The sequence below is a fragment of the Cherax quadricarinatus genome, chromosome 7, assembly GCF_038502225.1.
Source record: "Cherax quadricarinatus isolate ZL_2023a chromosome 7, ASM3850222v1, whole genome shotgun sequence".
In the NCBI taxonomy this organism is placed as follows: domain Eukaryota; kingdom Metazoa; phylum Arthropoda; class Malacostraca; order Decapoda; family Parastacidae; genus Cherax; species Cherax quadricarinatus.
In genome coordinates this window covers 62,456,822-62,511,790 of record NC_091298.1, presented here as the reverse complement: position 1 = coordinate 62,511,790, position 54,969 = coordinate 62,456,822, and the positions used below count along the sequence as shown (strand labels likewise).

The 54,969-nt window shown below is 39.2% G+C and overlaps 1 protein-coding gene across 6 annotated transcripts; it reads right to left on the bottom strand.

Annotated features, from left to right (window-relative positions):
• Window positions 1-4,084: 4,084 nt before the first annotated feature.
• On the bottom strand, window positions 4,085-53,987 carry Pez (protein tyrosine phosphatase non-receptor pez). Of its 6 annotated transcripts, none has more exons than XM_053774192.2 (22): window positions 53,764-53,987; window positions 51,434-51,526; window positions 49,877-50,037; window positions 49,586-49,765; window positions 49,117-49,292; window positions 46,207-46,304; window positions 39,390-39,460; window positions 38,877-39,035; window positions 38,588-38,676; window positions 37,972-38,107; window positions 36,035-36,178; window positions 33,811-33,921; window positions 32,728-32,862; window positions 31,275-31,426; window positions 29,068-29,228; window positions 26,192-26,333; window positions 24,073-24,244; window positions 22,178-23,902; window positions 9,043-9,261; window positions 8,599-8,799; window positions 6,834-6,993; window positions 4,085-4,840 (listed from the first exon to the last, which is right to left on the bottom strand). In XM_053774192.2, exons 4-22 carry the CDS (start codon window positions 49,757-49,759, stop codon window positions 4,545-4,547), a joined length of 4,521 nt encoding a protein of 1,506 aa, XP_053630167.2. In that variant the 5' UTR covers window positions 49,760-49,765; window positions 49,877-50,037; window positions 51,434-51,526; window positions 53,764-53,987; the 3' UTR covers window positions 4,085-4,544. The 6 variants fall into 6 exon arrangements, with proteins under 6 accessions (XP_053630167.2, XP_069938687.1, XP_069938688.1 ...); XM_070082586.1 differs by having other exon boundaries at window positions 49,877-49,987; XM_070082587.1 differs by lacking the exon at window positions 53,764-53,987 and adding an exon at window positions 51,999-52,192.
• Between the last annotated feature and the right edge of the window lie 982 nt (window positions 53,988-54,969).

Below are 54,969 nucleotides of genomic sequence, written 5' to 3'. Positions count from 1 at the left end.
CTTGGACTTTTCTTCTCTCAGAGAAGAACAGTATAATGTGCCTTTTACACTTCTAGAACTGGAGGCAACGCTCTCAGCTTGCCGATCATCGGCAGCTGGGCCTGACGACATTCATATTCGTATGTTACAACATTTACATCGGTCAGCCCTTGTAGTCCTCTTACACCTCTTCAATCTTATTTGGGCACAAGGAGTTCTTCCGCAGCTGTGGAAATCTGCCATTGTTCTCCCTTTCCGCAAACCGGGTACTACAGGACATGATGCCTCCCACTATCGTCCCATCGCTCTTACTAGAGCAGTGTGCAAAGTGATGGAATGTCTCGTAAATCGATGTTTAATGTGGTATTTAGAGAGACAACAGTCTCTCCGCTAGTCAATATGGCTTTCGTAAGGGTCGTTCTACCATAGACCCCTTACTACGCTTAGATACGTATGTTCGTAATGCCTTTGCGATTAATCACTCAGTTATTGCCATATTTTTTGACCTTGAAAAGGCATATGACACAACTTGGAGGTATAATATTTTGGCCCAGGCCCATTCCTTAGGCCTCCGAGGCAATCTACCATCCTTCCTTAAGAACTTTTTAACTGACAGACATTTCCGTGTTCGAGTCAATAATGTTCTTTCCCCGGACTTCGTCCAAGCTGAAGGTGTCCCTCAGGGATGTGTTTTAAGCACAACACTTTTTCTCTTTGCTATAAATGATTTGGCCTCTGTTCTTCCACCCAATATTTGGTCATCACTATGTTGATGACTTCGCTATTGCTTGTGCAGGCGCTGATTGTCATCTTATTGCAGTTTCTCTCCAGCATGCGGTCGACCGTGTTTCCACTTGGGCCACCACGCATGGGTTTAAATTTTCAAGTACCAAAACTCGCCAAATTACTTTCACTAGACACTCTGTTATCTCCGATCATCCTTTGTATCTCTATGGCTCCCGTATCCCCGAACGTGATACAGTCAGGTTTCTAGGCCTTCTCTTTGACCGTAGGTTATCCTGGAAACCTCACATTACCTCTCTGAAGGCAACTTGTCACAGCCGGCTAAACCTTCTTAAAACCCTTGCTCATCTTTCCTGGTGAGCTGATCGTCGAACTCTGCTTCGCCTACATTCAGCCCTCGTTTTATCGTAACTCGATTATGGTGACCAGATTTATTCCGCGGCCTCTCCTGCTACTCTCTCTAGCCTTAACTATCCATCACCAAGGATTACGTTTGTGCCTTGGTGCTTTTCGCTCTTCCCTTGTTGAGAGCCTCTATACAGAAGTGAATGTTCCATCCTTGTCTGATTGCCGTGATGCCCATTGCCTTCGCTACTATGTACCCTCTCACGATCTACACAATCCTTCCATTTATAGAATGGTCACCGATATTAGTAGACATTCTTTATTCGTTCGCCGCCCGTTTGCTCCATCCCTTTTCTCTTCGCCTACATTCACTCGTCTTCCCTTCAGTTACCACCTTTATATGTTTATGTAGCATCTCACTTTTCCCTACCCCCCTGGGAAGTTCCAGCTGTTCGGGTCTGTTCTTTCTCACTCCCTTGCTCGAAAGCTCAACTGCCTACGGTGGCTTCCCGCTCTCTTTTTCTTGATCACTTCCACTCCCATTCTCATGCCACCGCTGTGTACACAGATGGCTCTGAGTCTTCAGACGGCGTCGGATTCGCAGCAGTGTTTCTGGACAGCGTCGTGCGGGGTCATTTACTATCTTCAGCTAACATTTTTACTGCTGAACTGTATGCCATTCTTGCAGCACTTATTCGTATCGCATCTATGCCTGTGTCATCATTTGTAGTAGTCTCAGACTCCCTTAGTGCTCTACAGGCTATACAAAAATTTGATACATCTCATCCCCTAGTTCTCCGTATCCAACTTTGGCTACGCCGTATCTCTACCAAACATAAAGATATTGTTTTTTGTTGGGTCCCTGGTCATGTCGACGTACAGGGCAATGAACAGGCAGACACTGCTGCGCGGTCAGCAGTACATGACCTACCAATTTCCTATCGAGGTGTTCCATTTCTGGACTATTTTGCTGCAATAGCTACCCACCTTCGCACCCGTTGGCAACAACGTTGGTCAACTCTGCTCGGTAACAAACTTCATTCTATTAAACCGAGCATAGGTTACTGGCCGTCTTCTTGTCATCACTGCCGAGGTTGGGAGACCACTCTCTCCCGCCTTCGCATTGGCCACACTCGTCTTACTCATGGGTATCTCATGGAGAGGCACCCTGTTCCTCTCTGTGAGCAGTGTCAAGTTCCAGTATCGATTAGCCACATTCTGTTAGACTGCCCTCTCTATCAACGAGCACGCAGAATTTACCTCCAACGTCGTCTTCGTTCTACTACTCTCTCTTTACCTTCCCTTCTTGCTGATGGACCCTCCTTTAATCCTGACTCTCTCATTGACTTCTTGACAACGACTGATTTACTCCACAAACTCTGATGATACTTTTCGCTCTCCCCTCAGCCCTTTCTAGTTCAGTCTCTTGCTGCCCTTTACCCTTTCACCATCCACTACCCCGCTGTTATCTGTAACCTATTACTCATCCATCTCCCTTTTGCCACCTGATGCCCTCGCTTCCTGCCCTGCAGCGCTGTATAGTCCTTGTGGCTTAGCGCTTCTTTTTGATTATAATAATAATAATTCAATAATGTTTTCTGTACTAAAATCCACTTGTATGCCTCAACTTCTGGTACTGTCCCTTTCTTTGATGAGGTTGTCATCTTGCTGTGTACTCATTATTTGAGGTTGATATTCTGGCCCTGCCTCTTGCTACTCTTCAGATTCACCCCTTGTAGCCTTGTGGGCCCTATTGTACCTGCTATAAAATTGTATGGACCTGTCTCCACTTCCAGACCACTCAGACTGAAGAAATATTTCCTAACATCACACTGGCTTGTCTGTGACTAACTTCTATCAGTGTCTCTGAGTTCTTGTTTCTCACCTCTCAAACAGCATATCCTTGTCTACCTTATCGCTGTATAGCCCTTGTGGCTTAGCGCTTCTTTTTGATTATAATAATAATAATTGTCTACCTTATCAATCCCCCTGAAAATATTTTAGGTTATGTGCCCCGGTTTTTCTGTTGTCCAATTCAGTTAGCCTCTCATAGCTCATACTCCTTCTCTCATTATTATTATCAAAAAGAAGCGCTAAGCCATGGGCTATACCCCTTCTCTCAGGAACAATCCTTGTTGCATATCTTCTCACTTTCTCCCATTTCTTTATATGCTTTTTTTCAGGTGCAGGTTCCATACTGGTCCTGCATACTTCAAGATAGGTTTAACATATATTGTGTAAAGGGCCCAGATTAACCATCAATATTCCTGTGTGTAGTTGCAAGGGTCAAGTCATAGTTTGTGTGCCACTGAGAATTTGAAGCTAATCAGCAGAGATTCTTTTAAATTATGATGAATTCCAAAAACCAGGAATGGTCTAGAGAGAATCTGAACATTGTTGCATGAACTTTTCCCTAGTCACAGTAAGCCAGCATTGATAGCTATGCTCATCAAAGTAGTCATTCAAGTTATAAATAATTTAGAAATTTTTTTTTTAATCACTTGAAGATACCCCTTCAAGGAGACCTAATAACTCAGCATTAGTGTGTGGGCATCACAATTAGACTGATTTTCTAAACTTTACCATCTCTCCTTATCCTTCTGAATACAAGTGCTGCACACTTTCCACTGCCACAAATATAAATTTGATTAGCAAAATTTATTTTAGGTATTTCCTATTTTATAGCATTGACATTTGGTTAAGTCATGTTATATCAGGCTGAATGATAGCTGACTGCTGTAAGCATGAAGTGTCTGTTCCAGTAGAGATATGGGAAAATAAATCCATTAATTGGTTTTAACTTTTTTTTTTTTTTTTTTTTTATTTACCGGGTAAACAAAATAAACTTTGGCAACAAGGACAAGGGATTCTTGTATATCCAGACTGCTGAAAATGGGAGGAGAATGAGCATCTTAAAGGGCAAAGAGCCATGTTGGGTTAATCCATCTTGCACTAATGTTTTCAACCATTTTACACAGTTAGGATATTTGTACTCAACAATCTCAATAAAATAGTCTTAAAAAATAGTTACATTTATTGGACACTTATAGAATCAATAACAGTAATAAAAATATCAATTGTACAACTATTTGGCATAATTTAAACAATTTAGTTTTTTATAATTTAAAAATATATTCTTACATTCCACCAACATGCACAGCTGACTGGATCAAAACACACCAGTGTTAAACTTTCAATACTTTTGGATAAAAACTGACTTATAGTTGTCATGCATTCAGAATCATTAGTTAATTGGTAATGAACTTACCAAAGTCTTGAGTATTAGATTCTATAAGGACAGTTAAACAGAATCATGGAAGTAGCAAATGTTCATGTACTCTACTATGCCCATATTTATATTGTAATTAAAATGATAAGACTTTTAAGTTTCCAACAATATTTGGGGAAATGAGCCTCTGCTGTAAGAAATGTAAAATGATTAAACCAAAAATCACAGCCTAATGGCTCTGGAAGAACTAAATAAGCCTGGCTCTATTCAGGTAGGCCAGTAATACCTGGTACACAAACTTGTATTGGGCAATGGTCTGAACAAGTGCCATCCTCTGTTGCCTTAGGTGAAGAAGAACCTTTGGAGGATCCAAAGGAAGGTTGTGATCTGTAGCCTCTAAAAGGAGGTCGCACAAGATAGTGACCCCAGAACGACCCACACCTGCCGAACAATGCACCAGCACTGGGGTGTTGCGGTTGCGCCCTACACCCCGAACCTCCTGGTACGTGTACCTTCGCAGGGTTGATAATTCTTCCAAAAAACCTGTGGAATGAACAAATATAACAATATGCAATAAAAATTCTTGGCCTCTTAAGTTCAGAAAGGTTATACAGTAATGTCCTGGGATGTTAATAGTAGTATTAGTTAGATGGACTATTTCTTTATCATGATCACCTAGAGAGAGGTTATGTGATATACTTCTACCACTGCACTCAATGACCTAATAATCATTCCAATACTTCTGCATCCTTCCCTGCCTGGCAGCACTGTATGTCCCTTTTAGGTTTAGCACTTCTTTTTTCTATTATATGTGAAATGCTAACAGTCTGGTGAAAAGATGTACTAATACTATTATAACATAAAAACAACAAACCTGTAGGAGGTCATACATCATCTGGGGATTGGGAGTTAATCAGTTTTGATACAAGAAATGGGAATCCTTAAATCATGGGGAAAACCTGGTATATTTTTTTTTTTTTGGTGCATGATATTAAACTTCTGAGGTGTCTAGTCTGATAATCCTGTAGGTGCCACTGTCATTCTTGAGGAATTTCAGAAAAGCAATATAGCTGCCAAGGTGGTTGCCAATCACCTAAGAATACTAAAAGACAGATCAATATGAACATAGAGTAATTTAATCATAATTATTGCTTATATGTTCTTTTAGGATCCACTGTTGGATGCTGCTCTGTTACTAAACTTGTGCCTCACCATAAGGACTTTACCTACTTCCACTAGTGGGGCCCCTTCCCTATGTGATGCCTTCTCCTCTTGGCATGCTCTTTGAATCATTTGGGGTAACAAGTTCCTAGCCTCTTAGATGTTATCATTTTATGCACTTCACTTACCTCATTCCACCTTTTCACTACCCTTATACTGGTGAAGTACAGTATATCACTGATGCTTTTATGGGTGTTCCAGTTTCCATCTATGTATTTGTCCTTGTTCAGATCCCTATCAATACAGATATCTTGCCTGATGTGAGCACATAATTCCTGACCATATTGTATATTCTGGCAACATGACATTCACCTTTTCCACCTCTCATATTACATATATTAACAAAAAATAAAACTGGAAGGGCCATTTAGAGCTGTAGGGCAGACAAGAAGTCATGTATTGTAAATCAGTATCAACTAAGAAGTCAAAGGAATAAACATTAAGGGTAGACCATGGAAGAGGACTTCCATTACATAAAGCACTAAACCCATGTGGGTTATTCAAGCAAGGTTCCAAAGAGTGCAATGAAGAAGGGTTTAAGAGTTCATTACTCTGAACACCAGAAGGAACAGACCAAGCTAGAGACCACTCTGCTAAAGACAACACACAGCCATGTTACTAGTGAAAAAACTGGACCTAACTTTGAATCAAATTGGAATGCCTCCCTTTCCTCAGGTGTTGTATTACCCCTATGGGTTTAACACCCCCCTCCCTGTGAATGTAATACTACCACCACATGATTTTTTTTGTACTTGTGTATATATCCGAGGTGGAGGGAAGGAGTAAGGGTCTTCCTAGGAATGATTGCAGGGAGGGGTGAAAGAAGTTTTGAATGCTAGGGGCTTGGACATCCAACAGGCTTTTGCAAGCATGTTAAGATAGAAGTGAAAGCAAGTAGTTGTTAGGGCATGAGCAAGGTAAAATATGAAGGGATTCAGGAAAACTGGTTACTTAGACTTCAGTCTTGGAGGTGGAAAGTACAGTGCCTGCTCTCTGAAGGAGAGGTGGGGATGCTGCAGTTTAGAGGGTCATCCAAACTGTGATGTCCATGCCCTCTGGTAAGACAATGTTTAAATGAGTGACAGTGGGATTATTTTCTTCTTTGTCAGGTCACCTACCTCACTGGGAGATGGCCGGAGTGTTATAAATAAAACACACACACTTCCCTTATGGTAACTAGAGCAGCACTTAAAAACATCACTTTTCATTCTGCTTACCTTGACCACCCATTCACATTCATGTTTATCTTTAATAATGAACTCTGGCTTCATATGTTAGTCAAATGCTTCACTAAATATGTAAAACTATTACTCACTAATATATCCAAGAATATCTTCTGGACAACCATGGTCAGCCCAATCGGTAAACTGTAAGTGCCAAATAGTGCGAGTCTTGCGTGCAGGCACATGAACCACCTGCAGTCGACTAGTAATGTGGGACCCACTCAATGTACTGTGCTTCCTGAACACTCGATACTGCAAGTGAAGGAATAAAATGATTACAGCCTTACATAATCTACAAAATACTGAAATAAAAAGGGAGTATTATATTCATAGTGAAACTAAACCTACAGGGGTCATGCAATGCCTTGAGAATAGGAGGTTGTCAGACACAATTTGAGAACTGAGAGAAGTTCCAATTATTTCAATCAAGATCCCTTTACCAGCATCAACCCCCCCCCCCTCCCCTTCTACTTGGAAGAAAATACAAATAAATTAGTCTATCAACTACTAGTGAGTTTGCAGGGATGGGCTCCAACTTCTTTAACTCTACATTTCTTGCTATCCTATGGCTTTGCTGTATAGCCCTTGTGGCTTAGCACTTCTTTTTTGATTATAATAATAATATCCTATGGCTTTACAAAAGGCATATTATAGGGTGAATGGACAGTAATGTGGCAGATGTATGGAACAGACAGTAGGTTGCTAAGAAGTTTTATATGGATAGGTACAAGGAAAGGGTTATTTTCAAGTAAAAGTAGGACTTTAGACAGGAATGTGTGATGTCACCATGGTTATTCAATATATTTAGTGAGAGAGGGGGGGGGGTATGGTTGTACAACAAGTAATTGCTAGGGTGTTGGGGAGAGGTGTGGGATTAAAAGATGCTGGATCTTATACAAAGTAAGAATTGGCACAGTTGCTCTTTTCCAATGATAGTTGTTTTGCAAGAAGCTGAAAACCAGCTGCAAAAGTTGGTGGCCAAATTTGGGAAGGCATGTAAAAGTAGGAAATCAGAAGTGAACACAGAAAAGAGAAAGGTGATTAGGGTAACAGAAAAGTCTAGGTAGTGATAGGTTGAACATCATATTTGATGTATTCAGATATTTGGGAGTGGACATGTCAACAGATGGGCCTACAATATGAGGTGACCCATACAATAAATGAGGGTGAAAAGATAGGTGGTGTGAAGAGGTATCTGTGAAAGAAAAGTTTACATAAGGAATTGTACCAGAATAGTGGTACAACACTTGCATGGATGTGAGGCATGGACTTTGAACACTGCAACAAGGAAAAACTTGGAGGAGGTAGAGAGCAATGTGTGGTGTGAATATTATGCAGTGTTCAGTGTGGGGTCACCAAGGATAATTCAGAAGGCTGAGGAGGGATTCCTAAAGTGGTTTGGCCATTTAGAGGATGGAGAAAGACAGGATGACAAAGTGGGTATATATATCAGGAGTGGAAGGGGGAAGTAAAGGACTGGACTGGATTTTTAGGTGCTTAAGCACCCACCAGGCTGGTATAAGCATGTTAGACAAGTACATGGAGCCAAGTGGTTTTTAATGGCTGTACTGTTGGAGTGTGAACAAGGTAACATTTGTGAAGAGATTCAGGGGAAACTGATTAGCCAGACTTGGGTCCTGGAGGTGTCAAGAGTAGTGCCTGCATTCTAAAGGAGGGCTGGGGATGTTGCAGTCAGAGAGTAATCTGAATCTGTAATGGTGGCATACTTCTGGCAAGGCAGTGATTTGGTGAATGTGGTTCCTTCTTTGGATCAGCCTGCCTTAGTGGGAAATGGGTACTGAGATAAAGATATCAATACACAGTCAGCATCAAATTTCACCTTGAAGCCACACCTACCTGTCCACATTCAACACTTGTGTTATCTGTTTGTGGCCAATAAGGAAAACTCTTGCTGGTAGCAGTATCCCCTGTGACGGAAGTCAACATTACCACCAGATACACATCTGCCTCCCATACACACTGCCAGAAGTGTGCAACAGTGTTGGCGAGTGGGCCTTGGCAGCAGATGTAGAACCGCTGGCCCTCTCCAACACTTGCCTGCAAATTAAAATAAAATCCTGATAAGAGTACAGAATATTAGAACAAATGGCTTTCATCGTGTTACATACAGATATGATGGAGAATGTGCACAAGTAAGGATACCTGAAGGTTGTTTTTAGGGGTCAATGCCCCAGCAGCCCAGTCCCAAACTAGTATTTATTTGGAATTTCACCTGATTATATTTGTTATCAAATCATCCAAAGAAGTTTCCATAAGAATATACAAGACAATCATGCTTACTGTTATATGTGAAGCATTAATATAACCACTTTTATTATCCTTGGTAGGGGTAATCTTGACTCTGTTTTCTTCGTAGGGAACAATATCCTTGTAGCGGTTGCGTGGTATATTGTCTGGCTTGGTGGCTGTAGTGAAGTCAGCATTTAGTTTCATGCGTGGGATCAGTTCAAACTCTTGAAGAATATCACCACTCAATAATTTAGCCTCTAGCTGAACAGACTGGAAAAAAAGTGTATAAAGAATATATAAATACATTTGTTTATAATTAACAATTAAGTAGTAGGCTGGTAGACAGCAACCACCCAGGGAAGTACTACCGTCCTGCCAGATGACTGTGAAACAGAAACCTGTAACTGTTTTGCATGATGGTAGGATTGCTGGTTTCTTTTTCTGTCTCATAAACACGCTGGATAACAGGGATATCTTGCTACTCCTACTTACACTTTGGTCACACTTCACAGACACGCACATGCATATATATATACATACATATAGGTTTTTCTCCCTTTTTCTAAATAGCTCTTGTTCTTCTTTATTTCTTCTATTGTCCATGGGGAAGTGGAAAAGAATCTTTCCTCCGTAAGCCATGCGTGTCGTATGAGGCGACTAAAATGCCGGGAGCAATGGGCTAGTAACCCCTTCTCCTGTAGACATTTACTAAAAAAGAGAAGAAAAACTTTATAAAACTGGGATGCTTGAATGTGCGTGGATGTAGTGCGGATGACAAGAAACAGATGATTGCTGATGTTATGAATGAAAAGAAGTTGGATGTCCTGGCCCTACGCGAAACAAAGCTGAAGCGGGTAGGGGAGTTTCGGTGGGGGGAAATAAATGGAATTAAATCTGGAGTATCTGAGAGAGTTAGAGCAAAGGAAGGGGTAACAGTAATGTTGAAGGATCAGTTATGGAAGGAGAAAAGAGAATATGAATGTGTAAATTCAAGAATTACGTGGATTAAAGTAAAGGTTGGATGCGAAAAGTGGGTCATAATAAGCGTGTATGCACCTGGAGAAGAGAGGAATGCAGAGGAGAGAGAGAGATTTTGGGAGATGTTAAGTGAATGTATAGGAGCCTTTGAACCAAGTGAGAGAGTAATTGTGGTAGGGGACCTGAATGCTAAAGTAGGAGAAACTTTTAGAGAGGGTGTGGTAGGTAAGTTTGGGGTGCCAGGTGTAAATGATAATGGGAGCACTTTGATTGAACTTTGTATAGAAAGGGGTTTAGTTATAGGTAATACATATTTTAAGAAAAAGAGGATAAATAAGTATACAAGATATGATGTAGGGCGAAATGACAGTAGTTTGTTGGATTATGTATTGGTAGATAAAAGGTTTATAAACTAAAAGAGGAGGCAGTTAGGGTAAGATATAAACAGCTATTGGAGGATAGATGGGCTAATGAGAGCATAGGCAATGGGGTCGAAGAGGTATGGGGTAGGTTTAAAAATGTAATGTTAGAGTGTTCAGCAGAAGTTTGTGGTTACAGGAAAGTGGGTGCCGGAGGGAAGAGGAGCGATTGGTGGAATGATGATGTAAAGAGAGTAGTAAGGGAGAAAAAGTTAGCATATGAGAAGTTTTTACAAAGTAGAAGTGATGCAAGGAGGGAAGAGTATATGAAGAAAAAGAGAGAGGTTAAGAGAGTGGTGAAGCAATGTAAAAAGAGAGCAAATGAGAGAGTGGGTGAGATGTTATCAACAAATTTTGTTGAAAATAAGAAAAAGTTTTGGAGTGAGATTAACAAGTTAAGGAAGCCTAGAGAACAAATGGATTTGTCAGTTAAAAATAGGAGAGGAGAGTTATTAAATGGAGAGTTAGAGGTATTGGGAAGATGGAGGGAATATTTTGAGGAATTGTTAAATGTTGATGAAGATAGGGAAGCTGTGATTTCGTGTATAGGGCAAGGAGGAATAACATCTTGTAGGAGTGAGGAAGAGCCAGTTGTGAGTGTGGGGGAAGTTCGTGAGGCAGTAGGTAAAATGAAAGGGGGTAAGGCAGCCGGGATTGATGGGATAAAGATAGAAATGTTAAAAGCAGGTGGGGATATAGTTTTGGAGTGGTTGGTGCAATTATTTAATAAATGTATGGAAGAGGGTAAGGTACCTAGGGATTGGCAGAGAGCATGCATAGTTCCTTTGTATAAAGGCAAAGGGGACAAAAGAGAGTGCAAAAATTATAGGGGGATAAGTCTGGTGTCTTTTTCTGTCTCATAAACACGCTAGATAACAGGGATATCTTGCTACTCCAACTTTCACTTTGGTCACACTTCAGAGACATGCACATGCATATATATATACATACATCTAGGTTTTTCTCCTTTTTCTACATAGCTCTTGTTCTTCTTTATTTCTTCTATTGTCCATGGGGAAGTGGAAAAGAATCTTTCCTCCATAAGCCATGCATGTCGTATGAGGCGACTAAAATGCCGGGAGTGTGAGGGAAAAGTTCAATAGATAGGAGTAGCAATATAGTAACAATAGTTTCATTACCGGCTACTAGTTAAGGTAGGGTAAGTCACGCTCCCGCCTTTCTTCCCCCTCCCAGAAAGTGATAGTTTCATTACCGGCTACTAGTTAAGGTAGGGTAAGTCACGCTCCCGTTTTTCCCGCCTTTTCTCCCCCACCCCTAAAGTGATAGTTTGATTGCCGGCTGCTTGTTAACGTAGGGTCAGTCTAGCTCCCGCTATCCCTTCCCCTCTCTCTTCCACCCCCCCCCCTCGAAAGGTGATGTATGGGGCTCTGGTCAAACAGTAAATCACTAGACTTACAGCTCCCAACTCTACTCTTGGATGACAGTGAGGGTCACCTGTCAATCAACAAGAAGAACGGATGGAGAAGGACTAACGTCCAGAGACTTCCCCATTTTGAATTACCTGTGCACCTGTATGAAATTGCAGGACGTAACCCCACATCATTGCAGCGGTAAAGAACCTGCTTTCCTGTCATCGGGATACTACTCACGGCGTTAATCTGTGAAGAACTAGCCAGTGGTGGTCACCAACACCTGCGACCCCCCCCCCATCATCAGCAACGGTTTTGATTTCAACAAGCAGTGTCACCAACACCAGACACCCAAGTGTTAAATTAGCGTTGAATTCAGTTATCATTTATATTTTTCATTTTTCATTTTCTTTAATGTAGGATTAATATTTCATATTTAAGTGTTTTATATTTTATATTTTCTACATAATAAAGTGTTTATGTTTGTCTGTTATTATTTCTTTTTCTATTCACTAATTTTCCTGAGGAGGAGCCAGCCTGGGTAATACTGTCTGAAGTTGTTACAGGGCTGAGTAAACCTTCACAAGTGGCGACCTTGCCAGGATCAACTCTACTGAATCAAGATTCAACTCCATCTCGAATCTACCATTGGAACTTCAACGCCGCATACCACAGACGGTTACCACCAGCCATGAGTAATCATTCTCTATGGTAGGACTACAGTACAGGTATTTGAAAGATTTGGTGATTGTTATAGTCTCAATTTATTGTAAGTCAAGTCAGGCAGGATATAATATTTAATTCTGCCACCTAATTGTGTGTGAGCTTGAAACACTTTGGAGGATTAGACTCTAGGGACCCGAGATTTTCCAGTGACAACTTGTTTCATTGAGCTCTTCATTATATCAAGGGAACTGTCATAGGACACTCTTGATTTGTTGGTGAGAAGATTGGATGGTCAAGGGACCCCATTCTACTTACTGTTTGCTCGGAGCCAGCATAGAACCCTTAGTTTTCGTTAATACATATTGTTTAATTGAAGCAGGGATCGAGCCCTCTGGTTTATTTACAGTTTGAGCGGAGCAGGAATTGAACCCTCCGTTTTCTTTAATACCCGTTTCATTTTCCCCTGATAGTTTAAGTTATTCTTGCAAGTATGGATGAATACCAGTTTTGGATGAATGCTGGAAGTAAGTTAGGAATAACAGGGAAAAATTTAGAATCTTTCATTAGTGCTAAGATCCAGGAAAGACTTGAAAGAGAGAATTGAGAGAGAAGAAAGACAGCTAGAAAGGGAAAGAGAAGAGAATAAGGAGAGAGAGAGAATCGAAAGAGAAGAGAAAAAGGAGAAAGAGAACCTTGAAAGACAGGAGAAAAAGGAGAGAGAGAGAGAATTGAGAGAGAAATCCGAGAAAGACAGTTAGAAAGAGAGCGAGAAGACCAAAAAGAGCGTGATAGACTTGATCGTGAGGAAAGAGCTAGAGAACGTGAGGAACAAGCTAAGATACGTGAAGAACAAGTTAAATTAAGAGAACTTGAGGAAAGAGAAAAGGATTGCGAGCTCGAAAAATCTCGCCTTGAATTAGAGAATAAAAAGTTAACTTTTACACAACAACAGGATCTCCACGACTATGGTGCTCTTCGCACCTACTCCTAGGTTGAGGGACTGATTACCTCATCTTCTGTACATAGTTCTACTGTCTTCAAGTTATGTCCTAGAATTTGTATTGATAAAGCCACTGGATGGCGAAACGTCTACAATAAAGATACCCAGATGTTGCACGTGTGTCTTAATCTCATCTTGTCGGTATTATATACCATTCGTACACAACAATTAGAGGAAGGAGTAATGGAACAACGTGCAGTCAGTGCACATATTCCAACACCTAATTTACCTCCCTTCACAGAGGGGGAAGACATAACTTCATACATTATCAGGTTTGAAAATACTGCTACCCTCTGTGAATGGCCTGCTGACACCTGGGCTACCAGGTTAGAAATGTTATTTTCTGGTACTGCTTTGAATATCTATGCAACTTTGTCGCAGGATATCATATGTAATTATAACCTACTGAAGAAGGCGATCCTTAAAGCATATCAAAAAACCACTAATTCTTACAGGAAAGATTTCAGGTATGCCACCTTACAGCCTGGCCAGAACTTTCAACAGTTACAGGTAACACTCTTTCGTTTGTTCGACTTTTGGATAGAGTGTTCAGGAATTGATCACAGTTATGAATCTCTTCGAGACTTCATGGTTGCTGACCAGTTCCTGACAGCTCTTCCTCACAAGATACGAACATTCATTAGAGAACGTAACCTGATTAAAGCTGAGGAAGTTGCTGAGGCTGCTGACCTATATGCTGAGGCTCACAATTCCTATAAAGACCTAAAGGGATCGAACCCTAAGGGCAAGGGTTCATCAGACCTTAAGAAATCAAAGCCTCTAGTGGAAAGTAAAATGACTTCTTTTATTCCTGTTTGTCATTTGTGTGGTGTTAAGGGACATAAATGTCCAGATTGTCCTTCTAAGAAGGTCCAAAAAGTTGGAAGATGTTTTAAAGACTGTAATGACCAAGCACCCTTCTGTTCAGGAACAGTTAATGGACTTAATGTATCTACCATTTTACAAGACACTGGATGCACATGTATAGTAATTTCTGATAAGCTGTTCCCTAATCTTAAAGAAACTCATTCCTCTGCTATACTTTCAGACTACTTGGGCCGTACAGACACTTTTCCTACCATCCATTGTTACATTAGGTCTAAATGGTTCACAGATTGGTCTGAAGCCGTACTAGCTCCCATCACTTCTTGCTCCGTACTAATAGGTAATGTAAAAGGTGCCATTCTTCCTTCTGAGGTTGACCTTTCATCACCAAAGATGGATGTAAGTGTTTCAGATCCTCTTCCTGTAGAGTCGGAGAAGCCCCTCGAAAGTTCAGATGAGACAATGTCTCGTGAGATTCATGTGGGATTAAAAACCAGTGATGCTACTCTCGAAAGCGAGGTAGTAAGATCACCGGTTCACTTGTTAGATGAAAGTGAAGATATCACCTCCGATACCATAAATGTCTTGACTAGGGCTCAGACCAAAGCCCATGCTTCCCCTACTGTCCATCCTTTGATTTTCCCTGACTTTAAGCCTTTAGACATATCGAAGGACTCCTTTGTCAATTTACAACGTAATTGCCCTTCTCTTCAGAATTGCCATAATGCCGCTAAACAAAATCAAGTTATCCAAAGGAAAAACTTTTCATATAAATTTGAATATATAAAAGATATCTTGTACAAGTCAGTATTCAAATTAAATTCAGATGAGATAGACTATTCCATCTTAGTTGTTCCAAGTCAATGCAGAGAGACTGTTCTTAAAATGGCTCATGACCTGCCAGTGGCCGGACATTTCTCGCATCGTAAAACCTTAAATAAAATTAGGGAAACCTATTTTTTGGCCAAAAATGTCCTCAGATGTCACTACCTATTGTAGATCGTGTAAAGTTTGCCAACTGTCATCCTCCCGAGGTACCAGGCGAGTACCTATGGTCAAAATGCCAGTCTTTACAGTACCTTTTGAAAGAGTAGCTATTGACATCATTGGTCCTTTATCTCCACTTTCATCTGGGGGACATAGATATATATTAACATTAGTTGATTATGCTTCGAGTTTCCCTGAAGCCGTTCCCTTAAAGACCATAACTACTACAGAGGTGGCTGAAGCCCTTTTGTCCATCTTCTCCAGAGTGGGCATCCCTAGAGAAATTTTGTCTGACCGTGGGATACAATTCACATCTGACTTAATGCATCTATACCAACTTCTGGGAGTGAAGCCTCTCTTCACCACACCCTATCATCCCAGCTGTAATGGGAGGATTGAGCGCCAGCATTCGATTCTCAAGTCCATTTTAAGGAAACTTTGCTCCCTTAAACCTAAGGAGTGGCATCGTTACCTACCCTGTGCTTTGTTTGCCATGAGGGAAGTTCCCAGTGACTCTTTGGGGTTTTCACCTTTTGAACTTCTCTATGGTAGACAGGCCAGAGGTCCACTGTCCATCCTTCATGACTTATGGACTAATGAGGAGGGTTCAGTCTTCTTACCAGTTTCTCCTTGACCTTAGATCCAAACTTGAGGAGACCTCTGACATAGTTTCGAAAAACCTAAGCTTGTCAATGGACCAGTACAAAACCTATTTTGATTCCAAAAGTCAGAGGAGAAGTTTTAAAGTAGGTGATGAAGTTCTTGTACTTTTGCCTATCAAATCAAATAAATTATTAGTAGCATGGAAAGGTCCATATAAAGTATTAAAAATTTGTGGGAAAGTTGACTACCTCATAGAAGTCAAGGGGAAACCTAAGCTTTATCATATCAACATCCTTAAGAAATATTACCAAAGAAATTCGGTTAACTGCCTTAACAACTTTGACTTAGTTTTTCCACACAAACTTGATAAGACAACTGAAGAATGTAAAGTGTGCGTAATTGACACCTCTAACTTAGACTATGATGAAGAACTACATGACTTGGTGACTCTTGACCACTCGGATGCAACCAACATTAATATTAATGAATCTTTGGATGACCATAAGAGACATGAACTACTTCAATGTGCGAGTAACTTTTCAGACGTCTTTACTGATATTCCAGGTGTTACCTCCACGGTCACAGACCGGGCTGCGGGGGCGTTGACCCCCGGAACTCTCTCCAGGTAAACTCCAGGTAATGACAGACAATCCTATCAAACGGAAATTATACCCAGTTCCAGTTCACCTTAGGGATGCATTTGACCGAGAGGTAGACAAATTATTAAAACTAAGGATCATTGAACCTTCAGTATCTGCATATTGCTCACCAGTAGTCATGGTTAAGAAGGAGGATAATTCATATAGACTTGCTATTGACTTCAGAGGCCTTAATGCTATAACTCGGTGGGATGCTGAGCCTATGCCCTTAATAGATAGCGATCTACACAAATTTTATGACTCTTCCTTCTTTTCAGAGATTGATATTGCGCAGGCATATCATCAAGTAATGTTAGATCCTTCTTCTAAGCAGTACACCGCTTTTCCTACACACCAAGGACTGATGCAGTATAGAACTATGCCCTTCGGTTTGGTAACTGCCTGTGCTACCTACGTGAGACTGATCAGAAAGGTCTTGGGTAATATGCCAAATGTTTCAGTTTATTTTGATAACATTTACGTAATGACATCTACGTGGGGCGAACATATCCAAACATTAACATCAGTTTTGCGTAGGTTACGCTCACATGGCCTCACTGCCAAGCCGAAGAAATGCTTCCTTGGGTATAACAAGATTAGATATCTTGGACTGATACTTTCTAATAACTCTCTGCAGCCTCTCCCCAGTAAGATCAAAGCTTTATTAGAATTTAAATTCCCCAAAACCAAGAAGCTCATGCGTAGCTTTCTTGGTTCTGTAAATTTTTATGCACGGTTTATCCCGAATCTTGCTGATCTTACAGGCATCTTATCGGACTTCCTTAAAAAGTCTGTGAAGGAACCTCTTGAACTTTCCGACGTAACTCGGGAAAAGTTTAATGAGATTAAAAGTATCTTCTCGAAAGACCCTATACTTAAGATTCCAGATATTAATAAAACATTTTGTTTGAGAACTGATGCCTCCAATACTGGCTTAGGTGCGGTGCTACTACAATACCATGATGGTACTCCCTTCCCTGTATGCTTCCTAAGCCGGAAACTCCTTCCCGCAGAAACAAGATACTCCACAATAGAAAAGGAATGTTTAGCCCTTGTGTGAGGTATTTCCAAACTTAAATTTTATTTGCTGGGAAAAGAATTCATTTTAGAAACGGACCACAAACCTTTGATATACCTAGAAACTTTTAAGGGAACCAACAGTCGCCTCTTGAGGTGGACATTGGCACTCCAGGCTTTTAAGTTCCATATTTTGTATATCAATGGTTCATCCAATTATTTCTCTGACTGGTTAAGTCGTGACAGTCAGTAGAAGATTTGTTACCTTACGCGACTTCCACATGTTAGAAATTTTTCCTCGCCTATTCTTCTTATACTCCTTGACTATAAGTCTTGGTATGGGGGAGTGTGAGGGAAAAGTTCAATAGATAGGAGTAGCAATATAGTAACAATAGTTTCATTACCGGCTACTAGTTAAGGTAGGGTAAGTCACGCTCCCGCCTTTCTTCCCCCTCCCAGAAAGTGATAGTTTCATTGCCGGCTACTAGTTAAGGTAGGGTAAGTCACGCTCCCGTTTTTCCCGCCTTTTCTCCCCCACCCCTAAAGTGATAGTTTGATTGCCGGCTGCTTGTTAACGTAGGGTCAGTCTAGCTCCCGCTATCCCTTCCCCTCTCTCTTCCACCCCCCCCCCTCGAAAGGTGACGTATGGGGCTCTGGTCAAACAGTAAATTACTAGACTTACAGCTCCCAACTCTACTCTTGGATGACAGTGAGGGTCACCTGTCAATCAACGAGAAGAACGGATGGAGAAGGACTAACGTCCAGAGACTTCCCCATTTTGAATTACCTGTGCACCTGTATGAAATTGCAGGACGTAACCCCACATCATTGCAGCGGTAAAGAACCTGCTTTCCTGTCATCGGGATACTACTCACGGCGTTAATCTGTGAAGAACTAGCCAGTGGTGGTCACCAACACCTGCGACCCCCCCCCCCATCATCAGCAACGGCTACGATTTCAACAAGCAGTGTCACCAACACCAGACACCCAAGTGTTAAATTAGCGTTGAATTCAGTTATCATTTATATTTTTCATTTTTCATTTTCTTTAATGTAGGATTAATATTTCATATTTAAGTGTTTTATATTTTATATTTTCTACATAATAAAGTGTTTATGTTTGTCTGTTATTATTTCTTTTTCTATTCACTAATTTTCCTGAGGAGGAGCCAGCCTGGGTAATACTGTCTGAAGTTGTTACAGGGCTGAGTAAACCTTCACAGGAGCAATGGGCTAGTAACCCCTTCTCCTGTAGACATTTACTAAAAAAGAGAAGAAGAAAAACTTTATAAAACTGGGATGCTTGAATGTGCATGGATGTAGTGCAGATGACAAGAAACAGATGATTGCTGATGTTATGAATGAAAAGAAGTTGGATGTCCTGGCCCTAAGCGAAACAAAGCTGAAGGGGGTAGGGGAGTTTCGGTGGGGGGAAATAAATGGGATTAAATCTGGAGTATCTGAGAGAGTTAGAGCAAAGGCAGGGGTAGCAGTAATGTTGAATGATCAGTTATGGAAGGAGAAAAGAGAATATGAATATGTAAATGCAAGAATTATGTGGATTAAAGTAAAGGTTGGATGCGAGAAGTGGGTCATAATAAGCGTGTATGCACCTGGAGAAGAGAGGAATGCAGAGGAGAGAGAGAGATTTTGGGAGATGTTAAGTGAATGTATAGGAGCCTTTGAACCAAGTGAGAGAGTAATTGTGGTAGGGGACCTGAATGCTAAAGTAGGAGAAACTTTTAGAGAGAGTGTGGTAGGTAAGTTTGGGGTGCCAGGTGTAAATGATAATGGGAGCCTTTTGATTGAACTTTGTATAGAAAGGGGTTTAGTTATAGGTAATACATATTTTAAGAAAAAGAGGATAAATAAGTATACAAGATATGATGTAGGGCGAAATGACAGTAGTTTGTTGGATTATGTATTGGTAGATAAAAGACTGTTGAGTAGACTTCAGGATGTACATGTTTATAGAGGGGCCACAGATATATCAGATCACTTTCTAGTTGTAGCTACACTGAGAGTAAAAGGTAGATGGGATACAAGGAGAATAGAAGCATCAGGGAAGAGAGAGGTGAAGGTTTATAAACTAAAAGAGGAGGCAGTTAGGGAAAGATATAAACAGCTATTGGAGGATAGATGGGCTAATGAGAGCATAGGCAATGGGGTCGAAGAGGTATGGGGTAGGTTTAAAAATGTAGTGTTAGAGTGTTCAGCAGAAATTTGTGGTTACAGGAAAGTGGGTGTGGGAGGGAAGAGGAGCGATTGGTGGAATGATGATGTAAAGAGAGTAGTAAGGGAGAAAATGTTAGCATATGAGAAGTTTTTACAAAGTAGAAGTGATGCAAGGAGGGAAGAGTATATAGAGAAAAAGAGAGAGGTTAAGAGAGTGGTGAAGCAATGTAAAAAGAGAGCAAATGAGAGAGCGGGTGAGATATTATCAACAAATTTTGTTGAAAATAAGAAAAAGTTTTGGAGTGAGATTAACAAGTTAAGGAAGCCTAGAGAACAAATGGATTTGTCAATTAAAAATAGGAGAGGAGAGTTAATAAATGGAGAGTTAGAGGTATTGGGAAGATGGAGGGAATATTTTGAGGAATTGTTAAATGTTGATGAAGATAGGGAAGCTGTGATTTCGTGTATAGGGCAAGGAGGAATAACATCTTGTAGGAGTGAGGAAGAGCCAGTTGTGAGTGTGGGGGAAGTTCGTGAGGCAGTAGGTAAAATGAAAGGGGGTAAGGCAGCCGGGATTGATGGGATAAAGATAGAAATGTTAAAAGCAGGTGGGGATATAGTTTTGGAGTGGTTGGTGCAATTATTTAATAAATGTATGGAAGAGGGTAAGGTACCTAGGGATTGGCAGAGAGCATGCATAGTTCCTTTGTATAAAGGCAAAGGGGACAAAAGAGAGTGCAAAAATTATAGGGGGATAAGTCTGTTGAGTATACCTGGTAAAGTGTATGGTAGAGTTATTATTGAAAGAATTAAAAGTAAGACTGAGAATAGGATAGCAGATGAACAAGGAGGCTTTAGGAAAGGTAGGGGGTGTGTGGACCAGGTGTTTACAGTGAAACATATAAGTGAACAGTATTTAGATAAGGCTAAAGAGGTCTTTGTGGCATTTATGGATTTGGAAAAGGCGTATGACAGGGTGGATAGGGGGGCAATGTGGCAGATGTTGCAGGTGTATGGTGTAGGAGGTAGGTTACTGAAAGCAGTGAAGAGTTTTTACGAGGATAGTGAGGCTCAAGTTAGAGTACATAGGAAAGAGGGAAATTATTTCCCAGTAAAAGTAGGCCTTAGACAGGGATGTGTGATGTCACCGTGGTTGTTTAACATATTTATAGATGGGGTTGTAAGAGAAGTAAATGCGAGGGTCTTGACAAGAGGCGTGGAGTTAAAAGATAAGGAATCACACAAAGTGGGAGTTGTCACAGTTGCTCTTTGCTGATGACACTGTGCTCTTGGGAGATTCTGAAGAGAAGTTGCAGAGATTGGTGGATGAATTTGGTAGGGTGTGCAAAAGAAGAAAATTAAAAGTGAATACAGGAAAGAGTAAGGTTATGAGGATAACAAAAATATTAGGTGATGAAAGATTGGATATCAGATTGGAGGGAGAGAGTATGGAGGAGGTGAATGTATTCAGATATTTGGGAGTGGACGTGTCAGCGGATGGGTCTATGAAGGATGGGGTGAATCATAGAATTGATGAGGGGAAAAGGGTAAGTGGTGCACTTAGGAGTCTGTGGAGACAAAGAACTTTGTCCTTGGAGGCAAAGAGGGGAATGTATGAGTATAGTTTTACCAACACTCTTATATGGGTGTGAAGCATGGGTGATGAATGTTGCAGCGAGGAGAAGGCTGGAGGCAGTGGAGATGTCATGTCTGAGGGCAATGTGTGGTGTGAATATAATGCAGAGAATTCATAGTTTGGAAGTTAGGAGGAGGTGCGGGATACCAAAACTGTTGTCCAGAGGGCTGAGGAAGGGTTGTTGAGGTGGTTCGGACATGTAGAGAGAATGGAGCGAAACAGAATGACTTCAAGAGTGTATCAGTCTGTAGTGGAAGGAAGGCGGGGTAGGGGTCGGCCTAGGAAAGGTTGGAGGGAGGGGGTAAAGGAGGTTTTGTGTGCGAGGGGCTTGGACTTCCAGCAGCCGTGCGTGAGCGTGTTTGATAGGAGTGAATGGAGACGAATGGTTTTTAATACTTGACGTGCTGTTGGAGTGTGAGCAAAGTAACATTTATGAAGGGGTTCAGGGAAACCGGCAGGCTGGACTCGAGTCCTGGAGATGGGAAGTACAGTGCCTGCACTCTGAAGGAGGGGTGTTAATGTTGCAGTTTAAAAACTGTAGTGTAAAGCACCCTTCTGGCAAGACAGTGATGGAGTGAATGATGGTGAAAGTTTTTCTTTTTCGGGCCACCCTGCCTTGGTGGGAATCGGCCAGTGTGATAATAATAAATAAAAAAAAAACTTAAACTCCTCAATGTGTATTTAGTTCTTTGAGAGCATATGGATTTTTTCACTAGGGAAAAAGTGATTATAAATTTTCTCAAATTTGGACCTCTCTCCCATTATGCATTATTCAGTTTAATAGAAGAAGCACTGTATAATATTTATGCCATAATGGATTACGTTGTTTCAGCATAAAAGCTCAAAAACAGAATTATTATATAATTTACATACCCGAGGATCTTTTGGCCCTGATCTTGAGTGTGATGCTCCTCTCAGAACATCTGGAGTTGACTCCTTTGCTGAACTTGTTCCGGGAATGTTTTCTATATTTTTCACTGGCTCACCAGTCCCAACGGCCTCCCATGTTGACATCTGCCCTGTCTCACGCAAAATGTGAGAATCACCAATATTTTCTTGTGTCCTCATGTGAGCAGTGGTACGAACTGCGAAGGACTCAGACATTGCATCTCGTGGTTTTGTCTGACCTGTATCGTGTGCCACCAGGGAGTCTGCACAAGTTTCTACTGTCTTTGTCTGACCTGAATTATGCACTACAAGTGTGTCCTGGGCAGACAATGATGATGGTAGGACAGGCTCAGGCTGGCCTGCCAACACCATTGGACCAGTGGGTGGTGCTCCCCATTTTTTCCTTGGAGAAAGTTTAAGGCCACTCATTTCTCCACCTGATTCTCGCTGCTGTGCAGGTTGTTGCTTTACTGGGTGTGTTACTCCTGCTGTTTGTGGCTGTTGTCTTAATTGTTGCTGCTGTGCTAACTTTTGGGATGTCTGTTGTTGCAACTGCTGATGCAATTGTAGCTGGTGTTGCTGCTGCCTCTGTTGCTCCTGAATTTGCTGTTGTTGTCTTTGTTGATCCTGTGCCTGTTGTCTATGTTGGTCTTGTTGTCTTTGCTGTTCCTGAATTTGTTGCCGTTGCTGCTGTTCCTGTACCTGTTGTTGTCTTTGCTGATTCATTTGATGCTGCAAGTGATGGTGACTATTTGGATTAAGAATCTGAGTACCCTGTTGCTGTTGCTGAGCTTGCAGCTGCTGCTGAAGCTGTTCCTTCTTTTGTTGCATTTGCTTCTGTTGTTGAATTTGCTGCTCCTTCTGTTGCAGTTGTAATTGCTGCTGTAGTTGTTGCTTTTGTTGCTGTTGTATGGACAATGCTTGCATTTGCTGCTGCAACTGCAGATGATGATGATGGTTATGGCGTAATTCTTGCTGTGCACTAAACACCGGTATCTGCCCCATGGCTGTATTAATTGCTTCAATGGGTCCTCGCTGTTGCTCTCCTAAGCGATTCTCAATATAAATTTGGGGATCTATTGCTGACTGTCTGACTGGCTGTGAGAGTGCCCTGCTTCTCCCTCCTTCTTCACCCCCTAATTGACCTATTAAATGACTTCCCTGGCCTGGTCCAACCACACTCATTGGATTATTATCAATCTCTGGAGCCGAGCGTGTACGCTCACGAGCTTCATCAGTTCTCAAGGCAGCAATATTTTGATAAATAGGTTCTTGTGAGTTTTGCACCACTCCCCCAGGGTACTGAGGATCTGTGTATTGTGATGTAAACTGCGATCCATAATGTGATGAAGTTGAATACTGTGTTGCAGCTCCTGACTGTTTTTGTTGAGACTGCTGGGAAGCCTGGTCACTTGTGAAAACTGGAGTAAGGTTAATATTTGTTCCAAGGGCTACACGTCCATCACTAAGTTGATATATTGCATCAAGGTCATTGCAAGAGTAATTGTGACTAAAATTATGGAGAGACTGGAAGATTGAGTTTCCTGTTTCTGTTGTTCTTGTTAATTCATTACGAAGACTCTCGACAGCTTCACTCAAATCTGCTAAATTTTCATATGTGCGTGAGAGATCAGGTGAGCCAAGACAACCTAAGGAAGCTGTTAACAGTGCTCGCCGTCTTGAAGCAAGATCCGGGCTCATATTTCCACCCTGTAAGTATAATATATAATAAAATGACAATAATAATAATTAATATCTTTTCTATCAAGAATTTCAAAGAGTTATCTCAAGGTATTAATACTTGTATCAAAGAATAAATCCCCCAAACAATATCATCACATTTCTTCACAGCAAAACACTACAGACTGAGGGCTATATACCTGATTGATCGTGGCCAGATCTGGGGTGCTATTACTGGAGGGTTTATTGTAGGGATATGGAGGTGGTGGCTTGTATACATGAAGCAGCTCATGCTCCTGATCATGAGCTGCATCTCTCCCACTATCACTGCCTTCTAATAGCTCCCCAGCCGGTGTGGCTAACTCTGGGGTGCTGCAGAAAATACCTAATTCAGTTACAGTACATAAAAGTATGCACATCACTATTATGAGCAATAAAGTAGATGTCGATTTGGCCTCTTGTACTACTGACAGAATTATTGGTTTTCCCTGTCTAATTTAAATCTGCATTCATTATACAGTGATCATATTTACATTCCTGTAAATTTCATGAATCAATTTCTCACATCTACAAGTTTAAATCTAAATTCTAATGCATGCCATAAAAGGCAACAAAACTGGCAGAGCAGAGATCTGGATACCCCTACAAAGAAAGGAAGTACAACTTTGGGATGTCTGAATATAGTAAGTAGACAAAGGGAATAGCTGTGCACTATTATGCACGATAGGAAACTGGATGTCTTAGTACTAAAGAAAACCTAGATAAAAGGATCAGGAGAGTTTGAATGGGAAGAAATTAAAAGAATTGGGGATATATATATATATATCCAAAAGAGTAAGACATAAGGAAGGTTTGATGATATAGTATTGTCAAACGAACAACTAGCAAGAAAATTTGCATGAACATCACAATCCAATAATTGTTGACGATTATGAAATAGGGATGCAAAAAGTAGGTTATTGTTAGTGTAGGAGGAATACAATGGATAGATTCTAAGAGGTGTTAAGTGTAAAAGAATTTTTAGCCAAGTGAGAGAATGCAAGAATGCATAAAAGAAAGTATGAAAAAAATGTGTAAACGTAGAAAACAGAAATCTAAAGAAGAGAAATTAGCAGGGGCTATGACTGAAGTGCTGAAAGTAAGTGGGGACAAAGTAATAATACAATTGGTGAGTTTGTTAGTGTACGAAATATGGGAAGGTATCCTAGGACCTAGGATAACCAAACAGTAAGCCAGATTATTTTATACACAAGGAAGGGGGCCAAAAAAGTGTGTGTGAAAATTATTATTGGTGAAAATTTGCTGAATGTTTGTCATCCAAAAAATTAAAACTGACTCCCTCTCCTTGAATTGAATCTGGCTGCCTTTCATTAACCTCTACAGATTTAGCTCTTCCTCATGAATGTAGTAATAATAATATTTTGTGAAAGAATTCAGGAAAACCAGTTAGCCAGACTTAAGTCTTGGAGGTGGGAAGTACAGTGCCTGCACTCTATAGGAGGGGCTTGGGACATTTGCTGTACAGAGGGACATCTGAACTGTTGTATCCATACGCCTCTGGCAAAACAGTGATATTTAAAAAAAAAAAAAAAAAATGTTGAAGCTTCCAAATGATGTGTACGGCAAAACTGAGATTAATAATCATGACTGTAAAGACAAGAGTATGTCTGGATCAATAATATATAAATGAACAATACATACTTTAATAAAGAAAAATATCTGTTAAATTCAAGGATTTGGAAACTGTCTAAAAGAGAGGTTGAACTTGCCAAATGTTACTAACAGCATAGGTGTTAAGCAGGTGAAAGCTGTACAAAGATTATATAAAAACTGAGGCACATACAAACAGTTCTAAAAGAATGAGAAAAGGAGTCTTGTCTCCATGGCTATTTAATATTTATACAGTGGGTTATAAAAAATCATGAATGCTAGTGTTCAGGGGGTGTGGTCCTAAACTATAATGACTGATTTTAGGCAGAAGCTGTCACACTAGCAGCTATTATTAGAAAATTCAAAAGACAAGTTGTAGAAAGTTCAAATTCACCTAGCACTGACTAAGATACCTAAAGAGTAAGTCAGCTGCTGAGACTTGTATCTCAAGGAAGAGGACCTAAGAATCCCAATGGAAATATGCTACAATTCTTGGCTTTAAATTATTCTGCATTATTAACCTTCCTGGGTTAATAATATAAATAAATTCTTCGTATTCCAGATTTTCTCGGCGGTTGCCAATAAAAACTCTCTGCCGTCTTCACTTATTCCCTTTACACAAATTTCTTGCTCTCAATAAAAATCACAATCCTAAGGATGTATCTTCACCTGTATGTATTGTGAAGAGGTCCAGGCATGAGTATTCCTGCCGATCTGCTGAGCTGAGGTATGGATGGGTCGGGATGTAAAGACAAGTGAGTGTAACCTTTATAGTGGTTGTAGTTACTCACTCCTCCTGCTGGTGTTGACACTGTTCAAACATAATAAAATCTTCTAAATTAAAAACAGCACTAGAAACTTTCCCCCGAAAATAATAAATACCCCACTGCATTATTTCAGGCATACTGTCTCCCTTAACCCATTTTGAAGTTTATAAAACTAGAGTGTTTTTTGTCCTATACAGGCTTAATAAATACTGTAAACCTTCAATTTAATGAACCTCAGCTTAATGGACCTTTGAAATCAGGACAAAATCCACTGGGTCAACTGATTCAGAAACAACAGATAAGGTCTCTTGTCTGCACAACTGCCCATTATTGTTACAATCATGGCTGAACAGTTTCATCTCTCTCCACCACAATCACTATTGCTCTGTTAAACTGAGGTTTACTATATTTCTGATCATAATGGCTGCAGCTGTTACTACACCAATTACATTTTCTAACAAAACTACACATTATTATCATGAATGCACACTACAATTTTTATGTTAATGCAATAAGCAGTGTACAATATATAACATTTGCTTTAAACATGCTAGCATTTCCATGTCTACAGAGCTGAATACTGATGCTGTATTACTAACATCTGTCTACAGAGCTAAGAACTCATGCTGTTTGATGAAAAATCCTAACTATTGTATTGCTAAAATAGTAACAAAGTACAGTGGACCCCCGGTTAACGATATTTTTTCACTCCAGAAGTATGTTCAGGTGCCAGTACTGACCGAATTTGTTCCCATAAGAAATATTGTGAAGTAGATTAGTCCATTTCAGACCCCCAAACATACACGTACAAACGCACTTACATAAATACACTTACATAATTGGTCGCATTCGGAGGTAATCGTTATGCGGGGGTCCACTGTAATACAGTAGAACCACCGTATCAACTGATTTGGTATCCATGGTTTACTGTGGCCCAAAAATACCTCTTAATTTTACATAATGACCCCAAAACACAAAAGTAGTGATGGTGACAGTTCTTCAAGGCCTAAGAGAAGCCATGAAGTGCTTCCCATTAGTGAAAAGGTGCTAATTCTCCACTTACTGTGCATAATTTATCAAATAAACTTTATAAGAAGTATGTATAGGACTTTTATTCTAGGTAGTAGGTTGGTAGACAGCAACCGCCCAGGGAGGTACTACCGTCCTGGCAAATGAGTGTAAAACAAGAGCCTGTATTTGTTTTACATGATGGTAGGATTGCTGGTGTCCTTTTTTCTGTCTCATGAACATGCAAGGTTTCAGGTACGTCTTGCTACCTCTACTTACACTTAGGTCACACTACACATACATGTACAAGCATATATATACACACCCCTCTGAGTTTTCTTCTATTTTCTTTCTAGTTCTTATTCTTGTTTATTTCCTCTTATCTCCATGGGGAAGTGGAACGGAATTCTTCCTCCGTAAGCCATGTGTGTTGTAAGAGGCGACTAAAATGCCAGGAGCAAGGGGCTAGTGACCTCTTCCCCTGTATATATTACTAAACGTAAAAGGAGAAACTTTTGTTTTTCCTTTTGGGCCACCCCGCCTCGGTGGGATACGGCCGGTGTGTTGAAAGAAAGATGTATAGGACTTTTATGTAGGGTTTGCTACTATCCACAGCAGGTTCTTTGAACATACATATCTCCCGTGGATACTGGTGGGTCCTAGTGTAATTAAAAAATAAAAGCGGATATACGTATATACATTTTTTTTTTTTTTTTTTTTCAACAAGTCGGCCGTCTCCCACCGAGGCAGGGTGACCCAAAAAAGAAAGAAAATCCCCAAAAAGAAAATACTTTCATCATCATTCAACACTTTGAAAGTGTTGAACGTATATACATACAGAAAAAAAAAAAAGGGATACCCAGCCAACTTTTTGAAGAGCAGCCACTGTACTTCTCAAAGCTGCAGTTACCCAAATCTTCTCACAGATAATGCAGCATTCATAGTCCAGACTAATATCTTGCCAACATTCATATTTTACTGCTTAATTCATATTCCTTTTAACTTTTTGTGATTTATCCTGATTTAAATTATCATTCCAGTCTTTCACAGTTTTAGCTTTCCATCAAATCTTATGCACTTCCATATACACAATCACTATTTATTCTTTTAATATCCCTAGATTCTTTTGTAAATTTCCACAAATCCAATCACTTCATTTAATCTTTTAATATACAAACAACATTCTTTAATATAAAAAAATATCCCATCTTGAAGCACTACTATTTAACAATGATAATAATCAGTTTCCTAGGCAGCAGGTTGGTAGACAGCAACCACCCGGGGAGGTACTACTACCATCCTGCCAAGCGATTGTAAAATGAAAGCCTCTAATTGTTTTACATGATGGTAGAATTGCTGGTGTATTTTTTTGTCTCGTACACATGAAAGATTTCAGATACGTCTTGCTACTTCTACTTACATTTAGGTCACACTACATATGCATGTACAAGCATATATATATATATATATATATACATCCCTCTGAGTTTTCTTCTATTTTCTTACTAGTTCTTCTTCTTGTTTATTTCTTATCCCCGTGGGAAAGTGGAACAGAATTTTTCCTCCATAAGCCATGCATGTCGTAAGAGGTGACTAAAATGCCAGGAGCAAGGGGGCTAGTAATCCCTTCTCCTGTATGCATTAAAGTTAAAAAGAGAAACTTGCTTTTCTTTTTGGGCCACCCTGCTTCGGTGGAATATGACCAGTTTGTTGAAAGAAGAACAATCAGCTTAACACTGATGTGTATGAAATGTCAAATGTTGCACTTACATTCATGTGCAGTCCCTTCCATTACATGGCTACTGGATATCTCTGGCTGAGAAGAATACAGCATGGTTGCTCGGATGTTAGCAGGGTTTACTCCTGGGCCATACTTTTGTATCAATGCAGTCTCATAGTCTGGTGCTGGCCGGTACTGAGGCAGTAGGCTCCTGTGATGGATTAACAAACCAATCGTACACGAAGAATTAGTTGCAATACCATGGCTGGAACATATCACAGCTAACCCACAAATTGGAGATGAAAGCAGAAGCTTTGGTCCATCCTGGACATTACTAGGTCACAATTTTCACCTCTAACTTGTGGGTTTGTTGTGAACATAATAATACATCTAAAATTAGTGGTGTGTGCTCTTTGACTTATGTTTCAGAACATTTGCATGTGGAAAATGGGTAATTTAGCTGCAGGCAGTGAGAGTATAAGGATCAAATGAAATCACCTAAACCCTTTCTCACTATAAGCTGGATAAATATTACAGGGAAAACTCAAAACACAAAGCTAGCACTGATAGCCAGACGAACCAGGTCATTAACCCGTAAACGGTCCAAGCAGATCTACGTTCACATGTGTGTTGCTACAAAAGAAGATCTAAGTTTTTTTTTACATATTTTCAAATATAACAAAAAAAAAAAAAGTAGATCAAAGTTTTTTTACACATTTTCAAATGTAGAAAAACAAAAAGAAGATCTACTTTTTTTACATACTTTCAAATGTTGAAAAAATGTATATATACGTTTGGACCGTTTACGAGTTAATCAGGAGGCCTGATCCCCTAACAGAAGGAAGGAACAATGATCCCCAGAACTATCAACAAGTAGACAGGATTATAAGATAAAAGAAAACCTGCACAACTAATGAGACATTTTACTGCAACTTTATCTCTTCAAATGATACCTGCTTAGTGATTAATAAACCAAATACTTGCAGATGGAAATGCCTTGAATCATCATTAATCTCCTTTTCAGACAAATAGAATAAAGGAAGTTTCATCATTTCTGACGTATTAGCAGGAGTACTCCTTAAAACGATAAACCCAGGCATCACATAACCACAACTTATTCATACTACTACTAACACTACTGGCATGGACCAGTTGGCCTACTGTAGTGTTTATGTTCCTTTTTCCACTTCACCTTTTTCCTTTTTATACTATGTCCGTGTATTGTTTGTATTGCCTTGACAAAGCTCCTGGGAGAGCAGCATGTAGCCACAGTAAAATGTCTCATTACCTAACATTTTGTTGGTAATTCTACCAACACAATCGCAACAGGTATTTGGGAGGGCAGATGTACTTTGTGGCAATATTACTCATACACTGAGTCACCCTACTTTGGTGGGAGATGGCCAGTGTTAAAAGAAAAAAACATTACTAATGCTGACATATTAAAAATGCAAAATTCTGTCTTGGCTTCTAACACTCACTGAGTATAGTTACTGTTCTGATTTACATTTTATCTTATCTTTTAATACCAGCCTTTTAGCACAATCTTCATCTTGTATAGTGTCTGAACTCCAGGTAATTTCCCAATAAATCTCTCTATGTAATGTAATACATTATCATTATTAGTAGTAGTAGTATTATGCACTCACATTAAAATACAAAATTATGAGGGCAAATCAAAACGTCTTTACATCCACCATTTTTTTTGTCAAAAATAAAATTACAACCCTGCTCTTGCCTCAACAATTTCCACCTGTTAAGGCCTCTGAAGAAGATCCTGGAAGAACAATATTTCAACACATATGATGTGATAACAGCTGTCTGTCAATGGCTATGTAATCAGCCAAGAGAATTCTATGAAGTCACAAACAAACTGGTGACACATTGGGACAGTTTCTTTAATTGGCATGGTGATTACGTTAGGAAGTAACCAATGATCAACATTCAACATGACTAAACTGAGCATAAAGACTTTTCGATCTACCCTTGTAATACTACCCCACTCTAATTTCATCATTATATACATAGTCTGTTGCTGTCCCCTTAACAATGTTCATTAACTTCAGTTTCTCCACAAAATTTTGTGTACAGACATTTCACAGAAAAAACCTCATGCAATTACATTGCTCCCTGAATTTATGCCAAGTGTATTTTGTGTTTTGTGATTAAATATTGTTATTATTACTGATTAAAAATGATTTGTAACTTATTTTGCCAGAATTTTGCCAAGAAGCCTAAGCAACCCCTTACTACCTACCTTCTAAAGCTCCCTCTGGCTGATGGAAGACTTAGATTGGAAGCATACAGAGCCACTTGCTGACTCCCTCCCTCACGCAGCTGTTGCTGTTGAGACTGCTGCTGTTGCAAAGCAGATGGCTGCGAAACTTGACCATGTGATGCTATGACGACCTGTTAATGTATGAGAAAGTCACAATACAAACTATGCTTCAAGAACCGAAGGGTATGAATAAAAACTTTAAAGCTTGCCAATTCATACTGATGCCTCAAAACTATACCTTAAGTGACCCTTCCACTTTACCCAATAATCTTTCTGAATTCTTAGCCTTTTAACCACCACCACCTTCTTCAAAATACAGTGGACCCCTGCATAACAATATTATTTCAATCCAGAAGTCTGTTTGGGTGCCGTTATAGACCGAATTTGTTCCCATAAGAGATATTGTGAATTAGATTAGTCCATTTCAGACCCCCAAAAATACACCTACAAAAGCACTTACATAATTGGTCGAGTTGGGAGCTGATCGTTATGCGGGGGTCCACTGTATATTTTATAATCTTCTGAACCACATCCTTCAATCAGACCAGATTTAATAACTTCCTGTTTTAATGATAAATTTGCTATTATTTTCAAATGAGTATATTAATCAGGAGCTAAGTATCCTTTTGTTAATTACAATTTTTGCCTCTTTGTTTAGTATGTCAAGTCAGAGAAGCATAAGTGACTTTTACTGTTCATGATATTATACAGGTCCACATCCCTTTATCCAAAATTCTGAAATTCGAAAAGTTCCAAAAACCGAAGTTTTTTGTGGAGTGTGGAGCGTCAGTCATCTCAGTGCTGGGTCACGCCACCACGTGGTGGCGTTGAGAACCATTCTGAAATTCGAAACAATACTGGCCCCAAGGGTTTCGGATAAAGGGATGTGGACCTGTACCTTCTGTTCCAGAAAAGTGGCTGGATCTGTTCATATAGTCTCCTTCCAAGACAATAATCTTGTTGCATTTCTGACACTTACATCAATATGTTTTTCATATGTGTCTTCCCTCACTCCAATCCTTATAATTAATCTTTTATTTTTATTCACATTAGAATAACCTCCATAACACCATCATATACATTTCGCCAGCTTACCACAATGGTGACTTTAACAATGTCTGTGTTTTACATTGTATGCAACATGGATTGCCCAGGGTGAGAATGGTTATTCAAGAAAAAGACAGCAACTGAAGAAAATGCCTTGAATCAGCTCTTATTCATACCATAGATATTAGCATCCAAAACAAAGGAGGTTTCCTGGGTTACATGCTCTTCAGCACAGTGCCCTCCTGTCCTGACAGAGTTCATACCTCATGCCTCACCTCCTGCTCTCTAAACTATGTAAACCTAATCTTACTGTGTACTTTTTATACACATGAAAAATCTCCAAGCATATACAGAATATACAGTACAGTATATATATTAAACATACCTGGTTCTGTTGGGGATGGTGAGTAGTGTTGAGGGAGTATGCTGACTGTGACAACATGCCATATGAAGGGTCACTCATTATCTGTGAACTGGAAGACTCTACTGCTGCAGCCAAGTGACCGCTTGACTCTGCTGGCTAAACAGTTAGGAAAAAAAAAAAAAGAAACTTGAAAATTCACTTTACTGCAGTAGCCCAAAACCTAACCTGTTATATAAGTGGGGCCCCACCTTTCCACAATTACAGAAACTTTGATCTGGACCAGGTTGGTGTGATGGTGAGAGATGCCTTGAGCAGAATGAGCGTATCTACACTGTCTGTTGACCAGACAGCAAAGATTCATGATGAGGTATTTGTGGCTGTAACTTGTTCTGTCCTTTGATCACTTAAAGGATCTTGATTCATGATTGCCCTTTCATACGATTCCTCTGTTGCCCAGCTACATAGGTTTCACAGGAGCATTGAGTGTCAACTGTGTAGTTTGCATACTCCTGAATCACAGTCTGATTGTTGTTACATTTATGACTTATGACTTAGTGTATGAGTGCTTGTGAATTTCTTAAAAGAACATGTGCTCAATAATAAAATCTCACATAATAATAATAATTATTACTGGAATGTAGAAATTAAAATCTTGCATGTGGTGACAAAGCATATAATTCAGAGGACTAAAGAAGGGTTGCTGAGGTGGTTTGGGCATACAGAGAACATGGAAAGGGACAGGCCGATGAAGGTGTATAAAACTGGGGAGGATGATAGGAAGGGAAAGTCTTCCCAGAAACAATAGAAGGGAGGGAATACAAGAGATTCTGAGTTTTAAGAAGCTTGAGCATCCAGAAGGCTTGTGTGAGTGTTAAATATGATTTTTTAATGGACATGCTGTTGGAGGATGAGAAGAGCAGTGCCTGCACTCTGAAGGAAGGGTGAGGATATTGCGGCCTGGAGGAGCATCTGAACTGTAGTGTTAGCAGGCCTTTGGCAAGACAGTGATAAAGTGACAGTGAAAGTGTTGCTTCTTTTTTGAGTCACCGTACCTCAGCGGGAGACAGCTAGTGTTAAAAAAAAAAAATACAGAAATGCACTAACCTGTATGTAAGACATGTCAAACTGAGGCAGAGAAGTAGTGTAGGATGCCAGAGCTCCCTGATCTGCAGAACTTCTCATAGTCAGCTCTCCCAGTCCACCACGATTGTCCACCTACAAGAAAGGGTTAATATTCTGCACAACCTGCATCTATCATTTATACAATATGCAATTTATTTTCCATTCAAAATAGGTATGATCAATCATATATAGAGCCTTATAATTCCCTCACATATATCTTCAGTGTTCAAAAGGAGTAAAATTGGACAGATTACATATAATTGCTACAGCGCTTTGATATTAACCCTTTGAGGGTTTCGGACGTACTAGTACAGCTTACGACCCAGGGTTTTTGACGTACTAGTACGCCTAAATTCTAGCGCCCTCAAATCTAGTGGGAGAAAGCTGGTAGGCCTTCATATGAAAGAATGGGTCTATGTGGTCAGTGTGCAGTCTAAAAAAAATCCTGCAGCACACAGTGCATAATGAGAAAAAAAAAACTTTGACCATTTTTTTGGAATAAAACAGCGACTTTGCACTGTATTTTCGTATGGTATTTATTGTTGTATTCTAGTTTTCTTGGTCTCATTTAATAGAATGGAAGACATATTACAGAAATTGAGATGATTTTGACTGGTTTTACAATGAAAGGTACCTTGAAATTGAGCTCAAAGTAGCAGAAATGTTTGATTTTTACCAAATTTCAAAAGTAAACAAATCGTGCCAAGCGTGCAATACACGTCAACTGGTGAGTCTAATATTCTTTTACAAGTGCACCAATAATATTTATACCATTTTTTACACTAATGCAGTAGTCTGCATAACAGTAAATCTTATATTTTTTGTGAGAATTAAAATTCAAAGTGGAAAGCAAAAGAATATAAGAGGGGCCTTGAGATGTGACTAATGACCAGAGGAAATGTCATTTTAGTGCCAGGAATGTCTTTCTTGTTTATTCTGGACCCTATTCGGAAATTGGCATCTTTTGAAATTTGTGTGAAATTGGCAAAATTGCTAAATTCTGACCACTGTACTGGATAGTTGAATTTCATAAATGGGTGATTTCTTGCACCCATTCGATAGAAAAAATGGAGTTCTAGTGAAATATTCATGTTTTTTGTCGACTAGTACAGTGGAAGTGGCCGAAAATGGGGCTCAAAGTGGGCAAAATCGCCGATGTGTAAACATCGCCGAGACCGCTAACTTTGCGAGAGCATAATTCCGTAAGTTTTCCATCAAATTTCAAACTTTTGGTGTCCTTATGATCGGGAAAAGATTCTCTATCTTTTCATAAGAGAAAATAATTTTTTTTTTTTTTTAAATTTGGCCGACCCTGAGAACGAGTTTCGGAGAGGGCCTGTCGACCCTCAAAGGGTTAATACGTATGTGTTCGACGGAGTGATTGGAATCTGAACCCATGGTCTAGGATTACGAGGACGTCATCTTACCCACTGAACCACAAAGTGGGATTAAGAACATGGGCTGGTAATCTCAGGGTGCAGGTTAGAATCTTAATCGCTCCAAGGAATTAATACTTTCATGTATGCTGTATTATAAATTTTCAAGACAAGTGCATGTGCAAGCTATGGTGAGTCCTCAGGCAAGACTCATGTGCCTAATCATTTTCACAAATTAAACACACATGTCCATCTTTTCCAATTCTGTACCATCTTGGTAAAAATAACAAGCAATTGATTCCCACTTCTTAATGCAGCTTTGCAATATTTTCTTCATTCTCATATACACAACTATCCAAACACAGTACAGAAAAAAAAAGATAAGGCACTGTGTACATAGCACTCAATGTGAACTAGTGTTAAGTGATTCATAAATTGGGTGGAGATGATGAGGTTTGTGTGCTCATGGCACAGATGACAGCATCCTCAGCTCACACACTGAGGGACTGGGGGTCAATAGTGGCATGGGTGAAACTTTAGGAATGTGTCCTTACACCTGCTGACCCTGTTCACCTAGGTACCTGAGTGTTAGGCAACTGTTGTGGATCATATCCTGAAGAAGATTAAAGAATTCCAATGGATTGCCTTATTGGGTTATCTAGGGTGGCCAATCCTCTGGGTTAAAAAATCCAAACAAAATGTTATTTTAACTGTGATGTCCATGTACTTCTGGAAATCCAGATAGGGAATAAATAATGGTGAATATGTTTTCTTTGGATTTTCCTACCTTGGTGGGAAACAAATATGTTAAAAGAGCATTCTTTACTAACCATGTCATGTGAGGCACTGAGGTGGTGGGAGTGATGAAGCTGTGCAGTCATGACAGAGCTCTGTAGGTCAGGGATGGCTAGACTGCGGGTTTCTGTGCTACTGCTTCCCTCTAGCACCTCCTGATTCCTCTTATAAAAGGTATGCTGCAGAAAATAATATGTATATTGATAAACAACACTGCTTTGTGAGGAGCACTATGAAGTAAAGTCTTAACAAAACGCGTCTGTTATGCAGGTTACTGCATTAGTGTAATAAAGTGCTGATAAAATAAGGAGTTTATATTGTAAAGAAAAAGTGCTTCATCATACCACTCATGCTACTGCCCTAATGACACTATGACGTCACTTCTCTAAAGCATTATTTATACAATTATGGAGCACTTATTCCTTATAATATGAACTCCTTATTTTATACATACAATTTACTACAATGATAAAGTAACCTCCATAACAGCATCTCTGAAGAACAGGAAATATGGGTATGTCACAGTTGTGCTAATAATTATATTCTCAATTCAGGGAATAAACAGAGTTCAAAACCATGGCATTGCCAAGCCAGTATTATTATTTTCATGGGGAAGTGGTAAATATTTTAAAATAGCAAACTGGGCTACAAAGAACACAGATAATGAAGAGGATAAAGAGGTACTAGGTAGGTTTAAGAATGCAGTGCTAGAGTGTATAATGGAGGTTTGTAGTGGAAATAAGGACACTGGTAGAAGGAAATTCTTTTAATATGACATTTCACCCAAGTCTGGGCTTTATCAAGTACACAGGGTATGTCAGAGAGATGATTAATTTTCAGAAAAATCAGGTCTAAGACAGGGATATGTATTCATTTATATGTGTGGTTACAGAGATTAAATCCTAGCTCCTGGCCCACTTCCTGCCTGTCAGATACACTTCCTCCTAGCCTCTTAGGCACCACTGTACCTGCTCTTAAAACTATATATGGAGCCTGCCTCTACCACTTCATCAGGGTCATTCCACTTCCCAACCATCCTGAGACTACAGAAATACTTCTTGACATCCCTGTGGTTCATGTGTCTAACTTCCAGTTGTGTCCCCAAGTGCTTGTTTTCCACCTCTTAAGCTGTTATGTCACTAGGGATAACGCTATGGTTGTTCAATAATACATTTATAGATGGTATTGTAAAGGAAGTGAATGCCAGAGTGTTGGGAGGTGGGGGATTGAAATATAAGGAGTCATACAAAATTTGAATTGTCATAGTGACTACTAATGACAGTTCTTTTGGGAGATTCTGAAGAGAAGCAAAACATTGGTGAAGTTCAAAGGGAGTGTAAAAGAAAGCAAAAAAGTATACTGTATGTTGAAACAAATGTGGAAAGAAAATTTTATCCAGGGAGGAAAAAAGGAAAAAGTACCAGAGTGCAGTGGTACCAATATTTATACAAGTACGTGGCATAAGAAGGCCGGAGGCAGTGAACGTGTTACATTTGAGAGCAATGTGTAGTATGAATACCCTCTATCCTTTATATCCACTGTATAAAGGAAAGAGGAGAATAGGATGACCAAGAGGGTGCATAAATCAGGGGTGCAGGTAAGGAAATTTAGGGGTCATCCCTGGATGAGATGGAGGAAAGGGATAAACGAGATTCCAAGTGTAGAGGCTCGAGTATTAAGCAGGCCTGTGCGAGTGTGTTAGTCGGATTAAGTGGAGAAAAATGGTTTTTAGGGTATGATGTGCTGTTGGTGCGAGTCAGGTAATATTTACGAAAGGATTCAAGGATAAGGTCATCAAATGGACACCTTCCTCCATCTTTTCCTTCCTGATCCAAATTTGTCAGAGTACATAAGCATTTACCTCGGTGGGATACAGCCAGTTTGTTGAGAGAAGAAGAAGACAAGCATTTACTGTACAGATAAATAAAATAACTTAATTTCCTGAACAATCATCCAACACAGAAAGGCTCACCTGTTTAACACACATCTTCCATACATATTTGGCAGCATCAGGCTCATCGAAAGTGAAGTGAACAGTTTCATCTGTTCGTTGACACTCAATGCCAAAGTTACGCTTATTGTTCACCAAATTTGTTATGTCATTCCACCTGCAACAAAAATTCTAATGGCTTGACAGTAAGGATATATATTTTTTTTTTTTTTTGAGGCAGGGTGACTCAAAGACAAAAACTCTTTCACTAACATTAATATAAATGCATATAAAATAATCTTAAATATGCACCACAAGCCACCATAAGGGATGAATTCTCAAATTTAATTCACCTGGTTTAACTAATGTATTATATATGCTTAAGGGATTGTAATCACACATACAAATGTAAGGTGTTAATCCTTGGATACATGGAGACTGACCTTCAAAACTGCATAGGGGACGGGTACAGATATACATGCACACATCTGTGCATAAAACATTCTGAAAGGTTATAGTGGGGGTGCTAGAACAAAGTATGAGGGTAGTGCATTAGCTTTAAAGTGGGATACAGGGTAAAGTTTGTGTGAATTTTTTCCTCTACATGTGAAGAAAAAAAAATTACAAAGCTTTGCTAGTGGTAGCAACAAAAACTTACCTATAGAAAATGTGGGTATGGCCAGCTGCAGGTCTAACGTCTATGCCCATAAGTGATGTGCCAAGGTACACCTCGCTACCTCGGTCATCCTGCAGTAACATCAAGTATTAAAATGGGAAATATATGTACCTTTTTTTTATTACAGTTAAGATTTATGATAGTTATTTGTTAATTTATGCAGCCATGATACCAAAAATCAACCATGTTAATATTAAAAAAAAAAAATTACCAAAGACTAAGCTTTGAAGATAAAAAAAAAATCAGAGCAAAGAACTAGGGAGGAACCTACCCTGGCCATGAAGGTTTCCTGTCCATAGCCATCAAGGCGCTGAGCCTCGAGAATATAGTAGGTCTCAGCCAAGGCCTGTGCCAGGCCCTGAAGGGAGGAATACTGCCACACCACTGCTTCCAGTAGAGCTGCCACCTCCCCATCACTTCCCACCTGCTGCTTCCAGAACAACAACTATTAGAATTCTGCTCCAGTTCAACTCATATGAATGCCTTTACAAATAAGACTATTAAGTTAATTTCATTATCTGAGTGGGAATGAAGGTAGCATTTGTTTAAAGAAGTTTTGGAAGAAATTTACAAGGGATAGAAATGTTAAAGATTGCAAAAATAATGTACCAATACTTTTTCTATGCGACATGATTACTGATCAATATGTCACATGATAAAACTATAAAAACAGGAGAAAGGAATTTTTAAACTTTAAACAGTCCTTAAGAACAGTGTAAGCATTATCATAACTTATCTATCATATGAAAAATCATAAAGACATCAGTTACTGAATAAGCTTTACCTTGGGAAAGAGCATAAAATCCTTGAGGTATTCGGCGGTATGGCGATCTGGCTGATGGTCTCCAAACTCAGCTGTTTGAGATTGAAATTGGAATCAAATATAAGCTATGAAAAGTAAAGCTAAGCACCTTAGCATGTATGAAGAATCATCATGTGACTGGCAAGAAAACACATACGTTAAGTGTCAAGAAACGCAGTAAAAACATATAATATGTAGTATTTTTTCTATAATATTTGGTAATGTGCTAAACTTTTTCAAATTTGAAACTATCTTTTCCATATACTGCATATTATTTTTCCTTCTCTGCTAGTCATTTATGGATTTAAAAAAAAAAAATTATTCGTTCCCTAGCTCTATATGATTACCGAGGCTATGATCATTCTTTCCCCTGCCACTGATTCTTAGTGGAGTGCGCCAAATGCTTAACCCATATGAGAGTCCAAGCTATATAATAAATTTTAAAAAATGTGAATACGTTAAGTGACTGCAAATGCTTAGGAAGACTACAGAATGCATCTTTGCAAAATTTGTTCAAGGTTTGCAGTATCAAAAATATACTAGGGGCACATTTTGTACCTACAGTACAGTAGTCCTTCATATTACACAGACTTATTTGGCATGTTTTGGCTATCACACTACTGAAAAATTGCGGCATAATTTTATACAACACGGTTCGGTTTGTTGGAGGGGAAAAATATGGAATATCACCCACAGGATATTTCCCTAGCTCAGGTCGCCGCCTGGCTGTGGGTGAGACCACTGTCTCTGAGGGGCTGCACTAGGCTTCAAGGCAGCAAAGGATCATTTCACCTTGCTCCTTTGCTGTAATGCGTCAGGTGATTTCAAGTGTAAGCTCATGGTTATTTACCACTAAGAATCCTCATGCTTTGAAACTTTTTTTTTTTATTTTTTTTTTTTAACAAGTCGGCCGTCTCCCACCAAGGCAGGGTGACCCAAAAAGAAAGAAAATCCCCAAAAAGAAAATACACCTACCATCCGACTTACGACCTGCTCGACTTACGACCGTGTTTTTTTTTGCCAAATTTCTGGGAAATAAACAACTATTTGTATTGTACACAGTGTTTATCCTAAACCTTACAGTATAAAATACTGTACTATCAACATAAAAAATAAAGTAAAACATGAAATACCTAAATAAAACAATAAAATAAAGTCATTACAAAAATGTGATGTTGATATTCAGTAGTAAAGTTCGACTTACGTCCATTTCGACTTACGACCGGTTTCTCGGAACCGAACTCGGTCGTAAGTTGGATGATAGGTGTACTTTCATCATTCAACTCTTTCACCTCCCACATAATCACTTTATGCAGAGGTGCTCAAAACACAACAGCTTAGAAGCATATACGTATAAAGATACACAACATATCCCTCCAAACTGTCAATATCCCAAACCCCTCCTTTAGAGTGCAGGTACTGTATTTCTCATTTCCAGGACTCAAGTCCAGCTATATAAAAATAACCGGTTTCCCTGAATCCCTTCACTAAATATTACCCTGCTCACACTCCAAAAGATCGTCAGGTCCCAAATACCATTCGTCTCCATTCACTCCTATCGAACACGCTCACGCACGCCTGCTGGAAGTCCAAGCTCCTCACCCACAAAACCTCCCTTACCCCTCCCTTCCAACCTTTTCGAGGACGACTCCTACCCCGCCTTCCTTCCCCTACAGATTTAAATGCTCTCCATGTCATTTTATTTTGATCCATTCTCTCTAAATGACCAAACCACCTCAACAACCCCTCTTCAGCCCTCTGACTAATACATTTATTAACTCCACACCTTCTCCTAATTTCCACACTCCGAATTTTCTGCATAATATTTACACCACACATTGCCCTTAGATAGGACATCTCCACTGCCTCCAACCACCTCCTCGCTGCTGCATTCACAACCCAAGCTTCACACCCATATAAGAGTGTTGGTACTACTATACTTTCATACATTCCCTTCTTTGCCTCCATAGATATTGTTTTTTGTCTCCACATATACCTCAACGCACCACTCACCTTTTTTCCCTCATCAATTCTATGATTAACCTCATCCTTCATAAATCCATCCGCCAACACTTCAACTCCTAAGTATCTGAAAACATTCACGTCTTCCATACTCCTTCTCCCCAATTTGATATCCAATATTTCTTTATCTAAATCATTTGATACCCTCATCACCTTACTCTTTTCTATGTTCACTTTCAACTTTCTACCTTTATACACACTCCTAAACTCGTCAACTAACCTTTGCAATTTGAAACGTGTAGATAAAAAACACCTTGCCAGGAATTTGAAGGTTAAACCAGTCAGCATGGATGACAGAGGAAATATTTATTGACTGGTTTAAGCATTACTTTATTCCTGAAGTCAAGTTTTACCTGCATAACAAGAATCTTGCATTCAAGGCTCTCTTCATTCTTGATAATTCCCGTACTCATCCAGAAGCTTTGCTGGATGTGACCCCACATGCAAAAGTTGTATTTTTGCCTCCAAATACATCATCTTTAATACAACCACTGGATCGGGGAGTTATTAAGTCATTGAAGTGTAACTACATAAGAAAAGTAATTAAAAAACTAGTTGCATCAATGGACTGACTCCAACCTGGCAGTACCAAGCTTCTGGAATAATGTATAATGTACTGCAGGGTAAAAGAAGCCAGAGATCCATTACAGAATTTATGCACACTCCAATACAACTATTGACTTTAGTACCAGAACCTCAACCGTCCGCTTCTGTTGACAACCAACAACCATCCACCTCAGCCCAGTAGGGCCACACCATGCATCTCCATTCTCTTCACAATTACTGACATACACCAGCAACCAGGTAGTAGGTTGGTAGACAGCAACCACCCAGGGAAGTACTACCGTCCTGCCAGATGACTGTGAAACAAAAACCTGTAACTGTTTTGCATGATGGTAGGATTGCTGGTTTCTTTTTCTGTCTCATAAACACGCTAAGATAACAGGGATATCTTGCTACTCCTACTTACACTTTGGTCACACTTCACAGACACGCACATGCATATATATATATACATACATCTAGGTTTTTCTCCTTTTTCTAAATAGCTCTTGTTCTTTTTTATTTCTTCTATTGTCCATGGGGAAGTGGAAAAGAATCTTTCCTCCGTAAGCCATGCGTGTCGTATGAGGCGACTAAAATGCCGGGAGCAATGGGCTAGTAACCCCTTCTCCTGTATACAATTACTAAAAAAGAGAAGAAGAAAAACTTTATAAAACTGGGTTGCTTAAATGTGCGTGGATGTAGTGCGGATGACAAGAAACAGATGATTGCTGATGTTATGAATGAAAAGAAGTTGGATGTCCTGGCCCTAAGCGAAACAAAGCTGAAGGGGGTAGGAGAGTTTCAGTGGGGGGAAATAAATGGGATTAAATCTGGAGTATCTGAGAGAGTTAGAGCAAAGGAAGGGGTAGCAGTAATGTTAAATGATCAGTTATGGAAGGAGAAAAGAGAATATGAATGTGTAAATTCAAGAATTATGTGGATTAAAGTAAAGGTTGGATGCGAGAAGTGGGTCATAATAAGCGTGTATGCACCTGGAGAAGAGAGGAATGCAGAGGAGAGAGAGAGATTTTGGGAGATGTTAAGTGAATGTATAGGAGCCTTTGAACCAAGTGAGAGAGTAATTGTGGTAGGGGACTTGAATGCTAAAGTAGGAGAAACTTTTAGAGAGGGTGTGGTAGGTAAGTTTGGGGTGCCAGGTGTAAATGATAATGGGAGCCCTTTGATTGAACTTTGTATAGAAAGGGGTTTAGTTATAGGTAATACATATTTTAAGAAAAAGAGGATAAATAAGTATACACGATATGATGTAGGGCGAAATGACAGTAGTTTGTTGGATTATGTATTGGTAGATAAAAGACTGTTGAGTAGACTTCAGGATGTACATGTTTATAGAGGGGCCACAGATATATCAGATCACTTTCTAGTTGTAGCTACACTGAGAGTAAAAGGTAGATGGGATACAAGGAGAATAGAAGCATCAGGGAAGAGAGAGGTGAAGGTTTATAAACTAAAAGAGGAGGCAGTTAGGGTAAGATATAAACAGCTATTGGAGGATAGATGGGCTAATGAGAGCATAGGCAATGGGGTCGAAGAGGTATGGGTTAGGTTTAAAAATGTAGTGTTAGAGTGTTCAGCAGAAGTTTGTGGTTACAGGAAAGTGGGTGCAGGAGGGAAGAGGAGCGATTGGTGGAATGATGATGTAAAGAGAGTAGTAAGGGAGAAAAAGTTAGCATATGAGAAGTTTTTACAAAGTAGAAGTGATGCAAGGAGGGAAGAGTATATGGAGAAAAAGAGAGAAGTTAAGAGAGTGGTGAAGCAATGTAAAAAGAGAGCAAATGAGAGAGTGGGTGAGATGTTATCAACAAATTTTGTTGAAAATAAGAAAAAGTTTTGGAGTGAGATTAACAAGTTAAGAAAGCCTAGAGAACAAATGGATTTGTCAGTTAAAAATAGGAGAGGAGAGTTATTAAATGGAGAGGTAGAGGTATTGGGAAGATGGAAGGAATATTTTGAGGAATTGTTAAATGTTGATGAAGATAGGGAAGCTGTGATTTCGTGTATAGGGCAAGGAGGACTAACATCTTGTAGGAGTGAGGAAGAGCCAGTTGTGAGTGTGGGGGAAGTTCGTGAGGCAGTAGGTAAAATGAAAGGGGGTAAGGCAGCCGGGATTGATGGGATAAAGATAGAAATGTTAAAAGCAGGTGGGGATATAGTTTTGGAGTGGTTGGTGCAATTATTTAATAAATGTATGGAAGAGGGTAAGGTACCTAGGGATTGGCAGAGAGCATGCATAGTTCCTTTGTATAAAGGCAAAGGGGATAAAAGAGAGTGCAAAAATTATAGGGGGATAAGTCTGTTGAGTGTACCTGGTAAAGTGTATGGTAGAGTTATAATTGAAAGAATTAAGAGTAAGACGGAGAATAGGATAGCAGATGAACAAGGAGGCTTTAGGAAAGGTAGGGGGTGTGTGGACCAGGTGTTTACAGTGAAACATATAAGTGAACAGTATTTAGATAAGGCTAAAGAGGTCTTTGTGGCATTTATGGATTTGGAAAAGGCGTATGACAGGGTGGATAGGGGGGCAATGTGGCAGATGTTGCAAGTGTATGGTGTAGGAGGTAGGTTACTGAAAGCAGTGAAGAGTTTTTACGAGGATAGTGAGGCTCAAGTTAGAGTATGTAGGAAAGAGGGAAATTTTTTCCCAGTAAAAGTAGGCCTTAGACAAGGATGTGTGATGTCACCGTGGTTGTTTAATATATTTATAGATGGGGTTGTAAGAGAAGTAAATGCGAGGGTCTTGGCAAGAGGCGTGGAGTTAAAAGATAAAGAATCACACACAAAGTGGGAGTTGTCACAGCTGCTCTTTGCCGATGACACTGTGCTCTTGGGAGATTCTGAAGAGAAGTTGCAGAGATTGGTGGATGAATTTGGTAGGGTGTGCAAAAGAAGAAAATTAAAGGTGAATACAGGAAAGAGTAAGGTTATGAGGATAACAAAAAGATTAGGTGATGAAAGATTGAATATCAGATTGGAGGGAGAGAGTATGGAGGAGGTGAACGTATTCAGATATTTGGGAGTGGACGTGTCAGCGGATGGGTCTATGAAAGATGAGGTGAATCATAGAATTGATGAGGGAAAAAGAGTGAGTGGTGCACTTAGGAGTCTGTGGAGACAAAGAACTTTGTCCTTGGAGGCAAAGAGGGGAATGTATGAGAGTATAGTTTTACCAACGCTCTTATATGGGTGTGAAGCGTGGGTGATGAATGTTGCAGCGAGGAGAAGGCTGGAGGCAGTGGAGATGTCATGTCTGAGGGCAATGTGTGGTGTGAATATAATGCAGAGAATTCGTAGTTTGGAAGTTAGGAGGAGGTGCGGGATTACCAAAACTGTTGTCCAGAGGGCTGAGGAAGGGTTGTTGAGGTGGTTCGGACATGTAGAGAGAATGGAGCGAAACAGAATGACTTCAAGAGTGTATCAGTCTGTAGTGGAAGGAAGGCGGGGTAGGGGTCGGCCTAGGAAGGGTTGGAGGGAGGGGGTAAAGGAGGTTTTGTGTGCGAGGGGCTTGGACTTCCAGCAGGCATGCGTGAGCGTGTTTGATAGGAGTGAATGGAGACAAATGGTTTTTAATACTTGACGTGCTGTTGGAGTGTGAGCAAAGTAACATTTATGAAGGGATTCAGGGAAACCGGCAGGCCGGACTTGAGTCCTGGAGATGGGAAGTACAGTGCCTGCACTCTGAAGGAGGGGTGTTAATGTTGCAGTTTAAAAACTGTAGTGTAAAGCACCCTTCTGGCAAGACAGTGATGGAGTGAATGATGGTGAAAGTTTTTCTTTTTCGGGCCACCCTGCCTTGGTGGGAATCGGCCGGTGTGATAATAAAAAAAAATTATTATTTCTGTTGCATTTGTAGTCTTAAGCAACAAAAACGGCATTATCATTTTTATTTTTGAAAGATATGGATGTCTAAAAAAAATCTGCTTGGCTTTTGGGGGGCGGGGATCCCAGGAACGTAACCTTATTTTTTCCATAAGTTCTTCAATTTATATAACACAGATTTTTTTTTTTTATCTAACACAGCATTTTCAGGAATGTAACTACCTGTGTAAAATGAGGGTCTACTGTACTTTTAAACACTTAAAAGCCTTTTAACCATGACTGGCCCATATGAATAAAGTCATACTAAAATATGAAGCAATCAGTATGCAGCCAGCAAACACAAACATGAAATAAAAATGGAAGTCACAAAAATCAACAGGTGATAACGACTAACCCTGAAGGCTGTATGAGGCAAGGAGGACAGCTTGTTCATGATTACACCGAAGTTTGCCCTCCAACACATCTTGTTTAACTTGCAAAAAGTAGTGTGATCTGCGTGAATAACAAACATGTTTATTTTTCTACTCTTCAGGTTAACCTGCTCAGTGATTAAGAAATTCCTGTTCTTTAGATATCAACAGTATACTTAAAATAGTGTTTTAAAATAGTTCTTAAAACATTAGTGTGGGGTCTGAATGCAGAATATATTCGTAGTTACAAGCTGGCAGTGTTTAAGCATTTTATCCATCGGAAGATAGGCTAATTGGTAATAAGTACAACCTGCAGGTGACTGTATTACCAATTTGTATAACCAAGCTGAACAGTGGATGGCTTAGATTAATTCTGAAGGAGAGAGCAATTACTATGTTCAATTACTGTTTCATTAAATCTTTAAACAGATGCAGATGAATATTCTCATTGAAATACTAAACATATCTTATAAATGACCAGGGAAAATTTTTCATTTTTATAAAATCTGTCTTTAAGGATACAAGTGACAAGCACCAATAGAAGATCAAAAGGATATAACAAAATTACCTAGCCTCATTAACAGGCAGAATAAGAAGAAATACTTATAAATTAAAGAAAAAATGAGGTGCTAGGTTATTACCTTGACTACATACAGGTTGGTCTGCCAATACATTATTATTGAATAGGAATACAGTACTTGTCATTTTCACCTGAATTAAACTTCTAAATTTTTTTAGTACAGTAGTAAACTAAATAGAGCAAAGAAAGTACTGTACACAAACTACTCTGTACTTCATCACTATCATTCCAACTTTACAAATCTATGTGAATCCAAATGGCAAGATTGCAGACAAGTATGGTAACAGGACACTATTTACAGACAAAGCTTTTATATTAAACATTTTGCCTACATAATGGCTTTACCAAGTCAATAAATGACACTTGCAACATAATAATATATTCAAAAGGAAGTAAAAGTAATGGAAAATGGAGTGGTGACAATGTTAGGTCTCTAATCACCTACACAGAGTGTTTGGGAGAATTTTTCAAGACAAGTTTAGCCTTGAGGTTCGAGAAGCTGAAAGCCCCCTTTCCTTCCATTTGACAGAAAGTAGAACAAGACTTTGTTTAGAAGCTGTGCATGTACAGACTTTCAATACAATCGAATAGAGCCAAGATGTATCTAACCTTGCAAAGCCTTTAGCTAAAATCTTGAAAAATTCTCCAAAATCCTTTGTGAAGGTTACTCAGCAGCCTGACAATGTCACCACTCTGTTATCCATTACTTCACTTTGCCTCCCTTCACCTTATCTTCTTGTTGTATACTGTGTATTGGCATATTGCATGTGCCATGTACTGTACTGACCTGATAAGACCTGTGTGGGCAAAACACGGTCTTTAAAATAAAGATTTTGTCTGGAAAGTGTCCTATCATCGTCTACATGGCTCATTATTAAGAATAAACACAAAAAAACAGATACAAGAAACTCTTATAGAACAATATCGATCATGGTCATCCACTTGGACACATTTCAGTTTAATTTCATTTTCTAATACCTCAATGGTTATTTCCCACCTAGGCAGGATGACCCAAAGAAAACACATTTATCAACATTCATTCAATTGCTGTATTTATACCTGTTTAATATTTAAAGCTAAATCTTGTCACTAACCGTTTTGTTTAATGTTTTTTTACTAAAGAAATCTGCCTTTTTTATTTTAAAGACAGACAAGTTTTCTTCAATAAATTACAGCACTCTATACTATATTTAATAATGATATAGGATTTTTGTATCTTTTCAAATTTGACTGAACATTAATATGAGAAGTATGGATAATTAAATTAAATCACTGTCTAGTAAGTTAATCTCTATATGGCATCATCCTTTACTGGATGAGCTGCTGGAGTATGCGCAGGGTAATATTTAGTGAAGGGATTCAGGGAAACCGGTTATTTTTATATAGCCGGACTCGAGTTCTGGAAATGGGAAGTACAGTGCCTGCACTTTAGAGGGGTTTGGGATATTGGCAGTTTGGAGGGATATGTAATAGGATGGTACATATATAATTGGGGCCTTGATATTACATGCTATATGGAGTTTATATTATTTCAGGTGACTTTTTATACTGTATCTTTATATATGCTTCTAAACTGTTGTATCTGGGCACTTCTTCAAAAAACAGTGGTTATGTATGAGTGAGGTGAAAGTGTTGAATGATGATGAAAGTATTTTCATTTTGGGGATTTTCTTTCTTTTTGGGTCACCCTGCCTAGGTGGGAGACGGCCGACTTGTTGAAAATAAAAATAAAAAGATGGCATCAATATACTAATACCAACTATTTTTAGAGGTTGTTTCAAAATGGTGCACAAGATTTAATGTCAACTTCAGATGCTTAACTACTAGTAATTTTGCAATTATTCATGTTTATACAGTATCACACACTGAGCATCTGCTGTCATTTCCTGTATAATGTTCCTGAAATTTATAGCCTCAGCTAATAACCGTTTTTACATATAAATACTGTACATAGACAAACACAAATGTTCCAGCATATCTGAAAAATGATCATAACTGTTTAGTTAATTTCACAGTACAGTACATGTACAAAAATGTACGATGAATCGGCTCACAACATACTCGGAAGTGCAACATAGAATAGTACTGGGTAATACATGTACTCCATTCAGATTTTATAATACACATTTATAACAACACTTACACTATAATATACATTTTTAACACATTTCTACACTACTAATCTTATTGACTTATTAAAGAAATTTCTGTATTATGTTCTTTCACAATTTCCTCACAATCTGTCCAGTTACCCTATGATTTTACGAAGTAAAACATTACTGTATATACTACTATATACCAAGGCCTGACTCACCTGGTAACATCATCTTGTAAAAGAGAAACATCATGGATATAATACAGGACGGCTAAAGCAAGAGCTGGAGACTGAGCATATTTATCAAGCTGCTTTTTCAAAGGACGATCCAATTCTACCCATCGTACTTTTGGGTATGGTTTCTTGCTCATATAACGAAGACCAAAAAATTCAGGCTGAAATGGAATGCAAAATCAAACACTTTAGTGATAAAACATGTGACTTAGTATGTCTAGTGCATTATCATTCAGAGCCACATGAAGGATGAGAGTGAGGATGCTGCGGTTCAGAGGTCATTTGAATAGCGATGTCAGTAGCAAGATAGTTATTGATTGAGAGATGGTGAATGTGTTTCCTTGTTTGGGTTACCCTATTTGATATGGCTAATGCTGAAAACAAAAAATTATTTCACAAATGTGTCACTATGACCACAAGACAAAAATACTGTGCAGTACATATATGTATATACCTGATGCAGTGAGAGCCTCTGGCAAACATTATGTAGACAATCCTGTCCTGTTGAGTCAGCTGAAAGTGTACACTCTAGGGTGGTCTTGTCCAGGAGCTCTACACTGATGACAAGCACATTGCGGGACAACACATTATAATGCCTCGTCTTCTTTAGTCGCAACTTAAAAGGCATTGTAACCTAGAAAAGAGTGCCAGTATTTTCACAAATATAAAACAAATCATACCAATATAGATTCAACTAAATATTTTGGTTTTGAATTGCAAAAATTTAAGCAGAAAAATACTGTACTGTGGCTTGGTTGATGGTGCACTCAGCTCACATTCTGAGTGCCTGGGGTTCATTTCCTGGCACAGATGGAAACATTGGGTATGTTTCCTTACACCTGTTGCCTCTGTTCACCTAGCAGTAAGTAGGAACCTGAGTGTTAGCCAACCATTGTGGGTCGCATCCTGGCGGACAAAATTAAAGGACACCAATGGAAATAAGACAAGCACTGACTTTACTGGGTTATCCTGGGTGGCTAACTCTCCAAGTTAAAAATCCAAAGAAATTATTATCTTATTTTAATAGCCTAACAGCAAAAAAAATTACACTTCATTGTAGCCCAAAATCCAGTGCTTATATGAAAGCCTTAAATTCATGAGCAATGTTTTATTACAATATTACATAGTAACTATGAAAATATCAGGATGAAATCTTTCTGAACTACAATTACACTTATCCATATTAACTATTAAGGGTGTCCCAAAGTATCGAACAGTGGGTATCATCTAACTTTGATGGTATCAGTCCTTTTATTTTTCCAACATGTCGGCCGTTTCCCACTGAGGCTGAGTGACCCAAATAAATACTGGTGGTATCAGTATTGGTATAAAACTGAGTACTTATACTATCAGTAAAACTTTTGCTAAATACTGTCCCATCACTATTAACTGTTCTAAAAGTAGCTTGACTAATATAGTATGTTATTCCCTATTACACTGAAATAAAAAATTCAATGTAAATATAGTGCAGTACTCGATATTTTGTAGAGTAATGGTTCAGAGAACCGACAAGTTGATAAATTACACACATGTGCAACACGTGTAAAGATACCCAAGTGTTGCACGTGTCTAATTTATCAACTAGATACAGTGGACCCCTGGTTTATGATATTATTTCATTCCAGAAGTATGTTCAGGTGCCAGTACTAACCAAATTTGTTCCCATAAGGAATATTGCGAATTAGATTAGTCCATTTCAGACCCCCAAACATACACATACAAATGCACTTACATAAATACACTTACATAATTGGTCGCATTGGGAGCTGATCGTAAACCGGGGGTCCACTGTATTTTGTTGTCAAAAAATGCCTGAATATCATTTAGATTTACTATAATTAATGCTGAGAACTCTGAGCCCAAAGAAATGGGTTCAACACCACTTTGTTATCTATGGTGAATACACAGCTAGTTACCTTAAGGTCCAAGACTAGCAAGCTTCTCTTACTGGCAAGGTTCCATAGAATATAAATTAGGAAACAATGCATGGATGCTAACTTTTACAAAAACAATAAACCAGTCTATATATTAAACTTTTAAGTGACAGTAAAAGTTTTGTTTCTCACTTGCAAAAAAATTCTTATTACAAGAGTAGCACATTACCTACAATATGCTTCTGTTGAGTTTATTATCTTAATTCTGAATAAATTATTAGTAGAAATTATGAGGCTTGCAGAATTTCTATACAACAGTTACAAATTTAACAATGCACATAGGGTACATTGAGCAATGAAAGATATTACTGTTCTTGGTTTTCAGCTACACTGAAGGCACATGGCTAACTGATCCTTTCTTACTGTACCTTTATCAGGTGACACTACAGCAGAGTCGGTACATGGTGGAGACTCTCCACTGCATTCAGATGCTTCTCACCTCCACTGAGTCATGCTACCACCTTGGATGAGAAAAATGGACTTAACTTACAAAGAAGATCCCTCCTTGCTATTATATATATGCAGTACCTCATAATGTAGGGTGGCCCGGTGGCCTGGTGGGTAAAGCTCTCGCTGCACACATGGAGGTCCCGGGTTCGATTCCCGGCGGGTGGAAACATTTCGACGCGTTTCTTTACACCTGTTGTCCTGTTCACCTAGCAGCAAATAGGTACCTGGGTGTTAGTCGACTAGTGTGGGTCGCATCCTGGGGGGGGGCAAGATTGAAGGCCCCCAATGGAAAATTAAGTTAGACAGTCCTCGATGATGCACTGACTTTCTTGGGTTATCCTGGGTGGCTAACCCACTGGGGTTAAAAATCCAAAGAAATCTGATCTTATCTTGCAGTGGTATTATAGTGCCTTTGGATAACAAGCAGGAATACTATATTTTAGATGAACACCTGCTGCCCATTATTTGGTAATTAATAAATACCTGCTTAATACAATGTTGTGCATCACATCAGATGGAAAAACCTTAAAAAGGACCCCAATGGAAACAAGCCACAGTGCTTTCTATTTTCTGGGTTATCCTGAGTTAACCTCAAGGGTTAATAATAGAAAAGCGTCCTTCTTCTTTTTGTCGAGCTCATATTTCAGGCTGTGTTCTAAGGTTATGGCTTAAATGGTGACTGAGAGATTGAGTTATTGAGATAACTGATGTGTTATCTCAGTAAAGGGCCAAAATACTACTGCTGTACCTTAGTAAGATAAGATAAGATTTCGTTCGGATTTTTAACCCCGGAGGGTTAGCCACCCAGGATAACCCAAGAAAGTCAGTGCGTCATCGAGGACTGTCTAACTTATTTCCATTGGGGTCCTTAATCTTGTCCCCCAGGATGCGACCCACACCAGTCGACTAACACCCAGGTACCTATTTGCTGCTAGGTGAACAAGACAACAGGTGTAAGGAAACGTGTCGAATGTTTCCACCCGCCGGGAATCGAACCCGGGCCCTCCGTGTGTGAAGCGGGAGCTTTAACCACCAGGCCACCGGGCCAACTATAGTCCACAGGAAAACCAAATCTTAACTGACATAAGTGCATCTGCCCCCAAAACAACCAAGACACCTAGACATTATGTCTGTAGCCACTGTTCTCTTTAATAGCCATACTATGTTACATGTAATCTGCAGGGAATAACACATTTTAACCTGAAAACTTAGCTTAAGCTCTTGGGTTATCCTGGGTGGCTAACCCTCCAGGGTTAAAAATCCAAACAAAATCTTATCTTAACCTAGGGTAGCGCTTAAGCCTATTTATTTTATTTTTTTGGGTACTCATGCTGTGGTCTAGTGTATTTTCAATTCCACAATAATAACTTTATTTTTTCATAAAAATATAATAATAATTTGGGATCTTGTTCTTTATCACCTGTTTTTTCAAAAAATTCACAGGAACTCACACACCAAGTCATAAATGCAACAATGATGAAGAAATGTTCAAGATTATATTCCAGAGAAACGTGTCGGTCTGGAGTTTGATGACTCTGATCGCGGGTTCTAACCCCACCCCTGGTATGGTTTGTTCGCAATCGTGTCATTAAAATTTTGTGAGTCGATTCGAGTTATATTTGAGAGAATTAATACAACTCAAGCGCATTATTAACGTTGTTATTAATATTATATTATAAAGTTGTTATTATGTTATGGATATTATTATTACTGTTATTATATAAATAATATTTTTGTCATTGTGATTAAATATAATTTAAAGAAATTTTTATCATAACTTATATTAATGTACATTCTAAACTCAAATTTATTTAATAGGTCCTGTCTAATACCTAATATAAACCCTATGTAATAAATGTATATTACCTGTAATCAGTAATAATTTATATGATACTGTTAGATTACTTAGAAAAAAAAAACTGTAGTTATAAGCTTGAACAAAAATGAATTAGTTTATCCCTAGATATGGAAATTTTGGCTGGATATAACCCCCGAGATGAACCCAAGAGCTAGAGCTCACCCAAAAAATTCAAATAGGTGACTACAAACAAATAATGACAACTAAGGTTAATAAGAGTGAGATACAAGTATTGTACACACCGCCTTGAGAAAATTTGTCAATTCTGAGTAATAAGATGAGAAATAAATGTATATAATGAGTGTAGTGGCGTGTACAGGCAGGTGTGTGACAGGTGAGGCAGGTGTGAGGCAGGTGTATGACAGGTATATAATACAGCCGTACCCTTACCTTTGACTACCAAAGTTAGTTTAAAACTTGGTATGTTCCTGGCCTGGGTTATCTCTCAGCTCAGTCTTGATGATAATGTATTCAGCAGTGATGGTGAGGATGAGTTTCCGTGATACAACTAAGAGGAGCAGCCCAGTAACCCCGCCTCACCGTGACACAGCCTCACTAACACTACACCATGCCTCCTGCACCTCCCCCAACCTTCACACTGCCTCACCAGCCTCACCTCAATATAGCAAACTTGTAGCCCAAACTTTACTAAGTTATTCTGGTTCCTTATACGATTTTAGATTTTTTTGCTATTGTTTTAACAGTAAAATATGCATTATTATTATATTCAAAGACTTCAATTGAAATAAGTCACTTTTACCTTTTTTTTGGTTTATAAGAGGTAATTTACATATATGTATGATAATTGTACTAATGTGGGCTTCTACTAAATAAACTTATTTACTTATCCATGGAGGAGCGATAAAACCGAAGGGGATTATTCAGCGCCTAGGGGTAATGGGAGGAATTCGGGTTAAGTAAGTAAGTAAGTAAGTAAGTTTATTCAGGTATACACAAATACAGTTACATAGAATTATCATACATAGCAGCATATGTGTAGAGAACCTAGGATAACCCAAAAAAGTCAGACAGAGTGACTTATTTCCATTGGGTTCGAGCCAAGGGAAGGGAGAACAGGTCCAGTTCCTCAGATCAAAAGCCCCCCCCCCCCTCTCACCTCCTGCAAAGAATCTCTACTGAGGGGAACATATATGTATTTTACTTAGGAAAGCCTAATAAACCCAAAGCAAATCATATATTTCCGTTAGGTTAAGTAAATAACAACTTTTTATTCAGGTTTGTGACAAATTTAAATTTTTACAATAGTCTTTACAAATGTCTAATTATAAGACGGTATTGCAAGTGGGGGAAATACCAAACGTAACTTTAATGTATCATAAGAACCAGAACAAAGAAACTGCAGTAGGTCTACTGGCCCTTGCTAGGCAGGTTTAACTCACCCACTCTTGTACCAGTTAAACTTATATTTAAAAGCTACCCCAAGTTTTTGCCACAATGATGCCACTTGTCAGTTTGTTCTTATCATGAACTGAAATTTTCCAACTTGAATCTATTTCTGCAGGTCCTGATTAGATAGATATTTTCAACGCGCTATTTATACCCTCTTTACTTCTTCCTGTTTTCCATTTGCATACT

Excerpts from the sequence above, each read along its gene's own strand:
- Pez (XM_053774192.2), bottom strand. The coding sequence starts at position 49,759 with ATGCCTTTTAAGTTGCGACTAAAGAAGACGAGGCATTATAATGTGTTG. Across the intron at positions 39,036-39,389 it reads ATTTTATGCTCTTTCCCAAG|CAGCAGGTGGGAAGTGATGG; the intron begins GTAAAGCTTATT and ends TTGTTCTGGAAG. Across the intron at positions 9,262-22,177 it reads CAGGGCCAAAAGATCCTCGG|TCTGTTCAGCTAGAGGCTAA; the intron begins GTATGTAAATTA and ends CTTTTTTTCCAG.